Below are 72089 nucleotides of genomic sequence, written 5' to 3'. Positions count from 1 at the left end.
CGAGGGTGCCCCATGGTTGCATCCACCAATCGATCAATTCGGGGTAGGGGGAATGGGTCCTTTGGGCACGCCTTGTTCAGGTCCGTGAAGTCTATGCAGACCCTCCATTTCCCTGTCTTCTTCTTTACCACCACAGTGTTTGCCAGCCACTCTGGGTAAAAGACCTCTTTGAGAGCCCCCGCTCTTTTTAGCTTTGTCACTTCGTCTTTTACGGCACTAGCATGTTCCTTTGAAGGGTGTCGGGGTGGCTGCTTCTTCGGAGTGGAAGAGGGGTTGACGTTCAGGTGGTGACAAATAAGGCTAGGATCGACGCCCGGGGCGTCGTAGGCGTCCCATGCGAACACGTCGACATTTTCTCTAAGAAATCTGACCAGTTCCTCCTTTTCTTGAGAGGGCAATTTCGAGCCGACCAGAAAGAATTTCTCCGGGTCGTCGTTGACAGCGATTTTATCTAAACTTTCACACCCTATCTCCTCGGCCAGTCCGTCGTCTTGCTCTGCCGAGGCGGCTGATTGCTATAAACTTTCAGGGGCCGAGGACTCGGCATGGGGCCGATGTAAGACGGCGGCCACCATACACTGCCTGGATACGGCCTGATCTCCTCGGATCTCTTCCACTTGTCTTTTGGATGGGTATTTCACCTTCTGATGAAGTGTGGAGGTTATGGCTTCCAGGGCGTGGATCCATGGCCTGGCGACTATCGCGGTGTAGGGTGAGTAAGCGTCGATGATGATAAAATTCACCTCCACCACCTCCGCCCCAGTCTGTATGGGTAGTCGGATTTGTCCTTTTGGCATAACCATTCTTCCCTCGAAGCTAAGAAGGGGGGAGTCATAAACTGCCAAATCTTCTGACTTCAGGTTCAGCCCCTTGTATAGATCAGGGTACATTATCTCTACTGTACTTCCCGAATCCACCAACACCCTTTTCACGTCAAAGCCCCCAATCCTCAGAGTGACCACCAAGGCATCATCGTGAGGTTGAATAGTTCCTCTCTTATCCTCATCCGAGAACCCCAGTATCAAAGAGCTTCCCTTTTTTGACCTTTTGTGTTCCCTCTGCCTGCTCCCGGAGGGGAGCCGATCAACAGCTAACACCCTGGGGATGGGTGGTCCCGTTCTTCCTGGTGCAGCGAGGATGACATGTATCGTCCCGGTGGGTAGTCTTAAGGTCACGTCCTTTCGAGGCTCTTGTGTTGCTTGGCTGGTGTGGCCACTCGACGGGTGCAGCAGGTGACGTAACTTTCCTTCTCGGACCAACTGATCCAGATGATTCCACAGATTCCTGCAGTCCTCAGTAGTGTGCCTATGGTCTTGATGATAGTGGCAGTACAGGTTCTGGTTACGTTTGGAAGGTTCTCCAGCCATCTTTCCCGGCCACCTGAAATAGGGCTCATCTCTTACTTTCTCTAGTACCTGTTGTACGGGCTCTCTGAATATGGCATTCACTGTTTGCGGGTTACTCTGCCCAGCCTGTCGCGAAAAATCTCTCCTCGGCTGACCATCGTTGTGCCGTTCCGACCTGAAATCATTTGCTTTGGGGTGGATAACCTTCTCCTTCCCCCTCCCTTGCAGCTGATCTTCCTCCACTCTTTTGTACTTGTCTATCCTATCCCTCAACTGATCAACGTTGGCAACCGGTTTACCAGTGAGGGATTTCCTTAAGCCATGGTCGGTGGGGAGGCCGCTTTTGAATGTGCTGATAGCGACAGCATCGTGGTTATCATCCAGGTCATTATATACTTCCCAGTATCTATCGGAGTATGCTTTCAGAGTCTTTCCCTCGTGCATGGACAAGGACAATAGCGAACCGAGGGGCCTGGGGACTCTGGTGTTGGTGATAAACCGAGAGCAGAAATCCCGAGTGAGCTGCTTGTAAGAGCTTATGGAATTTGTCTTCAGGCCGTTGAACCACCTCATCGCCATTGATCCCAAGCTGGACGGGAAGATTTTACACATAAGGGCCTCATTTTGCGAGTAGATTGCCATCTTTTGGTTAAATTGACTCACATGCTTTACCGGGTCTGATCGACCGCTATAGATGGCGAATGCTGGTTGGTTGAACCGTCGAGGCAGCTCAGCCCCTTCAATTCTATACGTGAAGGGGGACCTTGAAACCTGATCCAACGCCTTCTTCATGGCGTCGTTTCCCGAACCCTTACTAGATGTGCTCTCATACTTCCGCACAGGGCGTGGTTCCTTTTCGTAGGTAAAGGTTTCACTTGGGGGGGTCCTTGACCTCCGTCGGTAACTCACATCCTCCGCATTAGAGGACTTGTCTGAGTCTGAAGGAGATCACCTTCGCTGTGCTCGTCATAGCTTCCTCTTCAGATCATCTATCTCTCGCTGCATGGCCTGGTGACTATTTCGCTTCTGGGACACGTGACTACCTATCTGAGTGTGACTTTGGCTTGTCCGGATAGTATGCGCACTTCCCTCACGATTTCCCCTGTGGCCTGGGTTGACGGGGTTATTTTGCCTCTGGGACTCGGCGGGTTGTGTCTGTTGGGAGTCAGCCTGGTGAGGATTCTCTTGGTGCGGACCTAGTTCTGCCATGCTTGACCGTTGTGCTAGCTGATGCTCTAGTTCTTCCCACAGACGGCGCCAATTGTGGTTACACGATTTTCCCGGCCCAAATTCGATTGATCAGGCCCTGGCCCAAAGCGCAACCCACAATAAATATTTGTAGAGAATGGGTCAAAGAACTTGGTTTCAGTGAGTCTATTCGGTATGATATATGGACAGCATTGTTGCAGAAAATAAAAACACCAGAATGGATCTCTCACGTATAAGTTTATTTCTTTAGTTCCTCATACAGAATTTTTCGTCCCCTTCTTTGAGGGACTCCACTACATTATATAGTTCCCCTCCTCTCATCTCAACCTTACACCTGTTGATCATCTAAGCATCTACTTGAGTGCCTGTCCTATCAGACGCCCTCATCTCTCCCCATGTGAGTTGCAGAGGTCAAGGCGGTACTATTCAGGGGTCATTTCCTCATTAATGCGGCCAAGAGGGTGGTTGGGGCGCAATTAATGTGGTGGTAGCTCTCCCTGGGATATTTTGGATTTTATTCATTTTATATGTTGAGAGGGTGAACTGTGTTGGCTGGGGAGAGTTCCCCGTCTGGACTTCGTGAAGTCCGAGGAGGAGTTACTCCTCGGAAAGGTTACCTCCTCGTTATTGGGATTGAATAGTGCTTCATGTGTGGTTTCTCTTCGGGCAGGACGCTCCTCGGACGGGCCTGATTTTGGAATAGCCCATTATTTCTGGGCCGGGCCCCACACCAATTATTCAATTAATTACCAATTATTATTATTAATAATTATTGTTGTTGTTGTTGCTGTTGCTGTTGCTGTTGCTGTTAAGCACTTTCCCTTCTAATTAAGCGAAATACATGATGGGCCATAAAAACAGTGGACCGCCAAACATTTTTTTCTTTTTTTTTTTATAGACACCAAACTTGAACCAATTCTACTCATTTAAACTCTTCTCAAAAAAAAAAAAAAAAAAAAATTTCTCCACATTTAAAATACTCAGAAAAATCAGTTTATTTGATTTTCTACAAAAGGGAAAGATTTAAATAAATAATATCATATTTTCCAAGATAGTTAAATGAAATTATATGGTTGACTAATCATTATAACCATATAGTTTAATTTAATTTGAGAATCTAATATACAACATTTACGTACATACGTACATATGTTTTCGTGCACTTAAGGCATATATGGAGGGGTACATAGGGCTCAACCCAACAAAGAATGCACTCAAATTAGATGAGGTGACTTTACAACACTATTCCACGACGCTTTGGTCTCATATATAGCTGAGGAGTCACCGACTCACCGTGACTAACTCAGTCCCATGACGTTGATCGCCCAACTAGAAATTTCCAAAAAGAAATGTGTACATGATATATAAATAACAAGAGGAGCACAAATAAAATTTTACCATGTATCAATGAGTTCGTACACGTTTGGCCCGTAGTGTGCACGCGGTCTTGGATAAAAGGGTATTATTGGCCCCCATAATTCAAACATGCCGGCTGTGTCTTTTGTATATTTACCCCATAAACTTCACCACCATCCATACATCTAGAAAGTAGGAACCAGGAACCTCTCCTCTTAGTTCACTTTTTCTTCGTTCTTGTCATCCATATTGTATTTATAGAGAGAGAAGGAGGGGTGATACAATATAGAATATTGTGCTACTTATTCAATGAGCACTAGTACTAGTAGAATTCCTGGGGTTACAGAAATGACTAGTGAAGTAGCACTAAAAAATCCTGAACAAAGTATGGAGCAAGTTGCTGAAGAATTCAGTGGGAAGAGAATTTTACGTAGGTTCGATTCCTTGGACCTCGAATCCTCCACTGTTCCCGGTCGTCATGGCCATGGCTCCAAGGTTTGCTTATATATTGCACTCTCACAAAACAAATTTCGCCTGCATATATAGTTATTAGATCAAATATTATCATCGTCATCTAAGTGACTATTTTGGACCTCATTTGTTTTATTAATAGTTACCAAGTCAATTGCATAATATTTTATTTTTTTTGGGCTACTATAAATGTTGAGAATTTTCTGGTTCGAGTTACTGTGAGCTATTGCATGGCTTGGAAACTAGGACATAACAAAAATAGTAGTTTCAGGTTTAAATTCGACTGATTGGTTATATTCTTTTTAATTTTTCAGGCTGTGCGGTGGTCAGTGATATTGCATCTAGCATTCCAGAGCATAGGAATTGTATATGGAGACATTGGTACTTCACCACTATATGTGTATGCAAGTACTTTCACTAATGGCATCAAGCACAACGATGACATTTTGGGTGTTCTTTCTCTGATCTTTTATACCCTCACTTTAATCCCTCTGTTTAAGTACGTTTTCATTGTCTTACAAGCCAATGATAATGGCGAAGGTAAAATCTAAGAATCCCTTTATTGTTTTTTTTTTTTTTTGGTATATAATCACGCAAAGCAATTATTTATCTATGTTCTCCCTAAAAACAGAACCTTATTGTGTTGTTACATTTTTTAGGAGGGACGTTTGCTTTGTACTCTCTTATATGCCGATATGCTAAGGTTGGTTTGATCCCAAATCAGCAAGCTGAGGACCAGGAGGTCTCTAATTTCCAGCTTGATTTACCAAGTAGTCGTCAGCGGATAGCGTCGGTGGTTAAGGCTAAGCTGGAAAACAGCCAGTTTGCCAAGTTCTTTCTATTGTTTGCTACAATGCTTGGTACTTCCATGGTGATTGGGGATGGTGTCCTCACTCCTTGCATGTCAGGTATGTTAATCTTCCATATGTTACGCTGCAACTCTTTAAATGCATAAAGTGTTTGAGGGTTAGAGAAGGGAGAGGTTCCATCTATAAGATTAGAAATGTGTGATATATATGATGGTATCTGCGACTTAAGTTTTTTAGTAAGCTAGGTATTTTTTTCATATGGAACAAATTTTGAATTCCTATTCTTTCTAGCTAGTGAAGGAAAATATAGTGTGAGAAATTTTTTACAAATTGAAGACATGGTCACGATATTTAAATAATAGTACTATTTATTGGATAGGCTTGGGTTTATACCTCTCAGACTTCGTATACTTTTCTCTTCTTCAAATTATGATGAAAAATAAAAGTCAAAAAGAGATAATAAACAAGTTGTAGTGGATTTGACCAATAAAAATAAAGTTAAATTATGATGATGTTTTTACTTTTAATTGTGAAATTATGTATCAAATAGAAACTTGTTATTAAAAAAAAAAAAAAAAGTATCAAATAGAAAGTTAGTATGTTGAAGGATTTCTATCAGGAAGGCTTGGCCACACTTCTGTTATTGTCATTGTTGCCAATTTCTTAGAAAGTGAATAAGCAGAGTTTCGTAATTTAGTAGCTCATTACTTTGTATGACTTTTTGACTTACAAATTGCAATTTTAATTTTTTTTCCAATTTGTTGGCAGTTTTATCTGCTGTGGGAGGGATCAGGAAAGCTACTACTGAAATCTCAGAAGGTACCCCACCATCAATAATGTTTACTCTGTTACGTTTTTCCTCACTTGTTACAAGTTATTTATATCACATTTTTTTTTGGTCCTATACAGATATGATTGTTTGGATTTCAATTGCTATCTTGATCTTCTTGTTCATGGTTCAAAGATTTGGAACTGACAAAGTGGGCTATAGTTTTGCTCCCATAATTTGTGTTTGGTTTGCATTAATCGGGGGTATTGGCCTTTTCAATTTCATCAAATTTGATCCAACAGTCATCAAAGCTATAAATCCACAATACATTGTTCTATATTTCCAGAGGAACAAAAAAGAAGCTTGGGTTTCTCTTGGTGGCATTGTCCTTGCCATAACAGGTCAGTATTTCATTCCCCATTTACACGAGATCATATTTGATTATGTACTAAAACCTACAAAAGTAAGTTTGTATCTAAAAAAAAAAAAGACTTTAAAAAACTATACATAAGTAAATAAGCTAAAAGAGTTGAAGCTAATTGTTAGTATACACAAATTATTTTTTGAATTGAAACAATGTCTTGAAGTCCTAGTTTCAATTCAAAAATTGAAGAACCAAAGAATTTGTCTTACAAATTAGGAGAATGATAAAAGGTTTAAATTTGAACTGAAATCATGACTTTAAGACATGATTTCAATTCAAAAAGAGAATTGTGTCTACTTCTTGTGTAATAGGGCCACGTATGATAAACAGTGCCCTAGAGTTAAACTAAAAATTTAATATAAAATCACCTTCACTTGGAATTATGTGAAGATTTTGTTAATGAAGTATGATTATAATAATTTGCAGGAACGGAAGCTCTATTTGCTGATGTTGGGCACTTCACAGTTAGGTCAATTCAAATAAGTATGTGCTCAGTGACTTACCCGGCTCTCATATTGGCATATAGTGGACAAGCAGCCTTCCTTCGCAAGCACAATGATCTTGTCAAAGAAACTTTCTATGAGTCCATACCAGGTAGAAGAAGAGTGTTTTCGCCTTAAATTTTCTCAAGAATACTTTGGTTCATGTATATGTCCATAATGTCCATTGTTCAATATTTATATAAAATGTATGATTTACTAGCTAATTGAGTTGGCTATTTGTGATGCAGAACCTTTGTACTGGCCAATGTTTGTGGTGGCCATATTGGCATCAATAGTAGCTAGTCAAGCCATGATTTCAGGGACTTTCTCTATAGTCCAACAATCTCTCTCACTAGGGTGTTTCCCTCGAGTGAAAATCGTGCATACATCAACTAAGTATGAAGGACAAGTTTACATACCAGAAGTCAATTACCTTCTTATGTTGGCTTGTATAAGTGTCACTTTGGCTTTCAGGAACACCGAAAAGATTGGCAATGCATATGGTAATCCATCATCCCACATATCAATTTGAATCTTATCAATAATAGCTAGACTTGGTTTTTGTTGTTTTAATGGTTTGAATTTTCTTCCCACATGTTTGGTGGTTGAATTTGGCTATTCAATAAAGAATAAACATAGAAGCTAATGAATAATTTTTTCTTCCTTTGCATGCAGGGATAGCAGTGGTATTTGTTATGACTCTCACATCAGCTTTCCTAGTGCTAATCATGATCATGATATGGAAATCTCACATACTTTTAGTTATCTCCTATGTTCTTGTCATCAGTAGTGTGGAGCTTCTTTATTTAAGCTCAGTCTTCTATAAGTTTGCTCAAGGAGGGTATCTTCCCCTGGCCTTTGCTGCAGTACTAATGACCATAATGTATATTTGGAATGATGTGCATAGAAGAAAGTACTTTTATGAGCTTGACCACAAAGTCCCTTTAGGAAAGCTCAAGGACATAGCTACAGACACAAATTTGTGTCGAATGCCTGGGTTGGCCTTGTTCTACTCAGAGCTTGTTCAAGGCATCCCACCCATTTTCAAGCACTATGTGGTAAATGTTCCTGCACTGCATTCAATCCTTGTTTTCGTCACTATCAAGTCACTACCTATTAGCAAGGTTCCAATTGAAGAGCGTTTCCTATTTCGTCGAGTGGAGCCTAAAGACCAAAATGTGTTTCGATGTGTTGTGAGGTATGGATACACAGATACACGTTCTGAGGATGAGCCTTTTGAGAAGATGTTAGTTGAAAGATTGAAGGAGTATATTATAAACGATTTTTGGTTCTCTCAAAGTAAACTAAGTAATGGTGAAAATGATGGTGAAATGGATGTTGGGTTTGCTAATGGAGAGGATGAAAATAATGATGTAAAGGATGTTGATGAAGAGAAGCTGCAAGAGGTTTTAGAGAGTGAGATTGAGGCTTTGGACCAAGCATCGCATGCAGGTGTTGTTCACTTGATTGGTGAGAATGAAGTGGTTGCAAGCAAAGGAGCCAGTATAGGAAAGAGATTTCTGATAAACTATGCTTTCAATTTCTTGAAGAAAAATTTGAGACAAACTGAAAATGTATTTGACATTCCTCATAAGCGCATGCTAAAAGTAGGCATGACTTATGAGCTTTAGGGCATGTTGTGAAAAAGATGCAGGTGCATAAGTAAGATAAGGTCTCTATGTCAATATACATACCATTTCTTGAATTAGTATAGATTTATTCATATTGTGACGGAAATGTTGGCTAAGAAGTTTCCACTTTCCACTGATATGCAGTAAATGCCCTGCCCCATCCTCTACTCCTAGGGGATTGTGCAGATCTTGTAAAGTGTGGAATTTGAACTAAATGTATGTAATGGTAACAGAAAAGTCCCTTTTACATCTATTTTGTAGTCACATATTATTTGGTTCTACATTGGTTTCACTTAATTCTACTTTGGAATGCAACCCTCATTCTAGACTTGGTTTTTTGCAGCTATAACCAATATTTAAGAGATTGGAAAAGTAACATGCTTTTAGAAAGAAAAGGAAATAACAAAAAGAAAAGAAAAGATGACATTGTGTTACTATATGGTTTAAGGTTTTTGACAACTACACATCCCCAACTAAGATTAGATTGTTGTGTATCTATGTGAGAGAGAGAGAGAGAGAGAGAGAGAGAGAGAGAGATGTGCATATAATATGACAAGTATAACTCAATCACAATAGCCATCATCCCATTTTGACGCTACTAAATTTTTGGAGTCCTTCAGTAAAAGTCAAAACTACTAAAAATCACAATAGCCATCATCCCATTTTGACGCTACTAAATTTTTGGAGTCCTTCAGTAAAAGTCAAAACTACTAAAAATGTTTTTAAGCCTCGAATTTTACCAAGGGTTAATTTGTACTAATTAAACAGGGAAAACTCTTTTGAGATCCAAATTATGGTCAACTGATGTCAAAACAAGTGTTTTGTGAAAAATGCTTTAAAATTGTGAACTTAACTAATTTTAGGCTAAACCTAGAGTGGACCAAGTTTAATTGCGTTTTAACTAAAAATTCGACTGTATTGCAAGGGTACAATATTTACTTCAGTGTTGTAGTGGGCAACAACAGTTAGTTTTTTTTTTTACTTCACCAAGAGACAAAAGAGTCACCAAAAAGAAAGCAACACCTTGTACTTTATCTGTCTCCGCCTTTTTAAATAAATAAATAAAAAGACAAAGACAAGTGGAATCAAAATTTTCATTTATTAGCATCTTTCTATCAAATTTTTAATGTCAAGAAATCACTATAATGATTACCAATCCTAAATAAATATTATTAATGAGAAGTAATTAACCAAAGGAATAACAATTCAACCAAACAATATGATATCATATTGAGAATTTCTAAATTCTAACATTTAAATGGGCCTAATGTATAGTAATAATGACTACTAAACTAATACCATTTACCCCAAAAATGTTACAAAATGATGTTTGTTGGCTTTGTTTTTGACTTTTTGTTTTTAATCCTTATTCAAAAAAAAAAAAAAAAAAAAAAAGAGTAATTGGGGGTTGCGATAGATGACACACATTTTTGGGGCTAAATGTTAAGGGATATTATTTTAATAACCCAAACCCATTGGGCCCAACTAGAAATATGACACCACGTGCCTTGAGCCCAAATAAAGATAAAATTTTAGCCTATGGATGGAATATTAATAGAGGTTTTGCAATTGGACCAGATTTGGGCCTTGGATCTAACAAAATTTTGACGTAGCTTTTGTAGTTGGAATTTGGAAATGACTAAATTTTAGCAGAGCTTCCACTATCATACCAAAATTCTCCCAAAAATGGCTTATATTTTAAGGGCATTCACGTCAAGTTTGTAAAAAAAAAAACTTATTTTACACTCTTATAAAAGACAACTTTATCTGTTTTTACTAACTCCTTTAATAATACACCATAATTCTTATTTTTACATACAACCCAATAAAATAATATAAACTACTCTTTTCTCTCTTCCACTTCTTCCTCTCCATTTCTCTCTCTCCATTGTGGGAATAAAAAATATCATTTAATTTTAGCAACTTGTTACAGTAAGTTGGCATATTGTAGCAAGTTGGTATAATTTTTTATATATAACAATTCGGATGTTACATGTTTTTAAAGGTTTGGGTTGTAAAGTAGCACTTTACCAATGCTAATGCTCTATCCCTGACACTCAAATATTTATTTCGAAAGGATAAGAGTTAGGTACAATGCTTAGGTGTTGTTCCTTAAATTCTCTCATTAAGATTTTGTCATGTGGATTTTTTCTCATGAGATGGAATTAAGTGTATATTTTAATTAAGTAACCACATGATTGAATCCTAAAAGGAGAATATAAGGAACAACATTTAAGGTACTGTACCTAAGTTTGTCTTATTTTAAAAACTACCCATAATCCCCTAAAAACTATTATCCAAAGAACTGTTCCATTACCCAAGAGTCTAATAGATAATGTTTACATATGGGTTATTATTTATAGAATTTTTGAAAATAGTATCCATTTTAGAATCAATATCATATTGCACAAATCTACATCATAACAATTTGCACACGATGAAGCTGATTCTCCAATTGTCTCATGCAACATGATATGTAGAGAGAATCAACATCATGCTAATAGATTTTCCTTGATAATTCACACGCAAATTTCCCATTTTTCCTTATTTTGACCACTTGTTTTAGGAGCTTTGGTGGGTCATGGGTGTTACCTAGGGATGACAATTTAAACCCATACCTGCGGGTACTTGCCTCACCCATCATTAATGGACGGGTTTTATCTGTCTTGCATAACAAATGGGGCGGAAATAGGGGTTAACATTTTCTTCCACACCCGTCGTGTTTATATTTAAATAATTCAAAAAAAATTTTTTAACTTTTTTTTTTTTAATAAGACTGTGTTTTTAGCCTTCAAACTTTAAATTTATGCTTTTTTTTTTTATACTGTATTATTGAATTTATACTTTTATGTTTTAATATTTACATTGTTTATATTTTTTTCATTGTTGTATTGTACGTTTGAATTTTTTTTGTACTTCTTATTACTTGAATTGTTGTATTTTTATGCTTTGAGAAGGTTTTGTAATGTTAGAATATTTTTGAAAAATGTTTTATGAATTTTAATTTAACACATTGAAATAAACTTTTAATAAATTATATATATAAATATTTAAGTTTAGCAGGATAGGTACCTGTTGGCACTTGCGGGACCCGCTAGAATGGGGCGGAAAAAAAACCCGCCCCAAAGAGGAAGTGGGGAATAGGAAACACACCCCAATGTTTGATTTGAATGATTCCGATGTTGGAAAATTTTGAACTTTACTTTGAAATGAATCAGTTCACTGTTTCTTCGTTCTTGTCATCCATATTGTATTTATAGAGAGAAGGAGGGGTGATACATTATAGAATATTGTGCTACTTATTCAATGAGCACTAGTACTAGTAGAATTCCTGGGGTTACAGAAATGACTAGTGAAGTAGCACTAAAAAATCCTGAACCAAGTATGGAGCAAGTTTCTGAAGAATTCAGTGGGAAGAGAATTTTACATAGGTTCGATTCCTTGGACCACGAATCCTCCACTGTTCCCGGTCTTCATGGCCATGGCTCCAAGGTTTGCTTATATATTGCACTCTCACAAAACAAATTTCCCCTGCATAGTTACCAGCTCAAATAATTAAGTAAAAGTATTACTATTATTATAATTAACATCATCATCTAAGTAACTTTTTTTGTCACGCCACAAACCCAAAAGGTTCCAAAGCATGAGAAAAACATCTCAAAGGTACCTGAAGATTTGTTCCTTTTGGCAATTCAATCCAAATAAAATCATAACAAATACCAACATCAAGAATTATCCTAATAATTCTATTGAATATACTCTCATACAAAGTAAGTTAGAACTCTATGCAATAAATACAATAACTATTGGTTACAAAAGAATGGAGGTTTGAATAAATAATTACATAACATCAACTTGTCCCATTAGTGGAAATAAAGGAATAATCACTATTAGATACAAAATAATTGGGTCAAGCCTACTCTAAGTTATACATCATCAATTATCTTCATAACAAAACTCAGCCTCCATCAACAGTTAGTCTAACTATTGCTAGCCACCAAAAAGCTGTCTAAAAAAGATAGATGCCTACTCAGAAAAAGTTTGTAAAATAATAGAATGAGACAGAGTCCAGTAAGTAGCATAATTAATGGGAGTGAGGGAAATGCAAGTTTCATGATGATAACAATTTACAATTCATGTTTTAATTTGGGAATTTCCAAATAATTTCTACAAAACCATTTCCAAAAAGAATATGACAAGAATGAATAAAATGACATGGCACAAAGCTTCTCAAATGCTCTCATGAAACTACATACTATAATTTGTGAGCAATAACAATACAATTCCAAACCCAAGGCCACATGACAATGCCGTCATAAAAACGAAACTCATCGCTCACACACAGCCAGAACTAAATATGTCGTCACAAAGATGGAACTCATCGCCGTCACAAAGACAGAACTAATATGCCGTCACAAAGACGGAACTCATCGCCATCACAAAGACGAAACTCAATAACCATTACAAAGACAAGTGCTAAGATACCAATGTTACACAGACTATAGTATCTAGCTAGGTAATCATCTAATCACATGTCACAGCTCATGGGTAGAACATAAAGATCTCACAAATTACCTTTAATTCAAAATACATAATTCACTTCCAAGTAGTTTCATAAAATATTTGAATGCCCAAGATATTCACAAGGTTCTCAAAGCCTTCAACTCATTTCTTGTCAAAAAGATTTTGTGCTAACTTCCCAAATAACATAGATCAAGATAAAACATCTTTATATTTTTGTAGATAATGCAATAAATCCATAAAATTCATTCTCAAGAATTTAATCAAGATGCTAGTCTTTTCCATGCTAACAAATCATGCAATTCCCCATATGCAATAAGAATATGCACTTTCATATATAATCATAAATAGTAGGGTCACAACACAACACTTTTTAGAAAAACATAGTTTCACTGTTAATTTTCCCAGAATGTGTTTAATCCAAAATAAATGTTTATGCAACATGGTTATTTTCTAAAAATCCCATTAAAAAAATACTTACCTCACAACCCGCAAAAGCCTAATTGTTCAAGATCCAAATGAAATTAGCTAGAATTTAAACAATACCAAGCAAACCTATCAAAATAAGCATAAAGTTTGAAATTGTATCTAGTTATCTATTAGAAATTCCTAACTAAGAAATTAATTAGGCAAGCCTAGTATTTAACCTCACAAATAATGTATTTCACTTCCAAAATTTCTCAACAATTTTGTTACAAGGCATTAACTCTATCTTATCATCATGTCATTCCAAGCTTCACCTTTACTATAAGAGATCCTAACACTTTATGAATTTCTCCCTCAATATACATGTCATTCTCAAGAGACCCACAAAACAACATCATATATAACAATACCCACCATTATAAACCCCAAATGTAAATCCTCCATTAGCTCCAAATACACAATAAAAATTAGATTCATCAACTATTTCACATTAGAAAGTCAAACTCCCAAATCTTCACCACTTAGCTAACCATCATTGCAAAAATCATAAACCCACTCATCAAGTACATCCACTAAGACCAAAACTTATACATAAAAACACATAAATATCACTTTTAATGCTCATAAATTACATGCGTATTATTATTAAAGCTTAGATAAACATAACTTCAAGCAAAAGCATATAAACCCACAAAAAGATTAGAAATTTTACTTTAAATAGTAGAGGTGAGTGAGCCTTACCGTTTTCCTATGGAGTTTTCCGGTGATCTTGCTGGAAAAATGGTGGTGGAAGAGGTGAGGAGTGGTACCGGCGGGAGAATAAGGGAGTGTGAGTGTTTGTGAGGAAAATGGAGAGAAAAGAAGGATGTGAAGGACCCTTGGTTGACCGGGCAAATAAGGAGTTGATAGAAAAAACATTGTATTTTTCAGTTCACAAAAATTGGTGATTACGTGAGATTCTTTAGAACTATCACATATAGTAAGGATATTAAGAAATCATTAATTACTTAATATCCTTACTTAATATCTTAAGTAATCACAAATTACTACTCAAACCTAGTGACAATACTAGTTCCATAAAAGGGTGAATTTGGGTTAATCCACTCCCTCTCTTTAGGATTAAGATTTTTCAGAACACTGGTGATATTTGAAAAGAACAATGATGGTTGTGCTTTATTAGTCAAGACAACTATACATTTTAATTTAATTGGAAAAAAAATGTAATATACTCCATGTTTTGCCTTGCATGTCACTTATGTGTTACAAATAAGGGGATATTTGTGAGTGTGTGGTGTGTGGTGGGGAAAATGAGGGGTAGGTGGGTCAAGTGTGGCTCCTTAAAAATCTGAACCTTTTTTTTTTATTGGGCTGGGCTGTTACATTTTTGGACCTCATTTGTATTATTAATAGTTACCAAGTCAATTGCCTGATTTTTTTTTTGGGCTGCTTTGAGAGTTGAGGAGAATTTTTGGGTTCGAGTAGCTGTGAGCTATTGCATGGCTTGGAAACTAGGACAAAACAAAAATAATAGTTTCAGGTCTAAATTTGACTGATTGGTTATATTCTTTTTAATTTTTCAGGCTGTGGGGCGGTCAGTGATATTGCATCTAGCATTCCAGAGCATAGGAATTGTATATGGAGACATTGGTACTTCACCACTATATATGTATGCAAGTACTTTCACTAATGGCATCAAGCACAACGATGACATTTTGGATGTTCTTTCTCTGATCTTTTATACCCTCACTTAAATCCCTCTGTTTAAGTACGTTTTCATTGTCTTACAAGCCAATGATAATGGCGAAGGTAAAATCTAAGAATCCCCCTTTTTTGTCTTTGGTTTTTTGTATGTATGTATATAATCATGCAAAGCAATTATTTATCTATGTTCTCCCTAAAAACAGAACCTTATTGTGCGGTTACATTTTTTAGGAGGGACGTTTGCTTTGTACTCTCTTATATGCCGATATGCTAAGGTTGGTTTGATCCCAAATCAGCGAGCTGAGGACCAGGAGGTCTCTAATTTCCAGCTTGATGTACCAAGTAGTTGTCAGTGGATAGCGTCGGTGGTTAAGGCTAAGCTGGAAAACAGCCAGTTTGCCAAGTTCTTTCTATTGTTTGCTACAATGCTTGGTACTTCCATGGTGATTGGGGATGGTGTCCTCACTCCTTGCATGTCAGGTATGTTAATCTTCCATATGTTACGCTGCAACTCTTTAAATGCATAAAGTGTTTGAGGGGTAGAGAAGGTAGAGGTTCGAGCTATAAGATTAGAAATGTGTGATATATATGATGGTATCTGCGACTTAGGTTTTTTAGTAAGCTAGGTATTTTTTTCATATGGAACAAATTTTGAATTCCTATTCTTTCTAGCTAGTGAAGGAAAATATAGTGTGAAATCTTTTTTACAAATTGAAGACATGGTCACGATATTTAAGTAATAGTACTATTTGTTGGATAGGCTTGGGCTTATACCTCTCAGACTTCGTATACTTTTCTCTTCCTAAAATTATGACGAAAAATAAAAGTCAAAAAGAGATAATAAACAAGTTGTAGTGGATTTGACAAATAAAAATAAAGTTAAATTATGACTATGTTTTTACTTTCAATTGTGAAATTATTTTCAATTGTGAAATTATGTATCAAATAGAAACTTGTTATTAAAAAAAAAAAAAAAAAAGTATCAAATAGAAACTTAGGGCCCATTTGGTTTAGAGGTGTCTTAGTTTTCATAACTCAATACTCACTTTTCATAACTCAAATTCAAAACCCATAACTCTTAAATCAAACTCCACTATCACTCAAAAAATCCAACACTTTTGTTTGGTCACAAAACTTAGTCATGTATCTCAGTTTTTAACTTCACTTTTTGCCAAAATGATGGACTCACCCATTGACACTGCACAGAAGAATACGGTTGCAACCCGCGTCCCTTTTCTTTTCTGCTCTTCAAACCCAGCTTCACCGAAACCCAGCTCCACCACCACCAACGGCAAACCCAGAAATCCACAACCACAACCACCACTGCCAACAGCCCTTAACACAACCACAACCTCCACCAAAAAATCCAAATGAATCAAAAATCCAAACCCACAAATAGCCCTCAACCAAAACCATAACCTCCACCAAAAAATCCAAGCCTCAAACCACCACAACCACAACAAAAAAACCCAACTCCAAATCCTTAGATCGGAGACCCAAACTCAGCCATCTCTACCATCATCGCTTGAAGAAAAAAAGAAGAAGAAGAAGAAGAAGCTAAGAGAAGAAACCAGAGTGAAGAACAAAGAAAGAAAGAAAAGAAAAAAGAAAAGAGAGAAGAAACTAAGAGCAAAAACCCACCTTGAAGAAGAAAAGAAACAAAAGGGAAAAAAGGAAAGAAAAAGAAAGAAGTAAAAGATTCGGCCTGGGCTCAGTCTGATCTCAAGGTTCATGTGTCACGAGGTCGGTGAAGCTTCCGATCTCGAGGTCCGCGTGTCTCACGATCCGGCTTGGGCTCAGTCTGACGTCGTTTCTCGAATCCCCTATTGCCGGCGAAACTTCCGATCTCTGGTCTTGCTCTCTCTCTGATGCCACACAAAAAAGAGAAGGAGAGCTCTAGGTCTGTGAGAAGATAGAGCTCTGGGTAAAAGAAAAAAAAATGAAGAAGGAGAAGTGACAAAGAAGAACGGGTTGGAGAGAGATCAAGTAGTGATGGGACAATACAGAAGTTGTAGGCTCCACGAGGTCTTCCATTTTATGGAATTGCCATTGAGTTTGAGTTTGAGAAACAGAAAACAACATTTTCTTGTTTCCGGTTTTCATCACTCACTCAACCCAAATTGAGTTTGAGTGATGAAAATAGGGAGAGGAAATCAAGCCAAACACTCAGTTCTCAGTGGGTCCCAAGCAATTCTCAGTTTGAGTGATGAGAACTGAGTCATATGACTCAAAACAGGGCTAATCCAAACATGGCCTTAGTATGTTGAAGGATTTCTATTTGGGAGGCTTAGCCACACTTCCGTTATTGTCATTGTTGCCAATTTCTTAGAAAGTGAATAAGCAGAGTTTCGTAATTTAGTAGCTCATTGCTTTGTATGACTTTTTGACTTACAAATTGCAATTTTAATCTTTTTTCCCAATTTATTGGTAGTTTTACCTGTCGTGGGAGGGATCAGGAAAGCTACAACTGAAATCACAGAAGGTACCCCACAATCAATAATGTTTACTTTGTTATTTTTTACCTCCCTTGTTACAAGTTGTTGGGGGCCTTTTTTTTTGCGCGTAGCCACGTGCCTTTGGAGGTGTGACTTTGCTAGGCCCGGATTTGTTTTGGGGAGGTCAACCCGAAACTCAACATTGGGCCGCATAGACCAATGGCTATCGGTGTATTTTTAAGCCTACAAAATAGATAAAACCCAAAGTCTTAGAATCATGATAATGGTTGAAATAAATAAATAATATGCTTAGCATAATAGCTTTGATTAAATGGTGAGTTGATACGTTGTTATTATGTATATTGAGTGATGTCTAAGTAATATATGTCCATTGGTGGTATATCAATTTATTAATATGTATGTTTATTATTAGTGAGACCATGTTTATTAAATGATGAGATAATGGTAAAATGATAATGAGTTAACATATACTCAATAATGTAATTTCAAAGATGGAGAAAATATTGACTTATCTTCTGACTCCAGTCGTGTAGCATCACTTTGTTCTTCATGTGATTTGTTGCTCCAGCCGTATAATGTTGGTGAGCTTCATGGTTTGTGGCTCTAGCCTTATAGTGTTAATGAGCTAATAAGATTCTAGCAATATAATGACATTAGTTGAGTGGTATAATAATAATGAACAAAATATACTTGATAATATAAGTTTGAAGGTAAAATATAATGACTTATCTTCATCGTTTGGGGCTCCAATTGTAACATCAGTGGACTTAGAATTTCAGCAACCTTCAGACTTTGCAGCTCCAGCCGTACAACACCAGTGGACTTAACATTTCAGCATCATGGTGAAGTGAATCATTTCATGGTGACTACATGTTTAAAGGGGAAAAATGGGTGCAACTGGAGGGAGAGAGAGTATGTCCAGCCGTGTGCATAGGTTAAGTTTATCCCCTTTCATCATACACTTAAATGACTTTCCCCATGCAATACTCTTTTAGTTTTTAGTCAAATATGAGTAATATTGCCTTCCATAAGAAGGGCTTTTGATTTTATAAGTTTTTGCCTTTTATAAGAAAGGACTTTTAGTAATAAGTTCTTGGAAGAGTGTTTGATATATTTTAAGATGTGTGGAGATGGTAAGGAATATGTATATATTGTGAGATATGGTGTTTGTAATATGTATGAGAATTATATGTAGATACTTTGTCGGACATGGATCTTATATATGTATAATTTGTGAGACATGGAGCTTAGAGATATATGAGAAGTATGTATGGGTTTTTTGTGAGGAATGTGTTTTGTAAAATAAATGGAAGTATGAGATAGATAAATGAAGGTTAAATGTAGTAAAGGTTGCTGTTGAGATTGTTTTTTGTATTATGACATTGGTTATGTTGCTTTCTAAGAAGGGGGATTTTGTATGAGAAATAAAGAATGAGATGGAGATGTGTTTTGGGCAGCAAAAATGATGAAGTTTTAGAATAACGGAGTGTGGGAAAGATGAGTAATGGATAATGGTATGTTGTAACACGTATGTTGTGTTGTTATCTATGAAGAGAGGTTTTGTAAGAGGGATGAAGAAAGATATAAGGATCTTTTAGAGATACGATAGCAAGATGAATGGAGTTTCAGAATATTGAAGATGAGAGAGGGCTAGTGTGTAATGGTGTACTCTAAGAAGAGATATTTTTGTAAGGGAGATGGAGAAGTGTAAAAATGTGTATTTTGCAGCAAAATGAGTGAAGTTTCTGCATAAGAGGGTGAGATGGATCCGAGAGGGTAGAGATCAGAGAGGGAGATCAGAGAGAGGGTAGAGATCAGAGAGGGAGATTAGAGAGAGCTCAAAGAGAGAGCTCCTTGGTGTGTGGCTTGGTCCTCTTTTTATAGAGCCAAGCTATGTAACTAGATCAGAACTAGTTGAAGGGAAACTTAGCAAATCAGGAAAAAAACTTTGACAAAGTAAGTGGTCTTTTGTTTTTTGGCCAAAAGAAGAAAGTTTAAGACTTAATGGCTGAAGTTATAGCTGTAACAGCTGTCAATCATAGCTATTACAGTTGGATGATGTCATCCAAATGACATCATTTGCTTGGAGGAAAGTATATGGCATTAAATTCATGATTTGACTAAAGATGGTGAGATTAGTTTTATGAGATTTTTCTGGTACCACAGCTGGAGCTACTGCAGAATGTGCTGCAACTGTTTCAGCTTCTGCAGAAGGTGTTTCTTTGTAGCAAAATGAGTGAAGTTTCTGCATAAGAGGGTGAGATGGATCAAAGAGGGCAGAGATCAGAGAGGGAGATCAGAGAGAGGGTAGAGATCAAAGAGGGAGATCAGAGAGAGGGTCCAGAGAGAGAGAGCTTAGAGAGAGCTCAATGAGAGAGCTCCTTGGTGTGTGGCTTGGTCCTCTTTTTATAGAGCCAAGCTATGTAACTAGATTAGAACTAGTTGAAGGGAAACTTAGCAAATCAGGAAAAAAACTTTGACAAAGTAAGTGGTCTTTTGTTTTTTGGCCAAAAGAAGAAAGTTTGAAACTTATTGGCTAAAATTATAGCTGTAACAGCTGTCAATCACAGCTGTTACAGTTGGACGATGTCATCCAAATGACATCATTTGCTTGGAGGAAAGTATATGGCATTAAATTCATGATTTGACTAAAGATGGTGAGATAAGTTTTATGAGATTTTTTTGGTACCACAGCTGGAGCTACTGCAGAATGTGCTGGAACTATTTCAGCTTCTGCAGAAGGTGTTTTTGCTTCTGCTGGAGCTGTCTGCAGTTTAGCTGGAGCTGTTACAGCTTCTGCAGAAGTTGTTGTAGCTTCCGCTGGAGCCGTTTTTGGTGTTTTCGGCTAAGTTTTCTTTTTTTGAAAATATATTTGATGAAGTTTTAGAGATGTAATCATGGTCTTTTTGTATCTTAACCAAATCTTGGAGAGTAAGGAGAGCATTTTAATGCTAGATATGAGATATTAATATATATTTATCCATGTGCTTGGAATTGATTTAGATGATAATAATATAATTGATATGAAATACTTATATTATATGATGAACATTAATTTTTATATAAAGAGCATGGAGAGTTTTATCATTTTAAGTGTTATGTGATATGAGAGGCTTACCCAAATGTTACCTATTACACACTGACCCGTCAGAGTTCAGGGAATTGGGGAACACACACCAAGCAACATGCTTTCCTTTATCAACTTTGAACCATTGGAGCTTTACTGAACATACTTCTTGGCCCTCCAAACCACAACTCCCAAAATTCCCTCGATGAGACTCATGAGCTTTGATCATGAGCCAAAAAATGAGATGATGTGCTATGAGCTTGAACCATGAGCTTTGACGCCATTTTGTCTAAATATGGGCTCTTTTGGGCTTTGGAAGAGATTTTTCCAAAATCCATGATAGTGTTGACGTGGTGCGGGTTTCCAGTGAAATGAAGCTATGTGGTGTGAAAAATTTGTCCTCAACACAAGTTATTTATATTACTTTTTTTTTGGTCCTATACAGATATGATTGTTTGGATTTCAATTGCTATCTCGATCTTCTTGTTCATGGTTCAAAAATTTGGAACTAACAAAGTGGGCTATAGTTTTGCTCTCATAATTTGTTTTTGGTTCGCATTAATCAGGGGTATTGGCCTTTTCAATTTCATCAAATTTGATCCAACAGTAATCAAAGCTTTAAATCCACAATACATTGTTCAATATTTCCAGAGGAACAATAAAGAAGCTTGGGTTGCTCTTATTTGATTGTGTACTAAAAGTCTAAAACCTACAAAAGTAAGTTTGTATCTAAAAAAAAAAAAAAAAAAAAAGACTTTAAAAAACTATACATGATTAAATAAGCTAAAAGAGTAAAAGCTAATTTTCAGTATATACAAATTATTTTTTGAATTGAAATCATGTCTTGAAGTCTTAGTTTCAATTCAAAAATTGAAGAACCAAAGAATGTCTAACAAATTAGGAGAATTGTAAAAGGTTTAAATTTGAATTGAAATTACAACTTTAAGACATGATTGCAATTCAAAAAGAGAATTATGTGTACTTCATGTGTAATAGGGCCATGTATAATAAACAGTGCCCTAGAGTAAAACTAAAAATTTAATATAAAATCACCTTTACTTGGAATTATGTGAAGATTTTGTTAATGAAGTATAATTATAATAATTTGTAGGAACGGAAGCTCTATTTGCTGATGTTGGGCACTTCACAGTTAGGTCTATTCAATTAAGTATGTGCTCAGTGATCTACCCGGCTCTCATATTGGCATATAGTGGACAAGCAGCCTTCCTTCGCAAGCACAATGATCTTGTCAAAGAAAATTTCTTTAAGTCCATACCAGGTAGAAAAAGAGTGTTTTTGCCTTAAATTTTCTCATGAATGCTTTGGTTCATGTATATGTCCATAATGTCTATTGTTCAATATTTATATAAAATGTATGATTTACTAGCTAATTGAGTTGGCTATTTGTGATGCAGAACCTTTGTATTGGCCAATGTTTGTGGTGGCCATATTGGCATCAATAGTAGCTAGTCAAGCCATGATTTTAGGGACTATCTCTATAGTCCAACAATCTCTCTCACTAGGGTGTTTCCCTCGAGTGAAAATTGTGCATACATCAACTAAGTATGAAGGACAAGTTTACATACCATAAGTCAATTACCTTCTTATGTTGGCTTGTATAAGTGTCACTTTGGCTTTCAAGAACACCGAAAAGATTGGCAATGCATATGGTAACCCATCTCCCACATATCAATTTGAATCTTATCAATAGTAGCTAGACTTGGTTTTTGTTGTTTTATTGGTTTGAATTTTTTGTCCACATGTTTGGTGGTTGAATTTGGCTATTCAATAAAGAATAAACATAGAAGCTAATGAATACACTACAAGAAAAAAGGTCTGTTACAATGGGAAAAATCGTTGCAATAACTACAAAGTTGTTATTGCAACATTGAAAAAGTTATTGCGAGCCGTTGTAATAAACTTCGAGGCAATAAGTCTACGCAACACAAAGATTTCATTGCAATAAATTCTACATATTGCAACAAACAGGTTGATGCAATAACTTCTTTATTGCAATAAATAACTTTGTGGCAATAATTTACTACTTCAAAGGTTTTGTTGTAATACGTGAAAAATGTTGTAGCTTATTACAACAAACAGCTTCATTGCAATAGGTTGAGTTATTTTATTTTATTATTAATTTTTCTATTACCCTGTCTTGCAATATACATATTATAAGACAATATAAACATTATATTGAGGAATTAAAACAACAAATTAAAGATACAAATTAAAAAAAAAAAATGCAAAACTCAAAGTACTCCATCAAATTAACATGTCCAAAAACACAAATATATACATAATATGTTGAGTTTACGATCAAACACATGAAACAAGTCTTTTTTCACCTATTACAACAATATATTTTGATGTGAAATAAGTGGTTGCTTATTGCAACAACATATTTCAAAATAAAATAAGGTTTAGTTATTGCAACAACACATTTAGATGTAACAAGGTAATTCTTGCAACAATCTTAATTGATGTAATAAATTTAAGTTACTATTACAACAAAAAACAACCCATAGATGCAATAGTATATATATTACCCCAATTATTTTTGTTGTTGCAATATTACTTGTTGTAATGTTAACTTCCTTTGCATGCAGGGATAGCAATGGTATTTGTTCTGACTCTTACATTAGCTTTCCTAGTGCTAATCATGATCATGATATGGAAATCTCACATACTTTTAGTTATCTCCTATGTTCTTATCATCAGTAGTGTGGAGCTTTTCTATTTAAGCCCAGTCTTCTATAAGTTTACTTAAGGAGTATATCTTCCCTTGGCCTTTGCTGCAGTAGTAATGACCATAATGTATATTTGGAATAATGTGCACAGAAGAAAGTACTTTTATGAGCTTGACCACAAAGTCTCTTTAGGGAAGCTTAAGGACAGATGCAGACACAAATTTATGTCGAATGCCTGGGTTGGCCTTGTTCTACTCAGAGCTTGTTCAAAGCATCCCACCCATTTTCAAGCACTATGTGGTAAATGTTCTTGCATTGCATTCAGTCCTTGTCTTCGTCACCATCAAGTCACTACCTATTGGCAAGGTTCCAATTGAAGAGCGTTTCCTATTCCGTCGAGTGGAGCCTAAAGATGAAAATGTGTTTTGATGTGCTGTGTGGTATGGAACACAGATCCATGTTTTGAGGAAGAGCCTTTTGAGAATATGTTAGTTGAAAGATTGAAGGAGTATATTATAAACAATTTTTGGTTCTCTCAATGTAAACTAAATAGTGGTGAAAATGATGGTGAACTAGATGTTGGGTTTGCTAATGGAGAGGATGCAAATAATTATGTAAAGGATGTTGATGAAGAGAAGCTGCAAGAGCTGTTAGAGAGTGAGATTGAGGCTTTCAACCAAGCATTGCGTGTTGGTATTGTTCACTTGATTGGTGAGAATGAAGTGGTTGTAGGCAAAGGAGCAGGTATAGGAAAGAGATTTTTGATAGACTATGCTTTCAATTTCTTGAAGAAAAATTTGAGACAAACTGAAAATGTATTTGACATTCCTCACAGGCACATGCTAAAAGTGGGCATGACTTATGAGCTTTAGAGCATGTTATGAAAAAGGTGTAGGTGCATAAGCAAGATAAGGTCTCTATGTCAATATATATGCCTTTTCTTGAATTAGTATAGATTTATTCATATTGTAACTGAAATGTTGGCTATGAAGTTTCCATTTTCCACTGATATGCAGTAAATCCCCTGCCCCATCCTATAATCCCAGGGGATTGTGCAGATCTTGCAAAGTGTGGAATTTAAATTAAATGTATGTAATGGTAATAGAAAGGTCCATTTTTATATCTATTTTGTAGTCACATATTATTTGGTTCTACATTAGTTTCACTTAATTCTACTTTGGAATGCAACCCTCATTCTAGACTTGGTTTTCTGCAGCTATAACCAACATTAAAGAGATTGGAAAAGTAACATGCTTTTAGAAACAAAAGGAAATAGCAAAAAGAAAAGAAAAGAAGACATTGTGTTACCATAAGGTTTAAGGTTTTTGACAACTGCACATCCCCAACTAAGATTGGATTGTTGTGTATCTTTGAGAGAGAGAGAGAGAGAGAGAGAGAGAGAGAGAGAGAGAGAGAGATGTGTGCATATAATATGACAAGTACAACTCAATTACAATAGCCATCATCCAATTTTCACACTACTAAATTTTTGGAGTCCTTTAGTAAAAGTCAAGACTACTAAAAATGTTTTTAAGCCAATTTATTCTTGAATTTTACTAAGGATTAATTTGTACTAATTAAATAGCGCAAACTCTTTTGAGATCCAAATTATGGTCAATAGATGTCAAAACACGTGTTTTGTGAAAAATGCTTTAAAATGGCGAACTTAACTAATTTTAGGCTAAATCTAGAGTGGACCAAGTTTAACTACGTTTTAACTAAAAATTCGACTGTATTGCAAGGGCACAAAATTTACCTTGGTGTTGCAATGAGCAACAACAATCTATTCTTTTTACTTCACCAGGAGAAGAAAGAGTCACCAAAAAGAAAGCAACACCTTGTACTTTGTCTGTCTTTGTCTTTTTTAATAATAAAAAAGAAGAAGACAAAGACAGGTGGAGTCAAGATTTTCAATTATGAGCGTCTTTCTATCAAATTTTTAATGTCAAAGAAATTACTAGAATGATTACCAATCCTAAATAAGTATTATTAATGAGAAGTGATTAACCAGAGGAATAACAATTCAACCAAACAATATGATATCATATTGAGAATTTCTAAATTCTAACATTCAAATGGGCCTAATGTATAGTAATAATGATTACTAAACTAATACCATTTATCCCAAAAAAGTTACAAAGTGATGTTTGTTCACTTGTTGTTGGCTTTGTTTTTGACTTTTTTTTTTTAAATGAAGTTTCATCCTTATTCAAAAAAAAGAAAAAGAAAAAGAAAAAAAGAGTAATTAGAGGTTGCGATATATGACGCACATTTTTGGGCTAAATCTTAAGGGTCATTATTTTAATAACCCAAACCCATTGGGCCCAACTAGAAAAAATGACACCACATGCCTTGAGCCCAAATAAATATCAAATTTTAGCATATGGATGGAATATCAATAGAGGTTTTGTAGTTGGATCAGATTTTGGCCTTGGATCTGACAAAATTTTGGCATAGCTTCTGTAGTTGGAATTTGGAAATGACTAAATTTTAGCAAAGCTTCCACTATCATACCAAAATTCTCCCAAAAATGGCTCACATTCTAAGGACATTCGCATCAAATTTGTAACAAAATACCTATTTTACCCTCTAATAAAAGACAACTTTATCTATTTTTACTAACTCATTCAATTATACACCACAATTCTTATTTTTACATACATCCTAGTAAAATAATATAAACTAATCTTCTCTCTCTTTCTTTTCTTCCTCTCTATCTCTCTGTCTCCATTGTGAGAATAAAAAATATTATTTAATTTTTAGCAACTTGCTATAGTAAGTTGGCATATTGTAGCAATTTGGTATAATTTTCTACATATGACAACCTGGATGTTACATGTTTTTAAGGGTTTGAGTTGTAAAATAGCAATTTACCAATGCTAATGCTCTATCACTGACACTCAAATATTTATTTTGAAAGGGCAAAATTTAGATACAATGTTTAGGTGCTGTTCCTTAGATTCCTCCTATAAGATTTTGCCATGTAGATTTTTTTCTCATGAGATAGAAGTGTATTTTTTTAGTTAAGTAGTCACATGACTGAATTTTAAAAGGAGAATGTAAGTAATAGCATCTATCTAAATTTTGTCATATTTTGAAAACTACCCAAAACTCCCTTAAAAATTATTACCCAGAGAACTATTATGTTACCCAAGAGTTTAAGAGATAATGTTGACATGTGGGTTATTATTTATAGAATTTTTGAAAATAGGATCCATGTTAGAATCAGCATCATATTGCATAAATCTACATCATCACAATTTGCACACGATGAAGCTGATTCTCCAATTGTCTCATGCAACCTGATATGTCGAGAGAATCAACATCATGCTAATAGATTTTCCTTGGTAATTCACATGCAAATTTCTCCTTTTTCCTTATTTTGACCACAAGTTTTAGGAGCTTTGGTGGGGCGGGGTGTTACCTAGAGATGACAATTTAAACTTGCACCCATAAGTACTTGTCTCACTCATTATTAATGGGTGGGCTTTATCCGTCCTGCATAACAAATGGGGTGGGGATGAGGGTTAACATTTTCTCCCGCACTCACCACGTTTATATTGAAATAATTAAAAAAATATTTTTATAACTTTTTAAATAAGACATACATATGTATTTTTAGCCTTTTAATTTTAAATTTATGATATTTTTTATATTGTATGATGATGATGATGATGCTACTTCTTCTGATGATAAGGATGATGGAGATGCTAGCTCTTCCAGTGCTGACGACATGTCTACTTGACACTCTTACCCTTTGTCACTCATGACAAAAAGGGGGAGTAGTTTTGGTTATGAGAGTAGTCATAGTTAGGAGGAGGGTTAGTATAGGAGATTTTTGTTAGAGGGAGAGTGCACATTGAGGGATGTAGTGAGGACTTGATTTATTTCTTTTCTTTTCTTTCTATTTGAGATACATTATTCTTGTACATGGGTCTTGTGACCGTTATTGAAATACATTGTTCTTATTTTTCCTTATATAGTGATGTATGTTTTTCTTTTCACCTATCTCTCCATGTGTTGTTTCTTTTCTTTCTTTATACACTTGTTTTTTATATTATGTATGGAATCTATTATTTATGTTTCACACTAAGATGCTGTGATGAGTTTTGTTTAAAGTGTTTCAGAAATACATGTTGTCAAAGTCTTTCTTACCATAGACTCTCTTTTTGCAAAATTTTTCAAGAGTTTGTGTTAGGATAGATTTTATTGTACTCAACAAGTGAATATGAGTTGAGTGATTTATGACTTTTCTCATATCTCATTTGTTAGTTGTAGTTTTGTCACGGATTGCCAAAGGGGGAGATTGTTAGGACATATGTGATTCACTTGTTAGGAACATATGTCACTATTTTATGTAATTGGCTAATCCTTTAACAAAACACACTTTACTTGTATTTGGGTAGATCTAGGATGTGTTTAAAACTTCAAGACCTTATTTCAAGTTCAAGTGTTAAAACCATGCAAGTTTGTCCAAGATTCAAGTGAGAAAAGTGCTGTTCGTTAAAGCTCGATAGCTAGCTCGACAGCTAGCATCTATCGAGCTTTGAAGAGCTGTTCCAGCTCGTGGCTCAACAGCAACTCGACAAATAGGGTATCTGTTGAGGTTTATGAAGTTCAGTTTTTCAGGACTGTTTTTCATTCAATTCGTGATTGTATGTTTGGGCTTTCTTTTCTCACAACCCTAGACATATAAAAGGTTATTTTAAGGGCCGTCAAAGGTGACACAAGTTGCATAAGTGTTGAGCAAAGTTTGTTCAAGGAAACTGTGACCGGAGACAGAATTTGCCCTGTTCGTCTTTCTTGTGAAGAAGCTACTGTGTTTGTGCACTGTAGGGTTTTGTAACCAAGGAACTTCTTGATCTTCATCGTGTGATGAATTGAAGAACTTTGCAGCCAACAACCTTCTTTAGTTGGTGATTGAAGTCGTGTACCGGGATCTGCGCAATTGGTTAGTCACGTACTCGGAGCCATGCATTACAAGGAGAGATTGTCACTACAGAAGGTCCAATTGGGTATTGGGGTAAGGGTTCAACTGTAGGTTGGTATAAGGTACTGAGATTCCTTTACTTGTAACTGCTTGTTTTGATAATAGTGGATTCTCAGGAGTGGTGACTTTAAAATCACCTAGTAGGGTTTTTGCCGTGTTAGTTTTCCCCATTCGTAAACAAATCACCGTGTCAATTTATTTTCCGCTGCATACTTAGTTTAATTGGTGATTTGTTTGTGCTGCCACTACATTACATGTTAATTTGATTAATTAATAAACTTGGTTAATTAATCAATTAATTTATCATAAGGGGTTAATACAATCTTGGTCTATCAAGTGGTATTAGAGCAGGCACACTCTGATTCGGGTTAATCTTTGCTGTGTGATCCATTGACTCTTGTTGTCATGGTTGCAACTAGCTGGAAGAGATCTTTGTTTTCAAATATATCTTGTTTTTCTAATCTCTACTTGTTTGAGTGTATTAGAAAATACAAGTCTAAAAGTTATTTGAATTATATTATGATGACTATTGGAAAATATCTTAGGTTGACCAAGAAGAAAGTAGACTGTCTCAGATAAAATGAGTAAAGGAGTTCGTCTGAGAAGAGTGAAAAGAAAAGGTTTAGCTTGAAAAAGGCAGATGAGAGAACGCACCATTCCTATTGATTTGTCATCTAAGCACGAAGTGTGTTTTGTGATGAAGTCTGCATTTAAGGTTATGGATACGTGTTTATGGTACCTTGATAGCAATTGCTTAAGACACATGACTGGAGATCGATCTTTCTTCAAGGTTTTCGAGTTTAAGAAAGGTGGCAATGCCACTTTTGGTGATGGAAGCAAATCATAGATTAAAGGAAAGGGAATCATTTCTCTACCTGGATTGCCGGACATTACAAATGTTCTATATGTAGAAGGTTTGAGAGTGAACCTGTTGAGCATAAGTCAGATATATGATCAAGACTTCACGGTGCTATTCTCAAAGGGAAAGTGTCTTGTCATGGATGAGTCTGGAAAGAAACTCATAAGTGGTGTTCGCACTTTAGACAATTGTTATGGATTAGTACCTGATGTTGATATTATGTGCAATAGCATTCGTTTACCAAATGAAGATCTATGGCACCAACAGATGGGACATGCTAGTTACAAGCATCTCTCTATTGTATCTAAAGCATGAATCAGTCTTGGGGATACCAAAGCTTAGTAGAGTGAGCAATGTGGTGTGTGGATGATGTCAGTTTGGGAAACAAACGAAAGCTAACATTCGGGCACTCAGACATCTACTACATCTAGACTCTTGGAGCTTTTACATCTGGATCTTATAGGTCCAACTAGAACCAAGTCTCTTGGAGGTAAGAGATACATCATGGTTGTGGTAGGCGACTTCACTAGGTACACTTGGGTTATCCTCCTATGATCCAAGTGGATGCTCTTGAGCACATTGAAGCCTTGTGCACAAGATTGCAGAATGAAAAGAACCTGAAAATTGATCGAATTTGAAGTGATCATGGTAAGGAATTTGAGAACTCAAGATCAGGTTTATCTCAAGAATTCTCTACTCCTATTACTCCTCAGCAGAATGGTGTAGTAGAAAGAAAGAACATGGTTATTCAGGAGATGGCTAAAGCCATGTTACATAATAAGGATATGGCTAGAAACTTGTGAGGAGAAGCCATTAACACTACATGTCATACGGTTAATAGGGTGTAATTTAGACCCGGTACCAAGAAGACTCCATATGAGTTATGGAAAAGAAGAAAGCCAAATGTGAAGTACGTCAGAATTTTTGGAAGTACATGTTTCATTCTCAAGGATAGAGAAAATGTGGAAAAATTTGACTCCCGAAACGATGAAGGAATATTTCTAGGCTACTCCTCTATAAGCAAAGCTTATTGGGTATACAACAAAAGAATCATGAAGGTAATGGAAACAGTGAATGTTGTTATTGATGAGTCTTTAGATTTTGGTTTTGAGAAAGTGAGAAATTCCCCAAAGAAATTCTTCCTCTGAGCCAAAGGAAGTTCAAGAAATTGTTGAACAAGAGCCTGCATCTCCAAGTACTCCTGGTACTCCTAGTGTTGTGGAAGATTCTACAGATATATCCACCTCACCAGATTCTGAATCCCATGAAGAGAAAGGACCTTCTTCTAGGATTAAATTAAATCATCCTCTTGAAGTTATAGTGGGAAACATGAATGAACTCACATTAAGGAAGCATACAGCTGATAAATGTGTTGCTAACTTTGTGTCTTATTCTTGCTATTTGTCACAGGTTGAACCCACTAAAGTTGAGGAAGATCTTCAGGATGAAAGCTGCGTTGAAGTAATGCATGATGAACTGCTTCAGTTTCAGAGGAATGATGTCTAGACTCTAGTACCTAGACTGGAGGGTGAGCACATCATTGGCACAAAGTGGATATTTCGCAATAAGACTGATAAGGAAGGTAATGTGATCGGCAACAAGGCTCGTCTCGTAGCTCAAGGATACTCACAAATGGAAGGAGTAGACTATGATGAAATATTTGCCCCAGTTGCCCGTATGGAGGCCATCAGAATTCTCCTGGCCCTAGCCCGTCACTTGAAGTTCAAGCTTTATCAGATGGATGTGAAGACTGCTTTCTTGAATGGGCTACTTAAAGAAGATGTCTATGTGGCTCAACCAAAAGGGTTCATTGATCAACACTTCCCAGATCATGTGTTGTACCTCAAAAAGGCACTCTATGGGTTGAAGGAAGCACCTAGAGCTTGGTATGATCGGCTCACACAATACTTGGTGTCACATGGGTTCACAAGAGGAAAAGCTGATCAAACTCTCTTTATAAAAAGGGAAGACAACGAGTTAATAGTTGCTCAAGTCTATGTTGATGATATCATCTTTGGGTTGACTAAGGATGAATTTGCTCATAGCTTCTCAAAACTCATGCAGGCCGAGTTCGAGATGAGTATGATTGGAGAGCTAACTCACTTCCCTGAATTGCAGATTCTTCAACAAGATTTGGTATATTCCCATCTCAATCTAAATATGCTAAAAATCTTGTGAAAAAGTTTGGTTTAAAATCTGCTAATTCTGTTAGAACTCCTATGAGCCCAAATGTTAAGCTCACTGTTGACTTGTTAGGAAAAAATGTTGATCCATCTCTCTATAGAAGCATGATAGGTAGTCTTTTTTACCTTACTGCTAGTAGACCTGACATTAGTTACAATGTGAGAGTGTGTGCTGGATATCAAGCTAATCCCAAAGAGTCGCATATGAGTGCTTTGAAAAGAATCATAAAGTATGTCAAAACCATTGCCAACTTTGGTGTGTGGTACATCAAGGACACAAATGATATTTTAGTTGGGTATTTTGACACTGATTGGGCTGGGAATGCTGATGATAGAAAGAGTACATCGGGGGGTTCTTTTTATGTGGGTAATAATCTTGTCTCTTGGATGAGCAAAAAGTAGAATTCCATCTCTTTATCCACTGCAGAAGTTGAGTACATCGCTACTGGAAGCTGTTGCACCCAACTCCTATGGATGCAAAAACTTCTCCATGATTATGGTATTTGTCAAGAGCATCTTACTATCTACTGTGACAATACCAGTGCCATTAACATCTTTAAGAATCTGGTTCAACATTCTCGAACTAAACACGTAGAGATTCGAAATCACTTTATTAGGGAGCTTGTCGAAGATGGTACTCTTACTCTTGAGTTTATTCACACTAATGATCAGAAGACTGATTTGTTTACCAAATCTCTTGACAGCAAACAGTTTGGATTCCTTCGTCAAAACATTGGTGTCATCTCCATGGATTGATCTCTTCCTCCTCATGCATTTGCATCTAGTTTTATGCTTTGCTTTTGTTTAATTTGTTTTTTGTTTGTTTTCTTTTCTGTTTTGGTTTATTTTGTTTTTCATATAAAAAAATTTGAAAAATACAAAAACAATGTGTGTTTTGTGTACATTGGTACTTGTGTATCTTGAATGGCCATTGAAATAAAGTTTTCTAATCTTTGTATCTTTTGTAGCTTAGATGAGCATCTCTATGCATAACTAAGCAAGTGAGTTTTGTGGCTTGTGTTTGTGATGAGTATGGTTAAGTGATCTTAGGGCTCATGAATATGGGTTTTGATGAGGTCCCAACGGTCGGCTAACTGATTGGTAACTGTCTGAGGCATTGAATGCTCTTATTAATGATTCGCCTATGTTCGTTCGTGTTATGCCAAGGTGGACGAGTATAATTGATGAAGTTGTCCAAGGAGAAAGTCTCGTTAGTCCCATCATATATATATTCGATCGTACTTCTAATTGGAATATCAGCCAAATGGAGATACCTCAAAAAAAAAAATTTTTTTTTTTTGAACATTAAAATTATTGTTATGTATCAAGAAAAAAAAAGTTATACACAAGGAGACAATATATCAATGAATGTAGAAACATTGTACAAGCATCAACAATGAAGCCATTTATAAACTTAAAATTTCCAATAGGACCACTCCATTACACATTCCATGATCTGTAATTTTTCCCCGACCCCTTGCACACTAGCTAACTGCCTCCTCACCCTTGGAAAAGAAAATGAAAAGTTTCTTACACTAAAAGTATTATTTATTCACACATCCGCTATTCACACGCATTCATATTATGCTTTAAAGTTCATAAGTCATGCCCACCTTCAGCATACGCTTGTGGGGAATGTCAAACACTTCATCACTATCCCTTAAATTTCTTTTTAAGAAAGTGTAAGCATAATCAATCAAAATTCTCTTTCCAAAACTAGCTCCTTTTTTAGCAATCACTTTAATCTCACCAATGAAGTGAACAATACCTGCATGCCATGCCTTGTCCACTCCCTCAATCTCTCTTTCAACTGCCTCTGCAGGTTGCATATGATCTTCTTCAACTTGCCTATCATCCACTATTTCTCCAACGTTCTCTCCACTATTATTCAGCACTAGTCTTTGGGACGACCTAAAATCGTCACTAATAAAATCTTTCAATCTTTCTATCAAAACCTTCTCAAAGGGTTCTTGCTCATTACGCACATCTGTATATCCATATCTCACAACACAGTGAAACACATTAAGCTCTTTAGGCTCTACTCGGCGAAAATGGAAACGATCTTTGACTGGAACCTTGCTTATGGGTAGTGACTTGATGGAGATGAAAACCAGAACAGAGTGCAATGCGGGCACATTTGCCACATAATGCTTGAAAATTGGTGGGATGCCTTGAACAAGCTGTGAGTAAAACATGGCGAGCCTAGGTATTTGACAAAGGCTTGTGTTATCAGCTATTTCCTTTAACTTCTCTGGAGAAATTTTATGCTCAAGCTCATAGTAGTACTTTCTACTGAAAACATTGTTCCAAGTATACATTACAACCATTAGGACTGCTGCAAATGCCAGGGGAAGATATCCTCCTTGGTTAAATTTGTAGAGGACTGAACTTAAATAGAGAAGCTCTACACTAGAACTAGGAAGGATGTTTTGAGGGTCTATAGTAAATTAACAACTTGTTAGTTATATTATGGGGCTCTATTTGAATCACAGGAAAGAGCTTAATAATTCTTAAATTTTCTTTCCATTTTGAGTATTTGTGTTAGGAAAATTCTTAGTTTACATTTTACTAGCAGTGTAAACTTAAGTTGTACACATTTTGTGTGTTTACAAAGTAGGTTTATATTGCAAGTACAATGTAAACCTATAAAAGTACCTTTTGTGATTCCATTGTATTATAATTGTATGAATTGCAATCCTTTATCCCATTTTTTAGTTTTCCACTGAATACTCCATGTATCGCAATATGTTATGTGTCTAACTTTTTTCATTTTAAACTTTAATTATTTTATATGAAAAAAAGGGTCTAGTGGTAGGCTACGATCGGTGAAGTATAAAATAAAACGCTTAAAATGGGACAAAATGATTTCCATTTATTTGTATGACTTAGAGTAAAGGCAACTAAAAGAATATGTAGAGTTCAGAGCCTTAGAGGATTATGTAAGGTTGAATTTATTCAACCATCTAATTGGCTTTATTCCGTGTCAAATTTGCTTGTAATTCAGCATTTAGTAACCCTGTATTTAGGTGGGTTTGTTGTAAGGGTAGTGAGTGAGATAGAGTGAAGATTGCTCAAGAGTGTGCAAGAAAACAGAGACTCGCGGCTGGGACTCGCGGGTGACTCGCGGCTGCAAGCCGCCAGACGTAGCACTCGTGCCAAGCATGCTGGAAGGTGAACAGTCATGCAAGCTGGAGCACTACAGGACAAAACAGGACAACTGGCCATACGGTTATCTCGCGACTGGATCTCGCGACTTAGTCAAGCCACGAGGTCAAGCCGCGAGCCACCCCTGTTTTGTTAAACCTGACGTTTCACATTCCTCTCCCACTCCAGTATAAATACCCCTTTTACCCACGATTGTGAGAGAGCTTCCAGAGAGAATTTTGAGAGAGAAACCCTAAAGAAAAACAAGATTGCTTCACCCACAATCTATACCTTAGAGTCTCTTCAAATTCCTCAACTCTCTTCCTCTCCATTGTCAAATCCTTGAGAGGCATTATACCAAACTTGGTTCTCACCATCATCATCACTGTGAGACAGATGTTTGGATTTCTGGGAAGCAGTTAGGAAGGAACCAATCTTCATTGGTTGATGTTACGGTCTAGTAGCGGAATCCGGGAAGCTAGAAAAGAAAAAGGTTCGCGCAACCTCGTTGGAGCAAGAAGCTTGGAGGGCTTAGGTGCACTGGGTAGATTAGGCTTGGAGGGTCTATTGCTGTCCATGTATCCCAACTGTATTTTCTAGTGGATTGTTTACCGCTTGGAGGGCGGCGGAGAGGTTTTACGCCGAGGGCTTCGGTTTCCTCTTCGATAACACATCGCGTGTTGTCTTTGTGTTTGCATCTTCCTTCCTCTCTATCTTTGCCTTTTTATTATCTGTTGTGGATTTTATTTTGTGTTGGCTTAGATAGTTTTTAACCAATTTCATATTATAGCATATTTTAAGTTTCCGCACACTAGTTGTTTGACATATTGCTTAAATTGGTTAAGTTGTAATTTGGGGGTCTAAACGTTCAAGGGTGTTTTTACACGTTTTTGAACTTTCAATTGGTATCAGAACAGGTACACTTGTTGTGGTTTTATTACCTAAGTGTGATCCTAGACCCCTGTGTTGTGGTTGTTGTTATGGAAAATACCATGCTGAATTATAGCTTAAGTGTTTGTGAAAATGACTCTATGCATATGTCTGAAAGGTGTTTTACTAATGATCTCATAGAGTTGTTAAAAACTAAGAAACATGCTAGAGTATTTGTTCACATGCTGGAATATCTTGAAAATCAGAATCATGTCTTACACAGTAGCATATCTGAGTCTAAATCATTAATTAAGAAGTATAAAAGAAAGAATAGAATGTTGTGTGAGATGATTGAGAATCTGAAAATGAAAAATCAATCTGAAAGAAGCATGAAAACTGATGATGAGTTTGTGTTTGAAGGTCAAGAATGTTTGTCACATGTGAACCTATTTGTGCATACCTCGTTGAAGGTGTTTAATGCGTGTTTGTGGTATCTTGACAGTGGGTGTTCTCGCCATATGACAGGGGATAAGTCACTGTTTAAGACAATCAAAGAAAAGGTTGGTGACTATGTGACCTTTGGTGATGGAAGTCATGCTCAAGTCCTAGGCAAAGGAACCATTGAGATACCTGGTTTGCCGCTGTTGAAAGATGTGCTGTACATAAAAGGGCTGAAGGCGAATTTGCTGAGCATCACTCAAATTTGTGATGATGATTTCCTGGTACAATTCTCCAAGAAGGGATGCTTGATCATCAATGAAGAGGGGATTCAGGTTTTGGAGGGAAGTCGGACTACAGATAACTGTTATGGAATAGTTCCCACGGCACCCCTATCGTGTAGAAGTGCTCGTGTGGATATGTTGGAGCTGTGGCATCACAGATTTGGGCATGCCAACTTCAAACAAGTAGCAAAAGTCTCCAAACTTGAAGCAGTCGAGGGACTTCCTAAGTTTGGTAAAGTGAAGAAGACCGTTTGTGGTGCATGTCAAATGGGGAAGCAAACTAAGGCAAGTCATCACAAGGTGAATGTGAGCGCCACTTCTCGGTGCTTGAAGTTACTTCATGTTGATCTAATGGGGCCTACTAGAACTGAAAGCCTAGGGGGGAAAAGATACATTATGGTCATTGTGGACGACTACTCAAGATACACTTGGGTTGAATTCCTTAGAAAAAAATCAGAAGCATGTGAGAGGTTGGAGATTCTGTGCAAGAAACTACAAAACGAAAAGGGGATTCCGATTGCCAAAATCAGAAGTGATCATGGGAGGGAATTTGAGAATGCAAGATTCGAGTCCTTCTGTGAGAAGAATGGGATTAAGAGAGAATTTTCAGCTCCCAAAACTCCACAACAAAATGGAGTGGTAGAGAGAAAAAATCGTGTGATTTAGGAGATGGCAAGAGTCATGTTGCTTAACAAGCAAATACCTCAAAAATTTTGGGGAGAAGCTGTCAACACCTCGTGTCACATGGGCAATTGGATTTTCTTTCGAGTTGGTACAAAGAAGATTGCCTATGAGATATGGAATGGGAAGAAGCCTAAAGTGAAGTATTTCCGGGTGTTTGGAAGTAAATGCTATATCCTAAATGATCGGGAAAATCTTGGGAAGTTTGATGCGAGAAGTGATGTGGGTATTTTTCTTGGGTACTCTACTACAAGTCGAGCGTATAGAGTGTTTAACAAGAGAACAAAGACTGTGATGGAGTCGATAAATGTCAAGATTGATGATGCCCTATCTAAGGTGGAAATGATTGATGATGTAGAAGGGCCGAGCACCAAAGAGCCCGATGTTGAGGTAGAAGCTTTGGATATAGAAGGTGAAGAACCTATACCAGAAGCAGAATCGACTCCCATCAACCCAAGAATGGAAACGAGATCGATGTCTAGAACATCAAGTCCTCTTACTCCTCCGGAAGTCTATCCCCCTATCTCTCGAAGTGATGAAGTTTCCACTTCAAAAAGGCCATCTTCAAGAGTCATCAAGAATCATCCGGAAAGTAACATCATAGGATCTCTTGATGACGGTCTTCGCCTCAGGAAAGGAAACATTCTGCTAGCCAATCATGTAACTTATCACTGCTATCTCGCACAGTTTGAACCAAAAAGGGTTGAAGAGGCTCTTCAAGATGAGAATTGGGTTGAGTCAATGCATGAAGAGCTGAATCAGTTTGTGAGGAATGATGCGTGGGAACTTGCTCCAAGGCCTGAGAACGTTCATGTTATAGGCACAAAATGGATTTTTAAAAACAAAACTGATGAAGAGGGAGAGATAATTCGAAACAAATCTCGGTTAGTAGCTCAAGGATACACTCAAGTAGAAGGAGTGGATTTTGATGAATCTTTCGCTCCGGTGGCAAGACTCAAATCCATTCGAATCCTCATGTCCATTGCGTGCACTTTGAATTTCAAACTTTATCAAATGGATGTAAAGTGCGTATTTCTGAATGGATATCTAAATGAAGAAGTATTTGTTGAGCAACCAAAAGGATTTGAGGATCCTCATTTTCCAGATCATGTATTAAGATTGAAGAAAGCCCTTTATGGCTTAAAACAAGCGCCTAGAGCCTGGTACGATCGTCTTACACATTATCTTCTAGATAGAGGTTTCAAAAGAGGGTATGCCGACCGAGCTCTGTTTGTCAAAAATGATGAAGAGTATCTCCTTGTGGCACAAGTCTATGTCGATGACATAGTGTTTGGGGCAACCATCGAAGATCGTGCTACTGAATTTTCTGAGGAGATGAAGAAGGAGTTTGAGATGAGTATGGTGGGGGAACTCACATTTTTCTTGGGTCTTCAAGTCAAACAACAGAAGGAGGGTATTTTTGTATCTCAAGAGAAGTATGCCAGAAATATTGTCAAGAAGTTTGGACTAGACTCCAAAAAACATGCCTCCACTCCCATGAGCTCATCCACTAAACTGAATGTTGATTCGTCTGGAGTCGAAGTAAGTCCTACATTGTATAGGAGCATCATAGGGAGTTTGCTCTATCTTACAGCCAGTAGACCGGACATTGCTTTCAGTGTTGGCGTTTGTGCCAGGTACCAGGCTAATTCGAAGGAATCTCACCTGACTGTTGCTAAGAGAATCATTCGATATGTGAATGGTACTTCAAACTATGGTCTGTGGTATTCAAAAGACTCAAATGCTTGTCTTGCTGGATATTCAGATGCTGACTGGGCTGGGAGTGTAGACGATCGGAAAAGTACTTCAGGTGGCTGTTTCTACCTTGGAAACAATCTTGTCTCGTGGATGAGCAAGAAGCAGAATTCCGTGTCTCTATCTACTGCTGAAGCAAAATACATCGCTGCTGGAAGTTGCTGCACTCAGCTTCTTTGGATGAAGAAGTTACTTCATGACTATGGAATTCCTCAAGAAACAATGTGTGTCTTCTGTGACAACACCAGTGTCATCAATCTTTCCAAGAATCCTGTCCAGCATTCAAAATCTAAACACATAGAGATACGTTACCATTTCATTAAGGATTTGGTAGAGGAAAGAGTTGTGTGTCTTGAGTTCATACACACCGACAATCAAAAGGCGGACATCTTCACCAAGCCTCTCGATGGTCCACAGTTTGAATCACTTCGTAAGACCATTGGTGTTGGTACAATTCCTTGACTCTCTTGTGTGTTGTGTGCTTCGCATGTTTATAATATGATAAGTCTGTTTGTGTTGGGGCACACACTTCTTTGTTAGCTCTTTGTGCAACATGTTTATTGTTTGTTTGTCCATTTGTGTATACTGTTGCTTCTTTCTATGTTTGTTCAATCATTTTCTTCTTTTATGTCAAAAATCCAAAAATCACATAAAAATTAGAAAATCAAACAGCTTGATTGACATTGTTGAGTTTTTGTCTCAAAACTTGTTTTTCCTTGTACCTTTGTACTAATGGCTTTGTGCATTTTTGAGCATTACTTGTTTCTTTGCACTCATATCTCTGTGGGAGAAATCTTGAAATCTTTGTGATTGTTGTAAATAGATCTTCAAACTTGTCATGAATGATTAGTGAATGGTTTTGTTGATCTTGAGACATGCATAGACTTGTGTCTATATATCTTCCCACTCTTTATTTTTTGTTTTGCTAAAAAGAGCTCACCAAATGTAAATCTCCAAATGAAAAGAGATATTGAGCTGCAAAAGCCTGTCGCACATTCTAGTATTTGACTAGAAAAAAGGGTAAGCGACCTTATATTAAAGTGAATGTTTATTCAAAAAGCCAAAGGCTTGTTCATTAAAGTGAAATATCAAATATCACTCTTACAATGAGAGGTGATTGACTCAAAAGATCAAAAAGATCAAATGTTATGATTGAAAGTGGAGTCAAATGTAAAGCTCCAAATTATGTTATCAAGTCTTGTGGGAGGTCATATATACATATTTATATAATTGAGATGGATCTCAATATCTAGTGCTAATTGTGTATGTCTTCGTTGAATTGATCATTGAAGCTTCACATTAGACTAAAGTCTATCTCGTTGTTGATATCCACACACAACACACAAGTTTATGTTCAATAAATGCCATATTCATTTGTGTGATTGTACTTGATGAAATGTGTTTTCACATGCTCAATCTTTGTTAATTCAAGCACAAAAATATTTTTGAGTGTTTTAGGTGTTTTTGGAAAGTATTTTGTTTGAAAATTCTGAAAATTTCAAAAATCCAGTTTTGCCCTGTTTTGGCGGCTTAGTCGCGGGTATGACAAGTTGCTTGCCTCAATCGTGTCTTCGCGGGTCATATTTGGCAACTTGTTCGCGAGTGGAAGGTCCAGTCGCGCGGTTTACTCAGAGATTTTCGCGGCTCATCTCGCGACTCACTCGTGGGTAGACCTTCCAGTCGCGAAAAACACTTAGAAATTTTTTTTCAAATGTTTGTCCTTGAGTGTTTTGGCGGCTTGATCTGGCGACTCGTTTCAGTCGCGAAAATCGCGTGTTTTGGAAATACAGGGGCAGTTTTTAAACTTTTTGTTTTTCCCTCGATCTTTTTGTGACTGTTCATTGTTTTTCTCATTTGCACTTACCTGTTCACACCGTGCCTCCATTTTCGATCTCCATTGTTTGCCTCTTTTCAGCTCTAAATCATCGAGTAACAGGTATGGTTTTTCTGTCTTGAACTCTTTTCTACTTGTTGTTATGGTTTTCCCTCTGGATTATTCGCATTTGATTGTGATTTTGAGCTGGGTTTTTAGCTCAACTATTACTCTTTGTCCATGCTTAGCTTATGGAAGTTTCTGTCTCTGTTTTGAGCTATTTTATATTGTTGGTTTTGTTCTTCATCATGTGCTTAGCTAGGGTTAGCTATTTTTTGTCTGATCTGCTGTTGATGTGGTGTTTCAAAATGATCCTGTGTGGTATCCTGTTGATGTGTTGTTGAATGTGGGTCCTTTATCAGCTGATTGTGTGGTTCTATTTTGACTCTTTCTACTGTGTAGTTCAATTTGGGTCATTTGTGTCCCTCATTGCTATTTTCTGGCCATTTTCATCCAGCTATTAGGGTTTCTTCATTGTCCCTAAATTTCCACTAACCCACTGCTAATAAAGTCTGTTGGATTGTGTTCTGCCATTTTTCTTGTTCATAATACAGACTAGTCATGTCACCATTCAAGAAAGCTGCTGTGAAAGGAGGTAGTTCCAAAGGGAAGGAACCAGTAATTGATGTTGATGATTACCCACCTCAAACAAAAGGGACTCGTTCTTCATCAAAGAGTTTCGATCCTAACAAGTTCAGATCATATGCAGCCTATCAGTCTTATGAGAATTACTTTCTACATGCCACACCATTACTAGAAAGAGCTGTGGATCAGCCCTCACTTCATGACACTGACATTCCAAAATGGTTTGCTCACAAGGATTGGAATTACCTTCTCTCTGATCTGGATGACGCGTATGAAAATTTGGTAAAAGAATTTTATGCTAACGCAATTATGGAAGGAGATGAACTTAAGTGCTGGGTTCAGAAAAAGAGCTTTTCTGTCTCTCCTGCATATTTGGCAGAAATTCTTAACATCAACAGACCAATTTTCCGACATTCACCGGTTTACGATGATCTCTGTCCTAATGAGGAGCTTCTCAAAGAAAGTCTTGGTCAAGATTTGGAGTTCTCACCCAATGGGAAATCCATCGGTGTTTCCTCTCTGTCTCCAAAACTGAGAGTGCTTACAATTGTGATGTTTCACAATTTGTACCCTTTATGAAGCACTGGGTATATAAACCTCGGACATACTTTGTTTCTTCATGATCTAATCTCTGATGTGGAAATAGACATCTGTGCTCATATCTTTCATGTTCTGCGCAAAACGGTTCTTCGAACTGAGTCTCGGATATGCGTTCCTTTCTGCAGTCTCATTTCACGGATCTTGAAGCTCAAGGGAATTTATCCAACGGCAGAAGAATCTCCTATCTCAAGACCAAGTCCAATCAACATGCATACATTCAATGCAAGCATTGGACATAGTCAAAGGAGAGCCAAACCAGAAACTTCTGCATCTCACAGTGGATCTCATTTCAGCACTCTCTCCCTAGATGAGAAACTTGATCACATTGTATCCTCTGTCCACGAGCTGAATACAAAGATGTCTGGACTCACAGCTTCTCTACACCATCAAAGCACTCGATGGGATATGAAGTTTACTTCTCTTCAAACTCAATTGGATCAAATTCAGAGAAAGTTGGAAGAGGATGAATAGCCTATTCCATGACAAAAAGGGGGAGTGATAGGCATGATCAGAGGGGGAGGATATTACCTAAGGGGGAGTGTCTTTACATTCTTCTTCAGTTTAAGTTTTCACTTTAAGTTGATATATTGTGTTTTGTAAACTGTTATTCAGGATGTTTTTGTGTTTTGTACCCATGTGCTTTTGTAAGCTTTTAGGGTTAATGTTTTATGCATAGTTTGTAGGCTTTATGGTTTGTACCTTGTTTATTGCAGCCTTTATGCTATGTTGAAATCAGTACTTTAATCTAAATGTCCTGCATTTTGGTTTATGTACTGTCACTCTTGTGCCCTTGTAGGATTGTTCCTAGATGCATATACCTTGTGTATTATGCATTGGTTGAGTGTTGAACATACAAGTGTCTTGCCTTGTGCTTGTTAACTTGTATGTCTTTGTGTTCATTCCAAGTGTGAATGAGCACTGTGATCACTACCTTGTGGTGTTCACTTGGTTGATCAAGCCATGGTTTGTTTCTTAACTCCATATTTGCTTGATCACATTTTGCCTGTTTCATATGCATTTATAATTTTCTGCTTACAATGATCATGGTGCATTGTTGTGTTTCAGGAGTATTATGTCCATATGATTCAAGTGCTTCACAGCTTCTAGAGTTAGTGTGAGTGAGTTTTGTTCAACTGTTCCCAACTCACATGTTAAGTCTAGAGTCTGTTTTAGAGTTTTGTCACGGAATAGCCAAAGGGGGAGATTGTAAGGTTGAATTTATTCAACCATCTAATTGGCTTTATTCCGTGCCAAATTTGCTTGTAATTCAGCATTTAGTAACCCTGTATTTAGGTGAGTTTGTTGTAAGGGTAGTGAGTGAGATAGAGTGAAGATTGCTCAAGAGTGTGCAAGAAAACAGAGACTCGCGGCTGGGACTCGCGGGTGACTCGTGGCTGCAAGCCGCCAGACGTAGCACACGTGCCAAGCATGTTGGAAGGTGAACAGTCATGCAAGCTGGAGCACTACAGGAAAAAACAGGACAACTGGCCATACGGTTATCTCGCGACTGGATCTCGCAACTTAGTCAAGCCGTGAGGTCAAGCCGCGAGCCACCCCTGTTTTGTTAAACCTGACGTTTCACATTCCTCTCCCACTCCAGTATAAATACCCCTTTTACCCACGATTGTGAGAGAGCTTCCAGAGAGAATTTTGAGAGAGAAACCCTAAAGAAAAACAAGATTGCTTCAACCACAATCTATACCTTAGAGTCTCTTCAAATTCCTCAACTCTCTTCCTCTCCATTGTCAAATCCTTGAAAGGCATTATACCAAACCTGGTTCTCACCATCATCATCACTGTGAGACAGATGTTTGGATTTCTGGGAAGTAGTTAGGAAGGAACCAATCTTCATTGGTTGATGCTACGGTCTAGTAGCGGAATCCAGGAAGCTAAAAAAGAAAAAGGTTTAGCGCAACCTCGTTGGAGCAAGAAGTTTGGAGGGCTTAGGTGCACTGGGTAGATTAGGCTTGGAGGGTCTATTGCTGTCCATGTATCCCAACTGTATTTTCTAGTGGATTGTTTACCGCTTGGAGGGCGGCGGAGAGGTTTTACGCCGAGGGCTTCGGTTTCCTCTTCGATAACACATCGCGTGTTGTCTTTGTGTTTGCATCTTCCTTCCTCTCTATCTTTGCCTTTTTATTATCTGCTGTGGATTTTATTCTGTGTTGGCTTAGATAGTTTTTAACCAATTTCATATTATAGAATATGTTAAGTTTCCGCACACTAGTTGTTTGACATATTGCTTAAATTGGTTAAGTTGTAATTTGGGGGTCTAAACGTTCAAGGGTGTTTTTACACGTTTTTGAACTTTCAGATTACCATAGGCATCACCAATGTTTGTTGTGGTCCTGAAACCTAAAGTGACAGCTACACAAGCCAACATAAGAAGGTAATTAGCTTAAGGTACATAAACTTGTCCTTCATACTTAGTTGGTGTGAATTACTTTCACCCGAGGGAAACACCCTAGTGAGAGGGATTGTTGGATTATAGAGAAAGTCCCGAATATTATGGCTTGGCTTGCTATAATTGATGCTAATTAATACGGTCACCACAAAGGTTGGCCAATATAGAGGTCCTACATCATATATATATATATATATATATATAAAATATATATAAGGACCACATTTGAATGAGTTAACTATGTCAAATACTTTAGACAATACATATATGTGGAGAGAGAGAGAGAGAGAGAGAGAGAGAGAGAGAGAGAGAGAGAGAGAGAGAGAGGAAACAATGTGGCCATGGATATGCATGTAATCCTATATCATTTACTTGGTATGGATTTGTAAAAGGTATTAGCAACAAGAACGTATTGACTCTCTGTGATGAATTAATTGATCAATTTGCCAAGTTTATTAATTAATCAAATTAACATGCAAACACGTGGTAGCACAAACAAATCACCAATTAAACTAAGTGCAATGGAAAATAACTTGACACGGTGATTTATTTACAAATGGGGAAAACTAACACGACAAAAACCCCATGGGGTGATTTTAAGGTCACTACTCCCGAAATTCCACTATTATCACAACAAGCGGTTATAAGTAAAGGAATCCCAGTACCTTATACTAACCTACAGTTGAACCCTTACCCCAATACCTAATTGGACTTGTTTTGTAGTGACAATTTCTCCTTTTGATCCATGGCTCCCAGTACGTGACTAACCAATTGCGTGAATCCTAGTACGTGACTTCAATCACCAACTAGAGAAGGTTGTTGACTGCAAAGTTCTTCAGTTCATCCCAATGATGAAGATCAAGAAGATGTTTGGTTACAAAACCCTATGGTGCACAAACACAGCAACTTCTTCACAAGAATGATGAACTAGGGCAAAATCGTGTCTCCGGTCACAAATTGCTTGAACAAACTTTGCTTAACACTTGTGCAACTTGTGTCTTCTTTGACGGCCCTTAAAATAATCCTTTTATATGTCTAGGGTTATGAGAAAAGAAAACCCAAACACATAATCCCATATTAGAGTCAAAACAAAATTGAAAATCTGTTTTTCATAAACCTTGACAGATGCTTATCTGTTGAGATACTGTTGAGCAGCTATCGAGCCATGGGGCTGGAACAACTTCTTAAGCTCGATAGATGGGCTAGCTGTCGAGTTTTAATGATAGGCACTTTTCAGCTTGAATCTTGGACAGACTTACATGGCTTCAACACTTGATCTTGAAATACCGTTTCTTGAAGTATTAAACACATCCTAAATCTACCCAAATACAAGTAAAATGCGTTTTGTTAAAGGATTTGCAAATTACATAAAATAATGACATATGTTCCTAACAAGTGAATCACATATGTCCTAACACAGTATATGCCAATATAAGAGCTGGATAGGTCTAAAAACACATGCTTATTTGAATGGATCGAACGGTGAAGTGACCAAGATCAGCAAATAAAGCCTCAGTTCTTGCATATTTTTAATTAAAAGTAATAACACTTGTTAAAAAACTTTTCAACTAATTAATTGAAGGTATATATTACAATTTATGTAGGAAAGAAGTTGCAACCTGTTATGGCAAGGACAACACCTCCCAAGGAAATCCAAGCATCTTTTTTGTTACTTTGAAAATAATCTATGATATACTTAGGATTTATGGCCTTAGCAATAGCTGGATCAAATTTGATGAAATTGTAGAGGTCAATGCCCCCAATGAATGCAAACCAAATGCATATTATTGGAGCTAAGCTATACCCTACTTTGTCTGTTCCAAATCTTTGAACCATGAATAGCAGAATCAAGATAACCATTGATATCCAAACAACCATATCTGTATTAGACAAAATAACTAGTTATTAGTCTCTTGTCATGTAAATTTGCACCTAAAATACTGTATATCAAATTACTTCAATTTGAAAGGAAAGAGTCTCAAAATGATCTTTTTAACCTTTATATATATATATATCACATCTAATTAACATCCCATTAATATGAAATTTGAAATGCATATTAAAAACGACAAAAATATACAATTCAGCAATGAGTTTTCTTAAACATTAACTTAATAAAAGTTATGGAGTGTTTTATCATCACAGAGAATTACACAAAGTATAATTTGATCCTAATCCAAAGATATAGTATATAGAAGAAGAACTTTATTATTATTATTTTTTGGAAGATCAATTAAAACCACCAGATCATACTCTTTTTATTGTAATAAATAATGTAATTTTTTTAACTAGAATATCATATATAAGGGCACTTTGTAAATTTTTTTTTAAATTTTTGTTGTTGTTGTTGTTGAGGAAATAGTAATACTTTAGTAGAACACACAAACACGAAAATAATATATAGAGTTTTTTAAACAGACTTATAATACATTATATAACCAGAGTACTACTACAAAATGACCTAACTTTTGTAATAGTTGCTTAGGGTTATAAGGGCTGAAGACTCTAACACACACAACCGATGTGGGATAAACATCTCTATATTAATTGGGTAGTGCTTGTATTTACGAAAATTATGGACTGCCTAAGTGGAATTTGAACAAATTGTTGGGAATACCATAGGTAAATAAAATTAATTGAACAGTCTTTTTTTGTTTGCTTAGATAGTTTTTTTTTTTTTTTTTTGGGTCACTTTTCAAAATTATTCACCTTAATTTAAAATTGAATAAATGAAAATGTTTGAAATCTTATGAAAATTCTGTCTATTGATTTCTTAAAGTAGAGAATATTTTAAGACATTCTAAGACAAAATAGTGGACAGAAAAATTGAAATGAACGTAGTTTATAATAAATTGATTTTTTCTTTTTCGTTTTGCTAAAAAAAAAAAAATCTTGCTATTCAAAAAATAATAATAATCATGATGTGTGGGTACCTTGTGTTACTTTCGTTGTGGCTACCTGGATTCCTCCCACAGCCGATAAAACTAGCATCACAAACATTGGAAGCGAGAAGATTGTAATTCGTATTCAAAAGCCAAATAACTTGAGGGAGAGTAAAAAGACAAAAGTGAAGTGAAATTCCATGCAGATTGCAAAGAGGGTAAAACTTCAATACAGTATATTAGGTTCCACAATCAAGTGTTTGAATTTAATTGTTTAAGGCAGAGACGGAACTAGGATCAAAATTTAGGGGGGCCAAAACCTCAATAAAAAAAATTATTTAAAATACAAATTAGCATATATTTAATGTTAAGAAAATATCAACAAAAGAGAGGAGAAACAAAATAACCGTTTATTAATACATTTTAAATTAATAATTTAAAAATAGAATTCAACATTCTTTTAAATAAAAAAAATCATCTATAGTTGATTTTGTACTTAACTTTGCAACAATCTCCCTTTCAATCCTAATTTCTTTTGATTATTGATACATGAATTTATAAAATTTATATAATAAAATTTGTAATACTAATGACTATACACTACACATTAGCACCAATTTATTAACGCAACTATTCAATTCTATAACACCCCACATAAAATTAAACTAATTTACTAATAAACAACCAACTAGTAAGTGGTAAGTTAAAAAAAAAAATTAAATATTTTAAGTTAAAAATTAATAGTCAAACACACCTGCCATCCCACCCCACACATTGATTAATGGCCACCCACGCACCCCACTCTCACTCACTACAAGTACATTAACTTGGTTTGTAATTTGTATTCATCTATCTTAATTCTTTTTTTCTTTGCACTTTTTTTTTTCTTTTCAGCAAAAATAGTCATATCTTTTTCACGAAAATTCAAATAGTCAATCTTAACACTCATAAAAAAAAAAATCTTGGATCTAAGAAGAAAGAGTAAGAAACAGCCAACACAGTAACACAGATGTTGTAGTATACTTGTTTGCCAGTTGGGTTATCATTTTCATGGGCCAATTTGTAACTTATTGGGAGGAGGGGGGCCAAAAGTAATTATTTTGGACTCAATTGTTAAACTATTCATTAAATGTGTATACTATTACTATTTAAAAAAAAAATATTTTGGGAGGGGGGGGGGGCGATGGCCCCCCTCTGCCCCTTACTAGTTCCATCTCTGGTTTAAGGTACTGTTAATTTTATTATTGCTTTATATTATTTTTTTATAGATAAAGTTTCAATCTATGACGTCAGCTTCTGATGATTGTGTTCTTTATTATCAGACTAAGACATCAATTAGTTTTTGGTGTAGGCGGTGATTGAACTACAAATTTCTTATTTAATCATCAGAGACTTTACCAGTTAAACTAACTGGAACCCACTTTTACTTTATATTCTTTATTCTTAGTAAATATGCGTAAAGCTGTAATTCTAATTATTTTAATTTTAAAAAAATCAAATGCTATACTTAATTGAGCAAAGATTTTACATGAGAATTCAAGAAGGATGGCAAAAATGCCATACTCTATCCAACTTTTCTTGAAGAGGATATGTGAATGGCCAGTTTTACTCATTCCGCACCCACAGATGATATAAATATAAATATATTATTTTATATTTATTATTTATTTTTATACATATTTTATTACTATCTTCCAAAACACTCATTTCTTTGTCTTTCTCGATGCTCTTATCTTCAACCTTTCTCATTCTCTCTCATCTATCTTATTAGTGTTGGAGTCACTATATTAATGATGACAGAATGCCTTTACTCTGTCCTGCTTCACTTCGGGAATCTTCTGGTTAAACTTGCCTCATTTGCTAAATAAATAAATATAACCAATTTTTTCCTAAATTGAGCTTGAATTGTTCATTGACGACTTGATTCCTTTATAGCCCTACTTCCAAAAACTTAGAAAACAAGGTGAACCTTTACTCTATGCATGAAAAACCGAGGTATGTCTATGAACACCTGTATTTGCTGATTGCAATTGCACTAGTTTCTTTACATATTCTAAAATTATGATTCTAATTTTATATCAATTATACAATTTAAAAATAAAAAGATGAATTTACGTGTCCTTTTAAAAAAATAACTATGTGACATTGACGCCTAGAGCATATATTCTGACTTTCATTTCATCACATGGAAGTACTTGAATTCTGAGCCTATAAAGAATTTTTTATTTTTTATTTTTAAGAAACAAACACAAGCACAAAGTAGAGGGAATGAGATAGCTCATGTCATATGTATATAACATGTATCTCATATACATTTAGGATCTATAAATGAATACATTTGATTTCACACGTACCTAAAAGAAAAGTTCGTACATAATTTATATATTAATCTAATACTATATATAAAATCAGAAGCCTTTCTTACAATTAAGGAGGTGCTATCATGTAGAAAAAGTGGCTATCTAAAATTCAACCATATATAAGTTAAAAAGCGATAAATTGGATTGAGATCCTCTAGATTTTCTAGTGTACTCTACCAAATAGATTTCCTTAAATCTTAACTAATAGGCCAAGAATGTATTGATTCTTTGTGATAAATTAATTGATTAATTAGCCAAGTTTATTAATTAATCAAATCAACATGCAATGTACGTGGCAGCACAAATAAATCACCAATTAACTAAAATATGCAACAGAAAAAAAATTGACATGGTGATTTGTTTACGAATGGGAAAAACCTATACGGTAAAAACCCCACTAAGTGATTTTAAGGTCACCACTTCCGAGAATCCACTATTATCACAACAAGTGGTTACAAGTAAAGGAATTTCAGTACCTTACACCAACCTACAGTTGAACCCTTAGCCCAATACCCAATTGGATTTGTTTTGCAGTGATAATCTCTCATTTTTAATGCATGGCTCCCAGTACGTGACTAACCAATTGTGCGGATCCCAGTACGTGGCTTGATCACCTATTTGAGAAGAATGTTGGTTGCAAAGTTCTCCAATTTATCACACGATGAAGATCATGAAGTTTCTTGGTCACAAAACCCTACCGTGTACAAACACAGCACCTTCTTTAAGAGAAAGAAGAGTTAGGGCAAATTAGGTTTCCGGTCACACATTTCTTCACATTTGTGGAATTGTGCTCTTGTGCAACTGTGCGTAACGTTTTACGACCTTAAAATAATCCTTATATATGTTTAGGATTGTGAGAAAAGAAAACCCAAACATACATTCACGGATTGGATGAAAATCAGCTTGAAAAGCTGAATTTCATAAACCTCGATAGATAGCCATTTATCGAGCTAGTTGTCGAGCCACGGGCTTCAGCAGCTTTTAAACCTCGATAGATGCTAGCTATCGAATTTTAAAATCCTGCACTTTCTTACTTGATTCTTGGACAGACTTGTATGGCTTTAACACTTGAATTTGGAACCTCATTTCTTGAAGCATTAAATTCATCCTAAATCTACCCAATTACAAGTAGAGTGCGTTTTGTCAAAAGATTAGCCAATTACATAAAATGTTGACATATGTTCCTAACATCAAATCACATATGTCCTAACAATCTCCCCCTTTGGCAATTTGTGACAAAACCACAACAAACAAATGAGATATGAGAGAAGTCATAAATCACTCAACTCATATTTACTTGTTGAATACAATAAAATTTATCCTAACACAAACTCTTGAAAAAATCTGCAAGAAGGGAGTTTATGGCAAGAAGACTTTGTCAACTTGTATTTTTGAAACACTTTAAACAAAACTCATCATGGCATCTTAGTGTGAAACAAAAATATAAGATTGCATATAATATATAAGAAACATGTGTATTAAGAAAGAAAAGAAACAACACATGTAGAGATAGGTCAAAGAACTGTAATAACAACCTCAAATGTATATATATCAACAAGTACAAGGTTTGCTATCACAACATGATCACAAGATCTAACGTACATGAACAATGTATCAAAAAAAAGAAAAAGATACATAAAATCCTCACTATATCCCTCAAAATATGAACACTCCCCCTAACAAAAATCTCCTATACTAACCCTCCCCTTATGAGTATGACTACTCTCATATCCAAAACTACTCCATTTTTTTGTCACTAGTGATAAATGTTAAGTATGTCAAGTAGACATCTCGTCATCATTGTGTGAGCTAGAATCTCAATCCTTATCATCATCATCATTGTCGGAGTTGTCATCGTCCTTGGATGCCTCAGGAGGAGGAGAGGGAGACTCTACTAAGCCACCAAGGCGAGCCTACTGTCTGGCAATATGGCCGACACGGGTGTTCACCTGACACAACTCATCAGTGAGAGTGTCAAGGCGAGCATCCATGCGTTGAAGTTGCGCCATGATCGCATCAAGAGTTACACCTCGTAGAAGAAGAGGGAGTGAAGGTGGAAGGAGCTGAAGAAGTGGGAGGAGCAGTTGTCCCGGATCGCCTCGAATGTAGCTGTGCCTCACTCCGTTTAACGGTAGCGATGTCTATGACACACATGACATGGAAGTGGTGGGAAACGGGAAAGGGAACAAAAAAATGGCGTAGAATCCTCGTGATAGCCAAAGGGAAGATGAGCTTATCACGGGTCGCCATATCCCTATATACATCTATGATGGAAAGAATAAAATGAGAAGGAAAATGACAGTTTTTAGACCCCTTAAAATACAAACAAATTAACCTAGGTAATTAGCCAAGTGATTACTTAGTCAAATTAACGAGTCTAGGTTAACACAAATATATCATATCATGCATAACAGTGGAAAATAAATAAGACAATGACATGATCACCCAGGAAACCAAACCGGTAAAAACCTAGGGAGGATTTGACCTAGCTATCCTCAAGGTAAACTTGAATCCACTATCTTGAAAGAATCGAAGTTCATACAAAAGGACTTACAAGCACCCCCGCTTGACTTCCTAATGCTACCAACCAGTAGAACTTACTGACACGACCACGTGCAAGCTCCGAATCCATAGACTCCTTCTTTCTTGGATTCCCACCAGCTACAAGCACCCCCGCTTGTGTATTCTTTAAGCTTTAATGGCAGCAACTGAATTGATCATCAAGGTGTAGAAAATATCTCCTCTTTGAAAACCCTAAGTTTGTGTAAAGGAAAACTCCTCTAGATCTCACAAGAGATTTACACAAACCGCAATATGAGCAACACTAAAACGTGGCTAGGGTTTGCCTTTTATACTTAGGACAAATAAGAAACTCTAAAAACGTTTTAAAACAATTAGGGCTGAGTTGGAAAATTCAGCAGAAAAGCGATCTGCCCGAGCTTCGATCGGTCGAGCCTAAGCTTCGATCGATCGAGCCAGGCCGAAAGCCATAGTGCTTCCTGCATTAAACTCGATTCCAACTTTACATTGACATACAACTTTGAGCTAGCTTTAAACACTTCTAAACACATTGTTTTGATCGTGGTTTGCCAGCAATACAAATTAGAGTTCTAAATACATAAAGTCCTAAACTTTAGAACCTAATAGAAAATCTATAGTAAGATGCTCTAAAAAAGAAAGCAAAAATTGAGCACGGGGCTCGGTAATGGAGTTATAATGAGATAAAGGATGTAAAACAAAAGTCATAACCATGTTAAGAAGCCTAGGACCTTTAGCAAAGACCGTACAAGAAGTGAACTGACGATCACCCCAAATAGAAGGACGCTTAAAAAAAGAGGATATAAGCTCCTCCTTAGACACATTCCTCAGACGATCACAACCGGGTTAGTCAAGATGCGCTACCTTTGGGACATGGAGCACGTTGGATACAATATCCGGAGTGACCACGATACGCGTACCTCGAACGCGAGTAACAAAAAGAGGTACTAAATAATCAAATCCATGTATGTTGGAGTAGAACTCCTAAATAAGCACGGATGGACAAGTGACCGGGACGTCACATAGTGACTCCTAACCCTTACTACGAATGACAGTGGGTAGGTCAGTGTCGGAGAAATCTGAAAAAATGACTTCACGTTTCGAATGAATGCCTCGTCTAGAGAAGTTCTCCAAAAAGTCCTGTCAGGCTTTATCATCATGGAACCGAACATGAGAGGGAGTAGGATCAGAAGAAGTGGATGACTTGGAATGAAGAGGGTTCTGGGACGGAGTAGATTTTTATTTAGGTGCTATAGAGCAACTAATCAAGAGAGAGAGAGAGAAAGAAAGGGACAATCAGAAAAGTACCAATACAGTCAATATATAAGAATATAGAGAATTTAAAGTACGTACGCATGAAAATGAATGAGCATGTGATTTGCAATAGTAAAAACATCATGGGCTCAGCCCAATCCAATCCTACCAGCACACAATCTTTTCAACAAAGTAAACACAAATCTAAAATGCATGAAGCAGTGTTATAATGCACATGTGATGCAATGCATGATGTTTTAGATCAAATATACAAAACCCATCCCAAAATTTTGCAAAGACCTCTTTGATTTTGAAAATTCCCAAAATTTTCAACAAACCCCAAAAGTTAGGTCACAAAAGATGAAATGCATGAAGAAATGAATGAGAATGAGTCTTACTAGAGAAAAGAATTAATCTTGAGATCGAAGAACACTTGGGAAAGAGGTTTGGAGTAAGTGAGAGAGGTTTGTGAGGTGAAAAGACATGAAGCAGTCGAGAGAGATCGAGGAAATGAGATTTGAAATTGTGCGGACCCTATATACTAAATCTCTTAAATCTCGACCGATTGAGAGGTGTCGAGGTTCATAAATGTTGACAGATGCATCTATCGGGCAATTATCTAGAGGTGTCCGTAGCAAAAAGAGGCTCGTTGGATCGAGGAGCTATCGAGGAGACAAACACTTTCTCGATGGATCGAGGAGCTATCGAGATTGCGATAAAAAGAAGCTGAAGAGCTCGATAGATAGCCTAGCTGCGATAGGTGTCGAGGAGCTATCGAGATTGCTCAAAAACAGTTTTTCAAGAAGAGAAAAATACAGACATGAATGCAATCAAACATGTAACTCAATCAAGGATCCAAACAACATTTTAATCTCTTAAAAACATCTCTCAACAAGAAAAATGTTAAACACATAGATTCCAAAACACACACACACACACACTAAACAAGTCTAACCAATTTTATATTTTAAAAATAAGTTAAGACAGTTTAGTGAGCATACATTAACATAAGTATTCCTTGTGATGGTTAAATCACATTGTACCTGCACATGTATCAAAAGTAGCAAAGAATATTGCGTGTTATGTGTGAAAAACATTGCAAGATTGCATAAGTGTCTACATGTTATGACAATTTGAGATATAAGAAAATCATTTTAACTCACACACAATCATAATTGTTTGATGGGGACTATCACCTTTGAGGTACATCTTATAACTCCCACATCTCCTAGAATATACGCTTGCAATCATATATAAAGCATTTTGATTCTTTTTGTTTTTTATTTTTCTTTGAATATTTTTCTTTTAAGCAAATCATGAATGGGCAGATAAGAGAGAGAAAAGAAATACCTAATTACATTAAGCTTTTGACATTGCACTTTTGCTATGCCGAAGTATACATATGTCATTTCATGATTGGCGAACAACAGTGGTGAGATGGTTATTTATACTTTTCTCTTAGGATTTTTTAGTCCTTCTCATCAAAAAGATTGATATGAGTGTTAAGTACAAGAGATTACTTAATCTTACTCATCACAAACACAAGCCACAAAAGCTCACTTGCTTAGTTGTGCATGGAGATGCTTATCTAAGCTACAAAAGATACAAAGTTTAGAAAACTTTGTTTCAATGGCCATCTAAGGTACACAAGTACCAATGTACACAAACACACACTGTTTTTGTATTTTTTTTTTTTCTGATTTTTCAATTTTTTTATAAAATTTTTATATGAAAAAAAAAAATCAAAATTGAAAAGAAAAACAAACAAAAACAAGTTAAGTAAAGAAATGCATAAAACTAGACTGACTCAAAATAATAAAGCAAAATACACAAGTAATGCAAAACAAAAACTGGAGGGGGAGAGAGAGAATAGGTGTTAGAATTACTTGGAGCCCTTTTTCTTCCACACCTTGGAAGAACTTTTCCGTTTAGTAAATCCTTGATCAGAGGTGAGGGGGAAGAGTTAAAACCGTTCAAGTTCGAAAGGAACATGAACGCTTTGAGAAGATCTCCAAGAGGAGCAAAGGAGGATGGAAACTGATTCTAGTCTCTCGACGCGATCATGTTGTTGCTGTTTTGAGTGGCTAACCACTTGTAGCAATTAGGTCGAGTATGTCCAGCTGTGCCACAGTGATAACAGAAATGCTACTTTTTCTACTTAGCCTTTTAAGAGTTTCCCTTCTTAGCCCTTGGGTTTTTAATCTCTTTCTTATCAAGTTTAGGGGGTGTTCCTAAGATAGATTTACCCTTGTCTATGTTCTCACTAGCTAATTCATTTTTAACATCATTGTTCTCAGTTTCAATATTATTAGCAGCAGGAACAAAAATAGTATAACTAGTAGAAGCAATACTAGAAGGAAAGAAATCATACCCTAAACTGGTTTGATCGAAAGTCGATTTCTGAAGATTGAGCATCTCATCGAGCTTAGCGCTTGAAGTCTTTTCTAGTTGAGCTCTGACTTGGAACAATTCTGCCTCAAGCTTCTTGGTCTTTTCAGCCAAGAAATTGTTCTTAAATCTCAGTGCTTCAATAGTTTGATTGACTTCATCAAACTTTGTAGAGATTTCTTCTAGCTCAAGCTCCACATCACTAAGCTTCTTGGTGGCTAACCTATACAACTTCTCATGCTTTTCGGAAACCTTGTATAGCTTTGTATAGGTCGTGTGGATGGCATCTTGTTCATCTATCTTCTCAAACTTAGACTCCACCAATTCCTCCTTGATAGGCCACAAACTGAATGACCCATTGTGATAGAAATTAATTAATTAATTAGCCAAGTTATTAATTAATCAATTTATCATGCAAACGCATGGTAGCACAAACAAATCACCAATAAACTAATTATGCAGCGAAAAATAAATAACACGGTAATTTGTTTACGAATGGGGAAAACCTAACGGCAAAAACCCTACTGGGTGATTTTCAGGTCACCACTCCCGAAACTCCACTATTATCACAACAAGCGGTTACAAGTAAAGAAATCTAAGTACCTTACCAACCTACAGTTGAACCCTTACCCCAATACCCAATTGGACTTGTTCTGTAGTGACAGTTCCCTTTTCAGATGCACGACTCCCAGTACTTGACTAACCAATTGCGCGGATCCTAGTACGTGACTTCAATCACCAACTAAGAAAGTTGTTGGTTGCAAAGTTCTTTAGTTCATCCAAACGATGAAGATCAAGAAGATGCTTGGTCACAAAACCCTACGGTGCACATACACAGCAACTTCTTCAAGAGAAAGAGATGAACTAGGGCAAGAACTTCGTCTTCGGTCACAATTTGCTTGAATAGAGTTTTCTCAAACCTTGTGCAACTTGTAAACACTTTGATGGCCCTTAAACTGATCCTTTTATATGTCTAGGTTTAGGAGAAAAGAAGGCCCAAAGACATATTCTCGGATCCGAAGAAAATTAGATTGAAATTCTGAAAATCTTAAAACTCGACAGATAGCAGGTGTCGAGCAGTTGTCGAGAAGGTGTCGAGCACACTGAATGAAGAACAGATTCCTTAAGCTCGATAGATGCAGCTGTCGACCAGCTGTCGAGCTTTAATGATTTTGCATTCTGAACTTGTTTTCTTGAACAGACTTGAAAGTTTCAATACTTGATCTTGAAACAAGGTTTCTTGAAGTATTTAAAACATCCTAAATCTACCCAAATACAAGTAAAATGCGTTTTATCAAAGGATAAGCCAATTACATAAAATCATGACATATGTTCTTACAAGTGAAACACATATGTCCTAACACTCCTCTTCATCCACATCTTCAACAATCCCTTCAGTAGGATTTATGATGGTAGTGAAGGCATTCAGGATTCCATCATCCTCATTATCAGAATATCCTCAGGCTTAGTGTCACTCAATGTAGTAGCAAATGCCTTGCTCTTCCAAATAGTTTTGAGATATGTAAGACACTCTTGTTTCATGTGACTGAAGCCCTGACACCCAAAGCACTTTGGTCCTGAAGGTACGGTGTACTGACCGCCATCCCTAGCATCCTTCTTCCCTTTGTCTTGACTCTTGAATTGCGAAGAACTGGATTGCTTTCGGTCCTTGTCAAATCCTTTCGCGTTGGCATTCTTCATAAATTTCTTGAACTGCCTTGTGATATAGGATTTCATTTTAGAATCTTCATCGTCTGAAGACTTATCAGTATCACTACTTTTGGCCTTCAATGCCATGTTCTTACTCTTGCTTGATTTCTCGATCCTTGTCAAACCCAACTCATAGGTTTGCAGATTTCCAATCAACTCTGTCAAAGGAATTTTGTCAATATCCTTTAATTCCTCAATCGTTGCGATCTTGGCATGGAATCTCTCGAGTAGAGATCTGAGCACATTTTTCACAATCTTGGGTTCAGGAATGGTTTCCTCAAGATTAAATGCAGAGTTTACTATGTCCTTGAGCTTGGCATAAAACTCATCAAATGACTCATCCTCCTCCAACTTTATCTCTTCAAAGCTTGTAGTGAGTCTTTGAAACTTTGAATCTTTGACAACCTTGGTTCCTTCATAGGTTGTCTGGAGAATGGTCCATGCTTCCTTAGCAGTTTCAGTAGATGATATTTTCTTGAATTCCTCATTTGTGACTGCACTGAATAGAGCATTCATTGATTGCTGTTGAAGTTTGCCACCTTGATCTTAGCATCATCCCAATCGGCCAGTGCTTCCGTAGGCTTGGTCTAGCCTATCTCCATAGCTTGCTACACTTTCTCATTTAAAGATTGCAAGAAAGCTCTCATGCGTACTTTCCAGTATGCATAGTTAGTGTCATTAAATAAAGAAGTTATAATAAGAGAATGTCCTCCATCCATGACAAACAGGGGTCAATGGATCACATAGCAAAGATTAACCCTAATCAGAGTGTGCCTGCTCTAATACCACTTGATAGGCCAAGAATGTATTGACCCTTTATGATAAATTAATTGATTAATTAGCCAAGTTTATTAATTAATCAAATTAACATGCAATGTACGTGGCAGCACAAACAAATCACCAATTAACTAAAGTATGCAGCAGAAAATAAATTGACACGGTGATTTGTTTACGAATAGGAAAAACTTACATGGCAAAAACCCCCTTTGGGTGATTTTAAGGTCACCACTCTTGAGAATCCACTATTATTACAACAAGCGGTTACAAGTAAATGAATCCTAGTACCTTATACCAACCTACAATTGAACGCTTACCCTAATACCTAATTGGAATTGCTTTGTAGTGACAATCTCTTCTTTTCAATGCACGGCTCCCAATACGTGACTAACCAATTGTACGGATCCTAGTACGCGACTTGATCACCAACTTGAGAAGGACGTTGGTTGCAAAGTTCTCCAATTTATCACACGATGAAGATCATGAAGTTTCTTGGTCACAGAACCCTACGGTGTATAAACACAGCAACTTCTTCAAGAGAAAGAAGAACTAGGGCAAACTAGATTTCCGGTCACACCTTTCTTCACACTTGTGGAATTGTGCTCTTGTGCAACTCTGCGTAACCTTTTATGTCCTTTAAAATAATCGTTATATATGTTTAGGGTTGTGAGAAAGGAAAGCCCAAACATACATCCATGGATTGGATGAAAACTAGCTTGAAAAACAAAATTTCATAAACCTCGATAGATAGCCATCTATCGAGCTAGCTGTCGAGCCACAGGCTTCAGCAGCTTTTAAACCTCGATAGATGCTAGCTGTTGAGCTTTAAAATCCTGCACTTTCTTACTTGATTCTTGGACAGACTTGCATGGCTTTAACACTTGAACTTGAAACCTTATTTCTTGAAGTATTAAACTCATCCTAAATCTACCAAATTACAAGTAGAGTGAGTTTTGTCAAAAGATTAGCTAATTACATAAAATGTTGACATATGTTCCTAACATCAAATCACATATATACTAACATTAACCATTCTTTAATGATTTAATGGTCTAGATTTTGCCATGTTACCATTCAACTAACAATAATCTTAATTGTTTTATTTGTAATATTATTTTATTATTTTAAGAGTATTATTAGTGGAATGCTGACATAGTAGAATCTAAACTCTTAAATCATAAAAGAGTTGTTATGATTTAAAGAAATCTATTGGTAGAGTACCTTAGGAAATCTAGAGGATCTAAATCTCGATAAATTACATTGTTTGGTAATGCTGCAACACCATTTAAAATCCACTCATTATAAATAACAAAAAAATAACTGGTTAAAATTAAAGAGTACACATAAATAGAAATAGAGAGGTGATCAAATCAAGAGAGAGGCTATAAAGACACGGAAAAAGAAACAGGAAGAGAGAGAGGCAATGAAGACACGGTGAAAGAAACAGAAAAAGAGAGAGGCAATCCTGCCTCTGCCAGTCCCCTCACCATACTCCGATCACCAGAATTGCAGACACACAGTCTCTTTCGTTCTGATTCTCCTTTTCCTTTGACAAATTCAGCCGTTCTCTTTGTATTTCTTAAAATCAAAAACCCTAACCATTGAGTTCTCTTTCCATCAGCCCAGCCTCCACCTATATACCGCCAGGAAAAACCCACTTAAAACATCAAGCGGTTGGAAGTAAAGCCTCAATCACAACCAACCCGATTAAAAGAAAAGAAAAAATCAAAAACTTCCATTGCCCATGTATCCATAGTTTGCAATTAGAGAACATCTTTTAATTTCTTTACCGGTTAGTTTTCTCTTTACATTTCAGTTTGTGCATTAATTATGATTAGTTTTTTATAATTTGGCTGGATTCTTTTTTTATTTAACTTTCTGTGTTATATTTTTGATTAAGGTATTTGAGTTAGATTTGGTTTTATTTTGGGTATTTGGTTAAATTGATGTGTGGGTATCTATTTATGTTGTCCTGTTAAAAATAGAGCAATAGATTATTCTACAAAAAAAAAAAAAAAAAGAATATAAGCCACACGAATAGGGTATGTTAGGTTCTAAGAAATTAGGAACTAATGTATTAGAACTTCAATTTGTATTATGTTGGCAAACCATGATCAAAACATAGAGTCTAGGTTTAGGCTTGCTCAAAGTATGTTGATTTGTGAAATTGGAATCGAGTGATTGCAGAATTTATTGGACTAAATTTGCAAGGGTCGATTGATCGAAAATTAGACTCGATCGATCGAACCACGTGTAGATTTATTTTTCTGCAGAGTTCCAGTTCAGCCCAAACTCTACTTAAACGTATTAGGGTTCAAGTAAAACTCTCCTATATATAAGGGAAACCCTAGAACGTTTTTTGGAGTTGTTTTTAGAGAGATTAGAGTGCCTCTTGTGCTTCTTTTTATTTTTAGGGTTTTGTACCCAAAGGCTCTCTAAAGGTTACTCATATTGCGGTTTGTGTAAATCTCTTGTGAGATCTAGAGGAGCTTTCCTTTACACAAACTTAGGGTTTTCAAGGAGGAGATATTTTCTACACCTTGATGATCAAAACAGTTGCTGCCATTAAAGCTTAAAGAATACACAAGCGGGGGTGCTTGTAGCTGGTGGGAATCCAAGAAAGGAGTCCGTGGATTCGGAGTTTGCATGTGGTCGTGTCAGTAAATTCTATTGGTTGGTAGCATTAGGAAGTCAAGCGGGGGTGCTTGTAAGTCCTTTTGTATGAATTTCGATTCTTTCAAGATAGTGGATTCAAGTTTACCTTGAGGATAGCTAGGTCAAATCCTCCCCAGGTTTTTACCGGTTTGGTTTCCTGGGTGATCATATCTTGCGTTATTTATTTTCCGTTACTTTGCATGATTTGATCTTTATTATTGTGATAACCTAGAGTTGTTTAATTGGACTAAGTAATAACTTGGCTAATTACCTAGGTTTAATCAATTGTTTAAGGGGTCTAAAAACTGACAAGTGGTATCAGAGTAGGTTGCTCTTTTGTTTTAGATCTTTTGATCTAAGAGCTGATCCTTGACCCTTGTTGTCATGGATAATTTGAATTGTATTTCTGATCATGTTTCTGCTCATGCTTCTGTTGATTTTATTGATGCCTGTGAAACTCTTCGTAAGGAATCATTGAAATCTATGAAAATTGCTAAGAAATTCAAGGAAGAGTTAAAATTGGCTAATCTTGAAAAAGAGGAATTGGTTGTTAGATTAGATGAATCTATTAAAAAGAATGAATTTTTGAGAGATCAAATTTCCTCTCAAGATGAGAAGATGAAAAGCTTGGAACAAGAGTTAGTTGAATCTAAAGCTAAAATTGAAAATTTGACTTGTACCAAGCCTGCTGTTGATAACAGAAGTGTTTCTGCTTCTCTTAAGCTTAAAACTGAGAAAATTTATATCCCTCATTTCAAGAGGAATAATAAAGAAAAAGCTTATTTTGCTAGGTTAGACAAAGGTAAAAGTTCTGATGTAGACGCTGAAATTTTTAAACCTAAGTCTAAACCTACTGTTAGAGAGCATAATAAATCTATTTTTGTGCCTACTTGTCACCTTTGTGGTGTTGTTGGTCATATTAGACCAAATTGTTCTTTGTTGAGGCAAAAACCAAAATCTGAGACTAGATTTGTTGTTAGGAATACTAATGTTTCTAAATTTGTTCCTGTTTGTCACTTTTGTGGTGTCTCCGGTCACATTCGTCCTAATTGTCATAAACTGAAATTTAAGCATTCTGTGTTTCAATCTAGGATATGTGATGATATTTCTCCTGCCATAAGTCCATATAAATTGTTTCATATTATTTTGAAAAATTTAAGCTTGTTGGCTTGTGAAAGGAATTTGCAGGATTTTAGTCTTTCTCAGAAGATTGGTGTAATCCCTCATATACACTCTACTTCACATGGATTTTCACCTACAAAGCCGAAGACTCGTGCTATATGGGTGAGAAATGATTCTCCAAGGTGAGTGTTGTTAACTTGTCCCTGATTTAATTCTTTCAATTGTTTATGGACATGTTTTGTTTTTGTTTTTGGTTGTTTTTTTTTTTAGATTGGTTTTTTATTAAAAAAAAAAATCCAAAAACATTGAAAATTTTCAAAAAGACAAAAATATTTTATTTTGTGTCTTGTTTTATTTGTTTTGAGGATTACATGAATTATGATATCTCTCTTGATTTAGAACATGCTTGACATTGTGGAGAAACTTGAAAGCTGTTTTTGATTTTATGTGAGTATGTACTAGTTTGTACATGTACTCAAGGGTTAATTAAGAAATTGATATTTCTTGTTTGTATACCCTCTATAGCTTAGTTAAGTACTGTCGTGCATTGCATTTGCATTGTTCATTTAGCATAATGTGTGCTTTTTGTTTTTGGTCATATAGTTTTAAAACCAAAAAGATTTTTGTGTTTTGTATTTTACATCTTGGATTTATAATCAAGGATTGGCCATATTATCTTTACATAACAAGTTTATGTACCTTGTTTAGCTTTGATGAGCTTATTTATTGCACTTGACTAGTTGAAACTTTGTAGTGCATGTTGTGTGGGAAAGTTGTTTATGGTTTTGATCACTTTGTCTTGATCTTGAAGTCACATGTTTTTTGACTGTCGGACTTGAACCTTTTGAGAAAGGCATAAATAACCATCTCACCACTGTTCACTAGCCAATCATGAACACCTTAGTGCATATCATAAGATTTTGTGCTTGAGAAAGTGTAGCACATGTACAAAAAGAACATAAGGTGAAGCCTCGGTTTAAATTTCTTAATACTTAAAATTGGTGTGTACTATTAGGCTTGATGCCAAACTCAGATGACTTAAAATTGGTATGTATATTATGAGGCATAAATACAAGAAACTTACATGATTGCAAGTTTATGATCTAGGAGATGTGAGAGTTATATGATGTAACTCTTTAGGTGATAGTCTCTTTTAAATTCTATGTGATGAATTTTGTAGACTTTGTGATTGATTGCTATTCACATATCACCTCACATGTATCTCAAGCTTTTGCTAGTTGCACACACTACACAAGTTATTCTTTGTTAAACTCGGTACATTATATTGTGTGTGATCTTGTTGTGACCATCCAAGATTAAAAGTTCCTGGATTTTGATGCAAAATGTCTTTAATATTTGAGTTTTGGAGTCAAATTGGTTGAAAAATTTGTTTTTGGAAAATCTGGGTTGAATTCAAGTGTTTTTGAAAAACTATTAATCTCGTACTCATGCATTTCATTCATGAAATATTGTGCTTTGAGGAGTTTCTGCATCAAATTACTCTGTTTTTTCAAAAATTTGATTTTTCCATGCATCATGTATGTTTAGGATTCACATGTATTGCATTGTTTTTGTATCCATCTTGCAGTTTTGCAGTCATATCTTTCATTATTTTCACACATAACATGCATACACTTTACTACATTGGGTACTCAACTTGATAAAAAATTGATTGATTAATTTTTGAGCAATGTACTTTCTAGTATATGCCTTTTTTATGTGTGAACTATAGAAAATATTTTTCTTAAGAGATATGATCGATAATCAATGTGCAAATATTTTCTCTACTCATGCAACTGTTTATGGGTCGCATAGTGCCATGTTTGCATTTTATTGAAAGAGAGAATATTTTTTCTTCATGTGTATCCTCAACTTAGTTTTTTTTTTAAAACTTAGTTTGTGTCTTTTTCTTTATCCCCAACCCCTTTATTTTTCCCCAAAACTATTTTTCCCAAAACTTGTTTTTTTTTTCCTATTTTTATAGGGGGAGAAATTTTTTTTAACCTTTGTGGTTCATAGGGGGAGTTGTCTCTATTTCCTATAGAGTTGAATTGTTTTGTATTCCCTTCTTTCTCTATTTTCTCTTACTCTGTTGCGTATGTTTTCTGTCAACTCTTTGTTTGAGTAGTCTTTGTCAATGCGTGACAAAAAGGGGGAGAGATTTAGATGAAATGTGTGGAAAATACAAGAATGTTCTGTTTAGGGGGAGTTAACATTGAGTTAACATTGTTTTTGATGTATCTAACTTAGGGGGAGAGTTAGATTGCATATTTGTTGATTTACTGTTTTTGTTTTTCTGTCACACATGCGTTTATGCGTTTGTTAAGTGTTTCAGGAAATATACAGGTTGATTTAATCATGCTGCTATCTACACTTGCAACTAATAGATAGTAGTTAAGTTGAATTATTTTTGGGCTATATGTAACTTTGAGCATTTCATGTTTGTGATGTGTTTTGTCACAAATTGCCAAAGGGGGAGATTGTTAGGTTCTAAGAAATTAAGAACTAATGTATTAGAACTTCAATTTGTATTATGTTGGCAAACCATGATCAAAACATAGAGTCTAGGTTTAGGCTTGCTCAAAGTATGTTGATTTGTGAAATTGGAATCGAGTGATTGCAGAATTTATTGGACTAAATCTGCAAGTCTCGATCGATCAAAAATTAGACTCGATTGATCGAACCATGTGCAGATTTATTTTTTTGCAGAGTTCTAGTTCAGCCCAAACTTTACTTAAACGTATTAGGGTTCAAGTAAAAGTCTCCTATATATAAGGGAAACCCTAGAACGTTTTTTGGAGTTGTTTTTAGAGAGATTAGAGTGCCTCTTATGCCTCTTTTTATTTTTAGGGTTTTGTACCCAAAGGCTCTCTAAAGGTTACTCATATTGCGGTTTGTGTAAATCTCTTGTGAGATCTAGAAGAGCTTTCCTTTACACAAACTTAGGGTTTTCAAGGAGGAGATATTTTCTACACCTTGATGATCAAAACAGTTGCTGCCATTAAAGCTTAAAGAATACACAAGCGGGGGTGCTTGTAGCTGGTAGGAATCCAAGAAAGAAGGAGTCCGTGGATTCGGAGCTTGCACGTGGTCGTGTCAGTAAGTTGTACTGGTTGGTAGCATTAGGAAGTCAAGCGGGGGTGCTTGTAAGTCCTTTTGTATGAACTTCGATTCTTTCAAGATAGTGGATTGAAGTTTACCTTGAGGATAGTTAGGTCAAATCCTCCTCAGGTTTTTACCGGTTTGATTTCCTGGGTGATCATATCTTGCGTTATTTATTTTCCACTGCTTTGCATGATTTATTAACGTGGATCTCTTTGAGGGATGCTGTTATGATCTAGGTTTTTCAATTAGGAGTAGTTTTGTTTAATTAGTTTAAATAGATGGGTTAGATTTGGGTTTGAGAGATTTTGGTTAGAAGTTGTTTTGTTTAGGGTATCTAACTTGGCTTAAATGGGTTTTAAGTATCTAGAATCGATTTTGCCCATTTGGGTCACTTTTATTTTGAATTTGCTTTCCCATTCAAATTAAGATGAAGATTTGTTCTATCACTCAAAACACAATTCTTTAATAATCAAAACCACACCAAAGTTATATTTTATAATTTTATTTTTTTGGGTTTGTTGTTTCTGAATGGTCACTTTATAAAAACCAGGGTGAATTTGCGAAGAAATTTTATATTGGATGCCTCCTCTGCTTGATCACTTTAGAAGTGTAAGATGTTTAATTGTCTCTATCCAACTTCACTACTGACTCTTTTGTTTTTTATTTTTTATTTTTATAGTAGTTATTTTCAAATTTGACATTTGGTATCTTTTCTTTTCATTCATGATTCCTTAATGTGATATCTTATAATTAGAACTGTTTTTGGCTTTAACACAGGAGAAAGTTTTAAGATTCAAATAATAGAAAAATTGCCAAATCATTTTTCTCAAACTTTTTTAGAATACTTCAATTTCATATTAATTTGATAAGATTTTTGAATGTTCTTATTGCCTATATCTTAGCTTATGTATTATGTCTTTATATTAACTAATGAAATGTTTCAACAATACATGTTATGGATCATGTTATAGTGACTTGGATATCCCTGCAATATATATATATATATATATATATTTATATATATTTGTATGTTCTATTAGTGCTCTCAATCATGTTATGATATTAGAATTGTAATTAGATTGGTCCATGAAAGAATCATCCTTCAATTGTGTTCTTTGTGGACATCATTATAAAAAAATACATGTATCATTTGTGTATGGTATGTTAATGCTCTCAATTATGTTATGAAACTAGAATCATAGCAGATTGCAATATAGAAAACCATAATTTCACTTAGAAAGCATTAAAAATTGCTATACACTCTAAACTTTCAGATTTTACAAAATAATGTTGCAGAGGAGATGTGTTAGAGCAGTAGATCGTAGTGATTATTGAAAGGATGGAGGGAAGGTGTAAAAAAAAAAAAAAAATCAATTGGTGATTTGTTTACTATTGATTACCATTGTGTCTTATGTATGTGTTAAGAAATATTAGATTGAAGATCAAGTTATTCACTTATTTATACACAGTTATAATTAAAAAAGAAGAAGAAGAAGTTATATGCAGTTTTGCACACGACTTTTATTTCCTTGACTTTGGTCTATGGTACTATAAACCTTAGTAACTTTTCCACTATATTTTTGTTTCTTTTGTTTAAGTTTGTATGAGAAGGTGCTTTTTTGAAATTAAATTTGAATTATATATATATATATATATATATATATATATATTAATTCCAATTACTTGGGACTTGCTCTCTGCAATATTCAATTCTGTTTGACCTTTTTATTTCTTTAGCAAATGTAAATGTTTATGTTTTTATTCATTTTCTTTTCAATGCTAGGCTTCTTAATTCAGTGCATCTGTAATTAATAATCCTAAAAATTAATATTAGTGACTGTGTACAATTTAGTATGGAAGAAGATGGCAACTCATTTTAGATGATTGATTACAGAAATCAAGCCTGCGTACATCTTACGCCTATTTCCTTTGTTATATGTGAATAAATTGAGTCTTGCACGAATTAGGATATGTATCATAGATGTGTATATATTGTGCATTCTTAAACTGAGATGTATGTTGATTTTTTTTCCCTATCTTTAGGAAAAGTTATTTAGATCTAATTATAAGTTGTTGGCTTACTTTTTTTTTTGGGGGGGGGGGTGTGTGTGTGTGTGGTGGTGATGGTATGTTTCTCTACTCTACTTTTAAGTTCTAACCATGTTGCAAGTTATATGCTCAACTTTGAACTTGGATTTTGACCTAATGTAGTTTGCAATTAGCATGCTTTTCTTTTAGGGTTTGTATTATTCTTGCACTACATAGATGCCTTTGATGCCAGTAAGCTATTACTGTGGGAGAAACATTTTAAGAATAACATCAACATTTTAGTCGAGGATCCATGTGGTATGAGTGAACTAGGCTTTAGTTACATGGTGATGGATGGCATTATCCTTGGGTTCTATAAAATTTTCATATCCATGCGGGCAAGGTGATATTTCATTTTTTTGTTATGGAATTCGGTGCTGCTTGAGAATTGATTAGCTATGATCAAATCCAATTCAGCTTCGCTACAACATCAAGTATTTGTAATCTATAACAACTTTGGTTCTGATTCCAAGTTCATTTCCTTTTTTTGATGCCATCAAGTTTATTCCCTTTAATTCTTACACTGTGTCATTTAGTTTGGTAGGAATTCCTTAAAAAATAAAAAATAATAATAATATAGCACATGTTTGCATTTGATTAGACTAAGGAAAGGTTTAAGCAGGTGCTGCTTTTTCTTTTTATGTTGGTATTCTTTTATAAATATAGCACATCTCTGCATTTGATTATTTTGTGCTTTTTTATCAAAAGGAAGTTATTGTAGATTTAGATGGTGATTGATATATATATATATATATATATCATATATCATATATCATATCTAATCTAATATCTAATACTATATATAAAATTAGAAACTTTTCCCTACATTAAGGTTGTGTTACCACATAGGAAAAAAAAAAATACTTATCTAACTTTTAGCCATATTTACGATTAAAAAGTGAAACATTGTACTGTTTCATTAGTTGTACCATTTGAAGGTTAAATTTTTGTCAAATGTTAAATAAAAACTCAAACAAAGAGATGAATCAGTTGGGCAGAGAGTATTTGGGTATTTTGGTCAGATTGATTTTAAATCTTTGATTTCTATTTCTAGGTTAGATTTTGTTTTGATAAAGGTATTGGTTAGAATCTGCATTCTTTAGGTATTTGTGTCACATTTGGTTTGCTTTTGTTTAGAGTACTTGGGTTAATTGGTTTTGGGTATTTGTCAATGATGTTTTTAAAATAGATAAAAACAAACACAATCATGCCTTTCTTTTCCTTTTTCTTAAGAGATGGGAATGGTGACAATCTTAAGTTTGGAAGATTGTATATTTTTTTCCACAGTGATAGTTACCAATTCCTATAGATAACCAAAACTCCAAAAGGCCCATTAAATATTCTTTGGGTTTAAATTTAATGGTAGAGTGAATTATGTCCATGGAAATAATAGTGATTTTAATGATTCTATGTGCGTGTGTGTGTATATGTATATATTTTATCCTTACCTGTGTTTGTTTAATCCATATAATCATTGTTAAAATTAGAGATATGCACATGTCTTGATTACTGTCTTAATTTGTAGCTGATATTTCTGTTATAATTGTTAAAATTATGCTTTGAACTTGATTTGATGTACTTTGCTAAGTTTGATGTTGAAATAAGCTTTATTCTGAATTAATATATTAGGGGTATATAGAAACAGGCATATAAGAATATTTGGGTTCAGGCTTACTGCTTATTGCCTTCATATAACAGTATCATGAAATAATGTTTGTAGATATTGATTTAAAGGTGATTGCTTTTGCTTTCTCTTGAAATTTTTTTTAGTGCATTGGGAGATATCTTGAACCTACTCATTCATTTCTTATTTAGTTTCTTACTTTTTTTCTCAATGGATTTTCTTGCCTCTTTTTATTTTATTTTATTTTTATTTTTTAACTTCATCAATTGATGTATTATGTGATTATACCATTTAGTTGAGTTATGATGCTAGCAATTTGCTGCTATGGAACTCATTTGACCAAAGCAAATAAAATTTGAGCTGACAACAATTTTTTCTTTTCATGTTTCCTTTTTTAGGTGTATCTCTTGAACCTATTTGATTGCATATTAATTGGAAATGTTCATAGTTCGTATAATATTGCATTCATAAATCTAATATATCAAATGAGGCTTTAGAAAATTGGAGTCATCATTGTAATGGATGGGCAAATTCATGAAATATGCCCACTTTAATTTTTTTATTTTTATTTTTTTTATGTAAGTTTTATTTATTTATTTAGTTATTTATTTATTTTTATGTAAGTTGTGTAAGCTTTTTGTTGTAAAATTGGTAATACCTTTAGCATTTTCCATATGTTCTTATGTTTCAATGCTTTGATTGGGGAGTTTTGTTGTGTGCTAATATTTTGCATGGGAAATCATAGGTGAGACATCATCAATATTTCGAAGCAGAGTAGAAATGATTATACATGGGGGAATATTACTATAAAACTGGTAGAAGCATATGGTAGGGTAAAGATGTGCTTAATAGGTCGGGTTTGAGGATAACAATTTTTTTTTTTTCAAATTTTGCTGGAAGGGTAAAGATTGTTGAGAATTTGTGCCATTTTAAGAATAAATGGCAAATATAGTAGGCAAGATCACCATTGAGCAATTGTAGGTAATGAGAGTTTTAGTAGGGATGGCATTAACAGAATAAGATCATTGGTCCCTTCGTAAGTGTTTGTTTCCTATTAATTTGTTTCTTCTCTTCTACTTATTTCATACTTCAATAACTATGTTCTCTCGAACCCATAACCTTTAAAAAAACTTTGAACCAATTAGTTAGAACTTATGAGATTTCGATTAACATTTTCTCTAGATCATGTGTTAATGCTATGTTATGACTATCTTTTAGAAGAACACCTGCACATTAACATCATTATCTGAACAACTAACCATCCACCCCCTTCTCTATTTTACCATCACATTAAGTATAATATATTAAGTTGATTTTTTTATAATTCTTAAAATGATCCTGCGCATTGTGTGGGTTAAACATTAGTTGAGATAATTTCTAAAACACCAAATGCATGGGTAAATTATAAGTAATAATGATCTAGAAATAAAATTTTTGGAAAGAGAAGCTGTAAACCTGAGATACAAGGAGTGAGAACGCCGTCCCCAATCAACATGGAAGTTCCAAGCATTGTGGCGAACAGTAAGATTTGCTTGGCAAAGTTGCTGTTCTCTAACGCAGACTTGAGCCACGATGCCATCTGTACACGACGATTTGGCAATTCAAGCTCGTAGTTTGACACTTCAAAGTCCTCAGCCTGTTGATTTGGGATAAAACCCACTTTGGCATACCGGCGCGGCATAAGAGAGAGTATAAGGCAAATGTCCCTCCTGAAATTTATTTTCATTATGTAGTATAAAATAAGGGTTATTATGTCTATGAAAATTCGGAAGTGAAAAGTAGTACACAGCCAGATTACTATAGCCTTAATTGAAGACTAGTCTTGATTCTTCAACACAAATAAATATCATGCATGTGATGCAATTTTGATCCATTATTATGTTAATTTACCGATTGTCTTAAAAGTTTAAACTATTAAAATATGGTAAATTTAATCATTTAACCACACAATTTTAACATTTTTTCCTCACATGTGGACTAAAATTACATTTGTAATAGGTAAAGCTCAACACATGGGATTTTAAATGAGAGGTAAAGTGGAGAAGAAAGAGATCAAATTCATGACCTCCTACTCTGATACTATGTTAAATTACCAATTTTTTCCAAAGTTTAAGTAATTAGGATAAGACAAATTTAATCATTTAACAACTTACTTTTAACATATTAGACATTCAATTGATTAAAAGGTCCAGTTAATGTCTGCTTTTAGGGCATACATTAATCATCAATTTTAAGAAATTTTTTATAGAAAATTGAAAAAACTGTTAAAAAAAAAAATCAATTACTTAGAGCATATGTTAGTAAAACCCTTAATTAAAAGTCAACTTTAAACTTTTTCAAACATGATTTAAAAAATGGAGTTTTTGTCAAACATTCTTAAAGTTCAAACCTAAAAATTTTGAGAAAAGGTTTTAACAGAAGAAATTTTATGCTAACAATAAAAATATATTACCAGAAAACAAAATTTGGTACAATGATTTACTTTTTTTCTTGCATGGCCTTTACTTAAACCACCCAAATTTTTAATTGTAACATGAAGAGAAATTTTTTTGTAGTAGGATATCTTACCTTCGCCATTATCATTGGCCTCAAACAATCAACACGTACTGGATGAGAGTAATTAAGGTGATGTTATAGAAGATCAAAGAAAGTACTCCTAGGATATCGTCGTTGTGCGAGATACCATTGGGGAAGATGCTGGAATACACGTATAGTGATGTACCAACATCCCCGTACACCACTCCAATACTTTGAAATGCTAGACGCAATATTACTGACCATCCCACAGCCTAAACAAAGAAAGTTATTCCAAAAGATGTAAATTTTGAGTCAAATGCCAATCAAAACATGTCTACCTACTTGTGCCATGCAAGAAAAATTGATAATTATGAATATTTATATTAGTATTTAGTAATGATGGAAAAATAATTGATGTGTGATGTGGGACATGGAAATTAACCTTGGAGTGATGGCCATGATGAGGACCAGGAAAGCTGCGGGACTTGATGTCCGGAGAGTCGTCTCTGCGTAACTTTGCTCTTGAAAGATTCTTCTCTTTGATCTCTTGAGAAACTTCCTCTGTTTCGTTAGTAATGGCTTCTTGTAGTACTACATCATCAGCCATGTTTTGAATAACTGCAGAAATTACGGATGCAAAAGAGAGGGAGAGAGAGAGAGGTAACGGTACTTATTGAAAGTCGAGGGCACAGTGGCATATTTATAAGCAATACTCGCAATTTAAAAACCCACAAGTTTTTTTTAAGAGGGTGCAACTTTAAAGGCCAAGGTAATGTCTCATCATTTTTTATTTTAAATATAATCAATAAGTTTGCTGCCTACTGTTATATTCGCTGGGAAAGGGCCGGGGTGGGATCCAAATCAAGATATCTAGAAAGAGATGATATGATTATTTTACATATATATCTTTCAATTATTAGATTTGATTGGGGTGATGTGATATTATTTGATGTTATATATTTTTTCGATTAAAAAAAAAGAATGTTTTTGAGAATATATGGTGTTAAAATATTGTGAATTCCAGTTAACTCAACTGTTAAAATAT

The 72089-nt window shown here is 35.6% G+C and overlaps 1 protein-coding gene and 2 pseudogenes across 1 annotated transcript; 2 read left to right on the top strand and 1 right to left on the bottom strand.

Moving 5' to 3' along the window:
* Positions 1-4081: 4081 nt before the first annotated feature.
* LOC115970822 (potassium transporter 5-like) lies at positions 4082-8750 on the top strand. Its single transcript, XM_031090441.1, has 8 exons — positions 4082-4406; positions 4697-4922; positions 5042-5290; positions 5960-6010; positions 6101-6361; positions 6811-6978; positions 7115-7369; positions 7542-8750. The coding sequence occupies exons 1-8, from the start codon at positions 4221-4223 to the stop codon at positions 8495-8497; spliced, it is 2352 nt and encodes a 783-aa protein (XP_030946301.1). The 5' UTR covers positions 4082-4220; the 3' UTR covers positions 8498-8750.
* Positions 8751-11787: 3037 nt separating this feature from the next.
* Positions 11788-24230, top strand: LOC115969819 (annotated as a pseudogene).
* An 8749-nt stretch (positions 24231-32979) lies between these two features.
* On the bottom strand, positions 32980-71651 carry LOC115970523 (annotated as a pseudogene).
* Positions 71652-72089: the final 438 nt, after the last annotated feature.

The sequence above is a fragment of the Quercus lobata genome, chromosome 12 (assembly GCF_001633185.2).
Source record: "Quercus lobata isolate SW786 chromosome 12, ValleyOak3.0 Primary Assembly, whole genome shotgun sequence".
Lineage (NCBI taxonomy): Eukaryota > Viridiplantae > Streptophyta > Magnoliopsida > Fagales > Fagaceae > Quercus > Quercus lobata.
Note: the sequence above shows the minus strand (reverse complement) of the source record. Positions and strands in the feature narration are given on the sequence as shown.

Excerpts from the sequence above, each read along its gene's own strand:
- LOC115970822 (XM_031090441.1), top strand. The coding sequence starts at position 4,221 with ATGAGCACTAGTACTAGTAGAATTCCTGGGGTTACAGAAATGACTAGT. Across the intron at positions 5,291-5,959 it reads CCTCACTCCTTGCATGTCAG|TTTTATCTGCTGTGGGAGGG; the intron begins GTATGTTAATCT and ends ATTTGTTGGCAG. Across the intron at positions 6,979-7,114 it reads TTTCTATGAGTCCATACCAG|AACCTTTGTACTGGCCAATG; the intron begins GTAGAAGAAGAG and ends TTTGTGATGCAG.